We start from the raw sequence: 72,089 nt of genomic DNA, 5'->3' as shown, positions 1-72,089 counted from the left end.
GTTTTAATACCAATAATTGCAGCTTTTGGTGAATGAGTCATTGTTTTAATGCAGCGGTGGTTAACATCACAATCATCGAAATGATTCTCTGCGTGTTTGTTTAAAAGCGGCAGATGAGAGCAGCTCAAAAACACACACACACACACACACACACACACACACACACGCAGGCACACAATGCTCATTGTCTGTCGCACGCCCCCATCCAGAGACAACTTCTGACCCCAATCATCTTTATTAATCGAAGCGATTAGGAAATTGAAGTGGCGACTGTTGGGGAGCGCTGCGCTACAATTACTAAACAACGCGGTAAGGTCAAGGTAGCCGCGGGTTTCGCCAACTCAAACCAGGACCGAAATCTTGAAGGATTGCAGCCATAACGCTGCCTACACATGATCTGTGCTTGGCTGTGCCATTCTCATAGGACACTGTGGAGAACACGTATTCATTCTTACAATCTGGACAGCGAAATGAAATGGCTGAGGTTAAATATAATGCAAAAGTGGGTGGCAACGTGATTTCAAATACAGCCTTGAACTGTTGCACAACCATATGATGGACAGGTACTTTTTATATAGTCTATATGGGTGGGTTGGGATGGGGTGACACATTCTGCTTCTGGCTCAACTATGCTCAGCACTTACAATTGGCCCAGCATGTCACCTGCCTAATGTGTTTGTGTGTGTGTGTGTGTGTGTGTGTGTGTGTGTGTGCATGATTGGCCAGTTTTGTTCGTGTTTGTGACTGAGGCCCTGGGTGTGTGGCTGTCTGGCTTCTTTCCAGTACCCCACATATCTAGTGTTTCCGCTTGGCAGAACCTGCAAAACCATCCCTGGTTAGATGCAAGCCCCTGGTCTCCCTCGGCCCGTCGGTCTGTTCTCCTCTCTCTCTCTTTCTTTCTCTCTCTCTCTTTGCTGCCACAGGATTACCATAGCAGGGTGGAAGCACTTCAGCTAAATCTCCCCTCCCCTGCAGCGCTCGTGCTGCTTGGACTGCTCTGGATCGAAGCTCACCACACAGAGGAGAGTCTTAGCTCAAAGTGGTGTGTGAGTGCTAGGTCATAAGCCCCTCTTTTTTCTTTCTCTCTTTTTTTTTTTCTTTACACTATGCAACCCTGGCACATCAACTTTCACAGTGACAACAAGTGTGTCTTAAGATTTTTCAAATTCAGTTGGATAATTAGGGCCCGAGCGCCGACAGCGGCGAAGGCCCTATTGAAACTGAAGGAATTATTGTTTCTTTCTATTATTATTATTTTCCCGTCAAATGAATTGGCTTTTTGAGGGGCTTACTATATTCAAAAACTCACCAAATTTGGCGGTCGCATCAAGTCTGGTGAAAATGTACGTATTTTAAGGGTTTCGGGAATAGGCGCACAAAAATGGCTCGCTAGCGCCCCCTAGAAAGTTAAGAAAATTGAGCCCCTGCAGTGCGTTTAACGTAGACTCACGAAACTTGGTACACATATGTAACATGTCAAGATGTACAACAAACTGTATTAGAGTCACACCCTAAACCCAACAGGAAGTCCGCCATTTTGAATTAAATGTTCGAAATTAGTGCGATTTTGGCCATTTTCCACGTCGTACTTTAACGAACTCCTCCTAGAGATTTCATCCGATCAACTTTAAACTCGGTCTGTGCCATCTTAAGACGTTAAAGATGAAAAGTTGTTAAAAGAAAAACTTTTCGTCATCGGGCGTGGCCGTGGCGGGGCGGCCATTTTGTACGTTTTGCCACCGAAACAGGAAGTGGGTGTAACTCGAGTGTACGTTGTCCGATTACCTCGAAACTTTTCAGGATTCATAAGAGTCCAACCCTGAGGACAAATAAAGGCCGATATTTACTTAAAGTCATAGCGCCCCCTAGTGGCAACAGGAAGTAGGCCTAAAAGTCAAGGTGCTATACTTTAACAAACTCCTCCTAGAGATTTCATCCGATGGACTTCAAACTTGGTCTGTACCATCCCAACACCTCAACGATGAAAAGTTATTAAAAGAAAAACTTTTCGTCAGATGGTGTGGGCGTGGCGTGGCGGCCATTTGGAGTGTTTAGCGATGAACAAAGAAGTTGTTGTAACTTGAGTGTACACATGGTTGTATCTGCCCGAAATTTCTTACGATGGACAAGGGTCCAGGCCTGAGGACACCTACAGGCCAAAATTGACTTTTGGTCATAGCGCCCCCCCCTGGCCACAGGAAATGCACCTTATATGACAAACATCATCCGATTTACATGAAACTTAGAATGTGTGGTATACAGGTGATATTGAGCCGCCCCCTATAATATGACCACGCCCACTTACTGAACCGTTTAAGGTAGAGTCTCGTGTGACGTGTCATTGAACTCAGCAGAGCGTTCCTTCTTCATTGGTGATGGTTTGGCCCGCCCCCCAATGTTCAAGCCACGCCCCTTTTATTACTAATGGCCCGATTGATGTAAACACTTGTGTGAGGTATCATTGAACTCAGCAGAGACTTCCTTTTTAATTGGTGATGGTTTGACCCACCCCCTAATATTTAGCCACGCCCCTTTTCACAGCTAATGAACCGTATGACTTAGATCTCGTGTGAGGTGTTGTTGTACTCGGCGGGGAGTTCCCTTTTCCATGGTGACGATTTGCGGCGTCTGAGTGCTGCGCAAATACGGTCTCAAGGAGCAGCGTTTGCCGGTAGCCCCGACGCACGTCCATCGCTGCTCGCAGCTTTAATTATTTTTATTATTTGTAGTGATGTTTTGTGTTGTCTATTATATTCTATTCTTCCGTGTTGTTTTTTTTTTACAGTACTGAGGATGCTGGTTAATTGGATATCGCACAACTGCTTTCGCCTTTCACTTTTTGCAACTATTATATAGCATTTTCAGGATAATATTTGAATGTGTGTTTGTACTAGAACACGAACAACCAAATACTACACAACCAGACATGTACCAGCAGTAATTTTACCCAGAAATTGGGGAGAAATGACCAGCATTATCCTCCAGGATTACAGCTATCTCGCGTTAGTGTGCAGCTACTTAATATTTAGCACTAGGCTAACATTAGATTGTAATGGAACGAAGCAGCACTTTCTACAGTCAAAACTCACAGATAAAGGCTTCTGAACCAAACACTACCCAATCGGACGGGTTTCAGCAGGGATGCGACCCAAAACTGAGGAGAATTTCACAAATTTGCAGCCAAGATGACAACTTTTACTGCTGTTAGCATGTAGCTACTATAGCGGCAGTATATAGTATACTATATAGCAGTATAGTTAGACACTAATAATATAGAATATTGCAGCACTTTATACAGTCAATAACCCCAGATAAAGGCTTTTCAACCATATACTACTTAACAGGGAATGTTTAGGAGTAATGTGACCCGGAATTGGGGAGAATTTAACAACACTGGCAGCCAAGATGACATTTTAATGCTGTTAGCATGTAGCTACTATAGCAGCAGTATATAGTATATAGCATATAGTATACTATATAGCAGTATAGTTAAACACTAATAATATAGAATATAGCAGCACTTTCTACAGTCAATAACCCCAGATAAAGGCTTTTCAACCATATACTACATAACAGGGAATGTTTAGGAGTAATGTGACCCGGAATTGGGGAGAATTTAACAACACTGGCAACCAAGATGACGTTTTACTGCCGTTAGCATGTGGCTACATGCGACGATAGGCTCGTTGGAGATGAACTGCGCCTCGCCTGTAAAGCGGACGAGAGCAGGTGGGAGCAGCTGGGGGGGGCGGTGACAAAAATCCCCTCTCAAGTCGGACAGTTTGCAGCCGTTTCGAGCAGCCTTCAGTCTGAACAGGAAGTGACAGAAACACTGTGGTCCGATTCCGATTTACTAAAATGTTATCATACCCATATATCAGCGTGTGCGCAGTCTCCAGTTGTTTTTATTATGAGTAGCTGTCAAAATGCTCTACATGCAATCTGTTGCTGATTTTAATTAACAACACACTGTAGATGATCCATAATCTGAACGGATTTAGTCTCTCTGACTTCTTAATGTAACTATCAGTCACACGTGTGTTCTGTAAAGAATAAGCTTTTAAATCAGACAAATAACAGTTAAAATCCCTCCGATTCAAAATCAATAAAAAGTTTATATAAAACGTCATCATGTTGAGTCGATTCTGAACCAACCAGCTGTTGGATCAGCTGAGAGGCCGGCGTTTCCCAGCATGCCCTGGGTCCGCCTGGGTCTTGCAGCCGGTGGAGAGCAACTGCGGCGCCTGGCTCTAAAAACTATTATTATTATTATCGTTGCCCATGTGGGCATGACGTCAGAGCAAGTCGGGATCAAGTCGGACACAAATCTAACCGGCATGCATTGGGGCGGCGATCGCCGGTGATCGATACTATACCCAGTGTTGCCACAGTTACTTTGAAAAAGTAACTTAGTTACTTTACAGATTACTTGATTTTAAAAGTAGTTTAGTTACTTTACAGATTACATGATTTTAAAAGTAACAAAGTTAGGTTACAAGTTACTTTATTAGTTACATGCAGCAGCTGCCGACAACACCCCCACAGCCTCAACATAAAAATGACAACCGGTTTACTGTGAGGCAGCTCGGCGTTGCCAGTAGTAGAGATCTGGTTTATTATGGCACGAAAGAGAGCGAGTCAGCCATGTTTAAGGGCAGCATTTCCTCTACAACATAGGCCTACTGCCCGACCAACTTCTTCAACTCTCCCCCACTTACTGGTTTAGCACCGAAGTCCAGCTTTTGCTGTTTGGGTGGTGGGGGGCCTCCTGCTCTCTGCTTCGCTCCACCTGCTGGGACTTACTCTCTAAGTTTGACTGCAGCGCTGCGACTACAAATGGTTCTTCAGATTTGACGTAGTGTTTTTGTAGCTAGATAGCACGGAGTGTATAACGAACCTTAATATTGCCGTCTTTAGCTGACACAAACTCTAACTAGTGACTGTATTTCCAGCTAGAAAACGCACATCTCTCTCCTCCCTCCATTGTTGTTTACGTTTGTGTCGCTGCGTGGTACACGTGAACTGTCCTCACGCTGAAAACGTGACTTGTCGCATACGTGACTGCACTCCCCGAGACGCAAGTAGAAAGCAAAAATATATATTTTTACTAAGGAAAATGACAAATAGTAACGCACAGTGACTTGGATAAGTAACTTTAATCTGATTACTGGTTTGGAAATAGTAACGCGTTAGATTACTCGTTACTGAAAAAAGTGCTCAGATTAGAGTAACACGTTACTAGTAACGCGTAACGTGGCATCACTATTCCTATACTACTACTATACCGCAGTAGTGTAGTGAAAAAAAAACACTCCAGTCCTGCCTACCTGAAGCAGATGACCAATAATAGCAGGCCGGCTTAGAGTTGCGTTATACTTAGCCGAGAGTAGAAAAAAACTATTGGAAATCTAATTGTTTTAGCTCAAGGGGGTTTCTGTAAAATAAGTTTACCTCATTATTTGAACGTTTAACATGAAAATCAGACATTATAACATTGTAGATGTGAGGGAAAATACGAAAAAGCGTAATATGTCCACTTAAATGCAAAATGAATGTGTCTTGAACACTTTCTTTCTCACCCATACGGCCAATTAAAATAAAAGGTTTATTTATTAATTTTTTCCCTATTTTAATGAGAGCACTGCACCGAGTAGCGATCACAGTCAGTAGTGAAATGAATGCCTCGCCCATGCAGTTTTTATACACTACATTCTGCTCATTCACATGCAGCGTACCAGTCATATCTAAATACACTCCTCGTCTAAGTCCCCTTTCCTCGTCTCTGCCTGATCCTTTGATATCTGCCTTGACTTCAAAGTGGTGGGCTGCGGCGTTACCTGATGCTAATAGTCCACATGAAAGAGAATCGGTATGAGGTGTGAGCGCCGGGGACTGACGGAGCCTCTTGGTGGGAACCCCATCTCTTCTCCGTCAAGCCAGACAGTCTATTCCCCAGCTTCTAGTTAGTGGTGACTTCTAAAAGACCTTCAGAGAGAGATAGCGCACGTACACTGGTGGGCTGCAGACCTTTTAAACAAGAGCCACAGGACAGTGAAGGCCAGTTCAAAGGGATTTATGCTGCCACTGCCCTGATATATAATATTACATCGGATGTGGTTTGGGTTGAGTGAGTTGACAAATATGAAGAACAAAGCTTAAGTATTAGAGCCCCGTCCAGTCACCAGCAGTCGAATTACCCCTCTGGGACAATGGGAATGTGATAATTGAGTTTTGGTGTTTAAAGAGGTCCAGTAGTTGGCACAGCTATACATCATCCTGCCAGACTCAGGGGGTGCTGAGGCTGAGCTGCAGACTCACTCTGAGCAGATAGGACCTCATTAGCATGAAGATAACTCCAGCGTGCAAAGATTTATTAAAGCTTACTGGACATTAAAATGTAGATTTTTTTGGGGGGCACAAAATAAGTCAGTCATCCCAAAAGCCTTGACTGCTTGACGATGATTGACGAGTGTACCACAGAGGCAGCGCAACAGGGGTCCATCAGCAGCTGTGGGCACTGTGGAGAGAAAATGTTAGTCCCTAGCTGTCTATTCCTAAAATAAATTCCTAAAGTAAAATTGGTCTGACTCTCCGCACTTCCTCCCCATTCTCTCAAAGTGGATTCACTGACACTCAAAGTCTTTAAGGTGCTTTCAGACAGAAACAAAGGACATGTTTGCGTCATCTAGAGCTGGGCATAGGGTTCCACAATATATCGTTTTTTAAAATTTATTTTATCGTCGTCGCATTATCAACTTAAAAAAAAACACATGGCTGCAACATATCACTAAAGACACCCAGAGGTTGTTTGTGTAAGTTGAAAGAAAATATCAGTAGAAAACTGCACTTTAAAATGTAACTGTCACTCTTTTTTTTTTAGTGGTGCCCTTTTATATTCAATTCAATGTTCAATTTGTTCAATAAAAGAATGTTGGAAATAATTTCCTTTCATTTGTTTTAAATTCAACAAGCAATTTGTTGTATTTTAGCAGAATACTGGAAGCAGCAGAACTTTAGTACACTTTAATATCTGTTCTAGTGTGTTTTTGTTCATATCAGCCTCTGACTGATCTCAGAATTCACCAGGAACTCAGTAGCGGCCGGCCAATAGAGGGCGCTAGGGTGACAGTCCCCCCCCCACCTCGCTCTACATCCATATTAATTAATTTATATTAAGTCATTTTATTCAACTAAAAGCTACAACTGCAATGCAAATAGATATTTTCCTTCATGGAGATAAAGCCTGGTCTTGTGAATTTTGTTTGGATTTAGGGCACTCAGGCTCAGCGTTCAACACATACACATTCATTAATAGGTGGTGCATGTAGCTTGCTAAGTATATGGAATAAATAGACTTGGAATGCAGATCCTCTCCGCCCAAAAAAAACGTTTTACTTCAGTGTTTTGATGGGTGATGCGTGAACTGAAAACGAGAATTGAGGCAACCCCAACATGAAGCTGACACGTTCCTGACTGTCAAATTCTCTCAAACTAAATCCGACGTTCAGCGTGACGTTACAACTGACCACAAAACCAGTGACAGAGGTAACGAATGCAATGGATCGTTTGTAAAAATGTCACGGCTGTCTGTTGTGTGATGCCAAGTCACTATTCTGCTTAATTTGCCTCCTTTTCCAAATCAAAAGAACACACCAAGAAAATTTGTCATGTTTAGTTATCTTCAGTTCATTCATTCATTATCTTAAAACAATGTATTGTGGTTATTTATAGACACCAAATAGGGACAATGTTAGCTGTTATGTGTCCGTGTACATTATATTGACTTATATATTCCAGGTGTTTCAAACTTGTAGTCTTCATTGCCAAACGATGCTGACTCAAGTGACATCACTTGAGGCAATTTATCAGAAATACGGCTCCCTCTGGAGCCATAAGAGGCCTTATGCAACTTTTTTCACATATGCAGTAGTACTCCCCAACACCCAGAAACACACATTGAAGTGTTAGTTTGGTAGAAGGGGAACTATGCTAGTCTGGCTATCACCAGACCAAGCTCAATATTTTAAGATTGAACATTAGTCTGGGGAGTCTGCTCTGTTTTTTCTACTGCGCAAGAGGCGTGATTAATGGGCATAGTTCAAATGACTCTCTACGCAATTGGACAGTCCTTCAACCAATCAGAGCGACGATCCGGGTGACGTAGCAGCGACAGCGGCATCAACGGGTTGGTGCACTTCGGTGGCCGGCTTGTTGAATGTAAACAAGAAGCTGCTTGGTCGCTTCTCTGTCGTCATCGTGTTAAACCCGCCAAAAAGCGCGCCAGGTGGATAAGCCAGTTTGTGATTGGTTCCCGCAAATTTGTAACGGAAGCAGGATAGATAAACGTACAGGTTTCCAGCCTGAGCTGCAGGGCGAAATCAAATCGCCGGCTAATCGGGCTGCGTTGACCCCGTCTATCACTATGCAGTTTTTTTAATGCTTAATTTACCTTAACTGAACAGCTTCGGAGTCACTGGAATGGTTATATGACTTTTTTTTGGGTTGAATGGTGGTCGTCTCGCTCCCCCCTAGCACCTGGCGGCCTCAGCATCAGGAAGTATCGTGTGATATCAGGTCTCGCGATGTAAAGAATTGCTTCACAGCACTGCAATACGGCCACAGAGTTTGGGAGTGTTTTTGTTGTTGTTGTATTATTATAATATTTGAATAACTAACTAGCCAAATGATAAAATCACAACTGCCTCTCAAGGTCGGGCCTGAGGCAGCCTTTAAAAGCTGCATGAAAGCGCCTAAAAATGAAGCAGCATGATCCACCTCGCCATGAAAAAAGTCTGAAAAGGTCTCAAACGGCACCATTCAGTCAGGAGTATATGGCGTTACCAGGGAAACTTATTTTTCGCTTTGACTTTAAAACACATAAATGGTCTTCATTTTTTATTGTTTTTTTTGGCAAGTGGCACAATGCCCTTCAAGCTGCGCGTCGGGCGCTTCTGGCTTCCCCATCATCCACTGAATCCTGAAAATGGACACCTTTTCGGGGATTATCCCATAAGTGTAATCGTGCTATTGGCTGCTGCACTTTGAAACACATCAGGCTATTGTAAAGGTTACAAATGACAAAGGCGGGCTGGAAGATTATTTTAGATTTCAGATCAGCAACATCTAACTATTCGGAGTGCTGGTTTGGTCAGGCCAGTTCAGGGCGAATAATGCAGAGAATATAAATAGTAAACCATGTTTTAGGAAGGGAGTAAGGGTATGAGGCAAAACTTTGTGCGAAGCAGTGAAAAGTTCATTATGTTTTTTTTTTTTTTTTCAGCTTTCTGCCGCATAGCTGTGGTTCTGAGGTTTGATTTGATTCCTGAAAGCGCCGTGGCCGCCTAAACCTCCTTTTCATTTGACTCTAGTCATTTGGAACATTTTCTCATTCAAACCAGAGCTTTGATTAAAAACAAAGGGCTGCTTATCTCAAAGGGCTGGGTTTCTTCCACCAGCCTTAGAAAACGGCTTGCAGCAAATTATGGTAAATAAGTGTACAAAAGCTTCTGCCTGTGCACATCCAGGTCAGCTTTCTTGAAAGCGTTGGCCTACAATGTGGTAAACAACAAGGTCCCGGGATGCACGTGGGCACGACAAATAGCACTGATTTCCGTCTGTGTTGTGTTTTTGCGTTTCTTTTTGCCTCTGCCTCGTTTCCTCGCTTCACTTTAACATCAATCGGTTACAGATGGAGAAACTAATAATTTCCGACAACTACTGATAGATTGCTAATCTCTGAGGAGAGCGGACCTCTTGCAGGCGGCGTCAATGATACGAGCTTTTTTCATGTTCCAAATTAATTCCTGAACGTAATAACTGCAGGCAGTTTGGAGAAAAGGGGATTTCATTTATAATTAAACAACACTCCTTTAGATGATGTCTAAACGATTCAAAGCATTCGCCTATGAAGTTCTAACCCCTGGACAGTCACATGGGGAAATAAGGAGGCGTGCTCAAAATGCAGTATTTTTTCGGCGTGTGAAATCCCGCTGCTGCTTCCAATCCGTGCTTAGTCTCCTCTTTAATTTCATTCCATTCTTCGAACTGTACTCCTGAAAATAAAAAAAAGTGCTCTCTCCTTGTCGTGGCTCTAATCACAAGTTCATGTTATCGTTCCATTTCTCATCTGTAGAGGCAATTTATATGGTGTCACAAGATTGCACCCCAATTTCAGCTCATTCAAATGTTAGTCTTACGACACGGACTCTCTCGCAAAGGAGCTGCGGAGGCGTGCTCCTAATGGAATTTAAATCAAGCCACGTCCCGAGCCTAATTCCGAATATCAGGAGGATCAGTTTGAGATAATGACAGCCAGCCGTTTCTGTCCACTCTGTTAAGCCAAATATTTTGCCCTCTGTTAAAATACCTGCTTCTCGAGGCCCAGTTGCTGGAGTTTGGCATTACATTGCATCCAATTGCATCATGTTGAACCTCTTTGAAGTTCCAGTGGCACTTCTTACCCTCTTATTTTCAGACTCGGCTTCCACTCCTTTGACCCATATAAAAAAGACAATCGCAAAGAAAGAAAAAAAAAAAAACAAGTGATGCTGTTGCAAAGAGTCTGTTACAGTGACACATACAAGAAAGTCCAATGTCACTCTCTATCAATCACCCGTTTGTGCGTCTGTGTAGATGGCGGTTAAAGCAGACTTGGTTTACGGTCACGTTCTGAAAAAGCTGGACTCAGATCTGAGGCGTTCCCCTCCTCTTGTCTGTCAGTTGTTAACTCCACACTCACATCAGGATCCATGGGGATTCACTTTAGATGATTTATGTCTGTCTCTCCGTTGTTGTCTTGCTCTCTCCACTCATTTCTTATCACCCTCCATACGTCATTTGATCTCACCCCCTCTTTCCCGAGTGCACCTCCCTCTCTGTGTATTTAATTGAGCAACTTTTCCCTCCAACCCTTCCCCACCTCTTCGCCAAGTTTTCTGCAACTCCTTCCCTCCTTTTTTTTGCTCCTTATCCTCTATCGCTCTTTCCCCCGTGCACGTCCTCGTGCTGTCTGACTCGGCGGAGCAAGATATTGTGTGCAGACGCTGCCAGTCTCTAAAGAGTGAAGCCGGCTAATGCATAGCAAACACTAACCAGCCAAGCTTGACATGCATAACACAAAAAGATGGTCTCTGGATTTTTTATTTTTGTGTGTGTGTGTGTGTGTTTAGCGGTCAATACACTCAGGAATGAACACAATCCTCCCTGGCCATACATTCCAACAAGCCCCCGGGAGTTTGTACAGCTCAGGCTGCTGACATACGTATTCAGTCAGGACCCAAATTATCGGCTTTCTCGCCAGGCGCCATAATCACCCACGGGGACCTGTAAGCTGGAGAGAAGGATAAACAATATTCAATATTGAGCTTAGCCTGACATTGAAAATATCCAAACGACAGGGTCATGGCAAACTCAATCTCGGAAGTTTCTTCAAGCTAAGTTTTCTTGGGATTATTGCCGGTGCCCGTGCTGTTGACATGTCCAGAAATGGACAAATATTAGGGATAGGAAAAAAAAAGTCAATTCATTAATTTTTTTGACCATTTTAAAATAGATTCTTTCCCCCAAGAATCCATATTTTGTATTTCTTTGTTTACCAATGGTTCACCTAAATATGTTCTGTTGATACGGTACCGCCGAAAGTGACTACATGATAACCCGTTTCCATCAAAACAGACCGAAAGCGGATAAATGCAGAAAATATATTGTCAGGCTACAATGGCGGACCCAAATGCACGACTCAGGAATCAAGGATAAAGGTGATTGGTTTATTGCCCCAAGAACAATGCAGGCAACGGTACAGGTCCAACAGGCAGGAAAACGTAGTCGATAAAACAGGCACAAGGTCTGGGTACACGGAGAAACAAAACAACAAAACATTCTTTTTAGAAAATATTAGTTTTTTTAGAAATGACTCACGATATACTGTCTACACAAGTGTACAATTAAACTATTGTTTTTGTTCAAGAAGGAAAAGAAAATCGCAATACTCCATACTATCGGGTCCGTGTACTTTTTCGTTCATTCAATTTTCATTTCATAAACAGGTATTATAAAAAAAAAAAAAATGGTTATTTGATTTTCGTTTTAAAATACATTTGAAATTGAAATACGATGCATTTGTTCCTTTTCATGGTCAAAAGGGGATGGGAGAAATTTAATATGATTTTCATTTTTTATTTCATATAACAAAAATAAAATCACTCGGAAATAGAAATGAAAAAAGGCTTGTTTTTTTTCATATTCAGAGACCGGATGTTGTCATTTCCAAGGCAACAGCGCCAGCGTAGCCTACCAGTGTTGCTTTCAGCCATTCAGCCCAGGCTAAAATTATTTTGGAAACCTATTCTCTTGATAATGCATGGGGGGAATTTTATTTCATAATGTCACATGTATTTATTACCCTTTTTCCCTGCCTTTCTACTTCGCCCGAAGAGAGTCGAACCAGCTGAAGAAACCGACTTTCAGTTCACGGCTGTATCGTTACCGTTATCTTACCATTACCAATCCCAGCTCAGCTAGAGCGGGTAACGCCAGCTCTGCAGACGGACCAGACGGAGCGAACCGGGGACCGAGGTCACAGGGCTGCTAGCTAGCTGCAGCAGCTAATATTAGAATATTAGACCCAGCACCGGAGGTCTGATCCCCATGATCTGATCCATTTGTTTTTAGTTTTTTAATACCGGTTTATGAAATGAAAATCAAATGAACGAGAAAGTACACGGACCCTATCGAATCGCAATACTTCTAGAATCAAAATAAATGAAAATCGCAAAACAAATCGAATCGGCACCCATGTATCGTGAAAGAATCGAATTGGGACAAAAGCATAATGTCATATTATAAACTCATAAATGACTCCATCAAAAGAATGGCTGTGGTGGAAAGATCCTACAAAATAGCGAACAATGGCCAATCATGACACGCCACGGCGGCATATCAAGAGCCAAGTCACCTAACCAATAGGCAAACTGAGAATAGCAAATAACAATAACAAGCTGATTTTATAAAGGTGGGGGAAAAATGGTTTAACTACAACATCAATAATTCACCATGAAAAAACGGGGGATAAGTAAAAAGCTCCTAGCTATTACAGTTGATGGCCTTATCCGTCATCACTGGGCACAAGGAGGAGTGCCATTTGTTTCTCCTGGGGCACACACATGCTTGATCTACTTGAGCTGGCATCCATCACAGCAAGCTGCCAGTCTTAAATCGGCTTTTGCATTACGACAAGGGTAATGCTCACATCGGATGAGAGGTGTTCAAGCTAAGACAGGGGCACCGTCAATGCAACGCATGACATGTGTTTTGCATATGGAGGGATAAGGCACGGGCTGGTGTTAGACTCAAACAAAGTCTGTCGTCGGCGATATAGGCGGCACAATATATGTCAGCGATACAGAAAATTGTTCCATTTCAGAGAGAGAGAGAGACCTAGAGGATGTTGAATTGCCCATTTCATTATTGATAAGCATCACCGGCAGAGTCAGTCTTCCCGTATGATTGACAGCTGAGTGTCAGCCACTGATTTTCCACATGAGAGGGAGAGGCGAGTCAAGCAATGAGGGATGTGATGGTCCAATTTCACTTCAAATGGAGCACTAGATGCAGGAAGACAGGCAAAGTGAATACATATCAATGTACTTTTATTAATGCAAGTAATTCAAAGTAATGCCGGATAAATAACAGATTCTGCTTTGCATAATGTTAAGCCATTTGGTGGTGGTGGTGGTGGTGTCGGGGGGGGATTTGATATTGGAGGCAGTGAAACGAAAAAACACATCCAATACAATCTTAATAGAACTATTCTATTAAGAAGCAATCAGATGTAAACCAAAGCATATTAATAAATAATAAAGATAAGTAATTACGCCTCTGTGATTTCACTGAGCACTTTTTGTTTTTCACACATCCAATTATGAACAGTGACAGCCTGTAAGTGGTTTTCTTCAAAAGAAAAAGGCCCGGTTTTCCAACCCATATGGCGTGAGAATGAATATGAACTCAATCACAATCACACACGCAGATGAATACACATTAGCAGGTGAGGAGTAAACACGCAAGTATAAACTTAATTTAGTTCAGATTCCGTAGCAGAGTGTTCGTCTTTGGGATTCATAGTGGTTCTTATTCATGCCACCATCTAATAATGACACTTTCACACAGATATTCCAGAGGCTCTTTGGGCTTTACCATTCATCAGGGTCTTCAATGCACTGAAAATAATCATGTGCTACAATAAAAGCCTGTATTCACAGATTGCCAGATTCAAGTGTGCGGTATGAACAAATAGATGACTAAGACTGAGATTCTACAGCAACATTACTGAGTGAGGCTGTGCCACAGAAATAAAATAGAAGAACATTCCTATTCCTTAATAGGAAGGACATTGAACTGTTTGCTTTTGTCATTTGATTACTACAAAACAAAATGGTGATTCTTGTTAGTTGTCATGGTGACAAAACACGTCAGTGAAGTAAAAGTGGGAGCCGACAAAGCTCGCGAGACGCTCTCCAGAGCAGTGGAGAATGAGGAGGAGGGATAGTTAGACCCAGCCCACTGTTTGGTCATTTTTTATATTTTTTAAGCAAAAAGGCGTGGTTTCTGTCTCCCCCATGAGGAATTCTAAGTAATGACAACAACACTGTCGTTGCATCCACGACCTTCGGTGATGGCGCACCACCTCCCACCCCACATCCGCACAGTGGCTAACACGGAGGATTAAAAAGACATGATGGAACGCTGGATGCGGCTGTCGTCCTTTCTCAGCGCACCACTCGAGCTGCTGCGTGCGAAAGTCGCCGGACGGCACAATTTTTTAAACTTAGCCATACTGAGGAATAAAGAGAGCGTTCTGTGTAGCTGATGGTCTCAATTAGCTTTGTTTCATTTGGCAATGGCTTGAATGTAATGGACATTCATCATTATTAAATAGTTGCGCACTATAGCTTTTAACCAATGCAGCATGAAAGCACGGCGGAACCAGCAAAAAGACTGGCTAGTTAGCTAGCATGCTAACTCTGCCACGACCCCGTGCCGCACCGGTCAAAGAATACAAGCCAAACCAAGTTGACACTCATCTGGCGATTGCAATGTGCTTTGTGTGGATGAAGCATTAAGTTTAAACATTTGACTCGTTTAGCGGCTGGCTCTCTGCCTCGTAACGTTACTACTCCTCTCCTCCTTTTTTCGGTGCTGCAAAACCTTACCTCAACAACTTTCCACTTGTTGTTTATATGGAAGTACGTGTTTTGCACATAAAAATGGCTGCTGCTCTGACCTTTTAGCCTAGAAATCTAGACGCACCCTAGCGGCAGCAAATGTAATTTGCAGCTGGAAAAGCAAAACTCTAGCCGGGCCAATCACATCGTGTATAGAGTCGGTGGGCGGGCTTAACATAAGGACGGCAGAGTTACGACGGTTCCGTGTGAATTCCCTGCTACTCCCTGTTACTAAAACAAAGAAGATGGCTGCTGCTGCTGGCGAACAGCGGCCTTTCAAATTGGCTTTGGAAAGAGTTAAGCACTGAAGTCATTCAGTGAACATGTGTTTGGAGTTTTGCCAACTAGCTCCGCTACCTTCTTCGTTGCTCTGGTTGGTTGTAGAGCTATCCTATTGTGTGCAGAGGGAATTTGAAAGACAACCCTCTATCCCGCCCCTCGGATTGAGCCCTGCCAATGGTGTGTTCCCAGACTCGACATCTTGATGTGGGTCAGGCTTGTCAGGCTACTGACCTTCTGCTATGTTGATTTCAATGGAAATTACCTTTCTACCCATTTTATTTTTAGTTTAATCATATTTGATAAATATAATAATATAAGTAAGTTGATATAAATGTAACGGATTGTATTAAATGGGCATGTGATATTGAGACGGACCAGAATAATTAACTGTCCTGCAAAAATTAATAAATTTATAGAAAACCTAATTTATTTCTTGTCGCAGATATTACTGTATTCACTTGACATGTAATTGAATTGCTGTTGTAAATGTGTATTTGTGACCGTCACTGTTGAGACTATGCAGCCAATGAGACAAAAGGAAGAATGCAGGTTGGTGATATATGATCTGCCATAACCAATCGCTAACGTTTGGTCGTGACGCCGGCTTAGCATCGCTAGCATTCGCCTTAGCCACATCCTTCACCACTAACGGAGCAGGCTGGGAAATCAAACTTTTCCCGAACCCCGTGAGCAGGACCACAACATCATGGCCACCAACAAAACTCAGCAAAGATTGCTCTTGCTCGGTCTTTAACTTTTGGATATTTGGCAGCGTTGCCACAACGGACCGAATGGCTTCGCTCGCATCTTTCTCCGCCGCTATTACATAATATATATATATAATATAACTACAACTCAAACTTGCGCACAACCTCAACGTCGTCATTCTCAGCCACTCCCTCTGTTCGCTGATCGGACCGGTAAAGATTTGGCCAGAGAAAACCCGCGAATATACCTCAAACCCAGACATAGTGCTGAAGGAAAATGAAAATTGAGCGAGAGTACATAGGAGAGCGGAGCCAGCCTAATGCTGCTCTAGTAGGGGTAACTAAAACTAAAGCCTATAAAGACAACAATCCTGTCTTTTCTTTCCATCCTATCAAATTAAATTGTCTTTCCCTCTATTATTAATAGCTCAATGATCCTTCACTGACCTATCTCACATCACGTTAAAAAGTAATGTTACAGTTTATGGGGGCCTTTAAAAGCCTAGACAGGGAGGGGTTATGCTCTTAATGTGAAAAAGTATGTGCAGGAATTGTTGAGCTTCAGGGGCATCAGTTTAACACTTAACAGAAAAATATGACAAAAGAGAACAGACTATTATTAACTAATGGGTAATGACTCTTGCTTGTACTGATGCAATTAGCGCAGTAGAAATGTTCTTTAGACAACCGCTAAAAACATGGAGGAAGTGTTGAATTTGCACCAACAGCAAACTGAGAAATATCTTACTAAAGCATGATAAAATATACTCATGGAGCACAGGGCCTGTTTCTATAATAAGTCTGTCTTTCTCTGCAGTTGGGATAAATAAAGGCCACATCCACTTTTTGAGAATTCACAGTACACAGTGAGCCAGTCAGGATGAACCCAAACCTTACAGCTGGCCCTATGTCACTCTTTTTAAACTAGTCCTCATCATCCACTTTTCTTTAGCACCCACTCTCGCTACTGTACCGGAGCCAAGCAACGGCTTTGTTGGACTGCGTCCTGTCGGCCTCTCTTGTCCTGGCATGTTCACAGTGGTGGCTTTGTACCAGGCAGGCTTTATCTGCCTCCATGCCTCTGGCATAGAAGATCCACCGGCATGTGTGGACTGCCAAGCCGTTCCTGCCATTTGGGGAGCTGTCAAGGCAGCCTTTCAGCGGATGTAGATAACTGCAGATGTGACGAGCATGGCGGGACTTTTATCCCGAGCCCCATCCAGCCCACCTGACCCTGAACCCGGCCCAAACTGACGAGGAAAACACGCTGGCGCTGGGATGAGAACATGTCTGCTTCTGTAGACCCTTCTCCGTTTGTCGGTGAGGCAGGACTTCCTGCTAGCAGGGACGTGGACTGCTGAAGAGATCAGCTCATCCTCGCTGGCTCCCATGTGTACCGTCTGGGCTGCGTTGATCCCACGGACCATGTGAAGCATGTTGAGAAATAGGAAAATGTCTCACTTAAAAGCCAAGCAATTCAAAGTAAAATTCTGAATATTTTTAATAATAAATGTCAAATAATGTCTCATGCTGTCTCTACTTATACACTCAGTCAAGGCAAACAGTGTCTATAAGCCAGCAAGTTTGCTTATTGAGGCAGACAGGTTTTGTTTTACAGTAAAAGAAGTTTGCGGGAGTGTGTATCAGTGAGAGTGCAGACTGCACAACAGGTTGAGATGACCCCACCAGATGTTTCATGTTTGTTCTTGTTCTCCCCCAGAGGAAAGACTGAAACTCAACAGCGAAACCCAAACACGCAGGTAGGAAGAGGGGGACCAGATCAAAAAGATAGAAAGCAACCAGGTAAACAGATTTCCGCTGCCAACATGGAAACCTTGGAAAAATAAGCTTTATGAGTTTACCATACGCTACGAAGTCACCTGGGTACTCGAATACAAAAATCATCACAGAGAATCAGAAAAAGAATCCTCGCTCCCAAAACTGTGTGTGTTAGATGTTACAAGGTGCAATTCTTAACCAAAGTGAAATTACCGCCTGTTTACAGCCACTTTGAATATACGTTTCCACATGGATGGTAGGGCATCAGGAATGCAATGTTTTATAATCTCACTTTATCAGATTCAAAATATAGTGCCCTGTTAGCTCAGGAGTGGCTGGAGAGACATTGTTTTAATGGAACTAAAGTACAGTGGTTCTCACTAATGCATGGCAATGGTTGTCAACAGGCTTTCAGCTGCTGTACCACAATTAGAGCTCTGTCACTCGTCGGTGGATGGCTAGCTTCCCATCGCGCTGAATTACAATGCTGTCAAGTGTTTCATTTCACTTATGAGGTTGGCAGCACATATCCGTTCCGAAAATATCAGGGCTGGTACTGACACCGAACAGTTAATGCACACTGAATATTCAAAAGTCTGTCATAAATGATCGGCAGTGAGCTGAGTGCATGGCCATACATTTGCCTCTATGTGCAACTAAACCAACTTAGACACAGAGAGCAGAAAATAATGTAACTTTTTTTTTTTTTTTTAATCATGCATAAGGATGTCCACATAAATATTGGCTAACAAGTGTTAGTTTTAATAAAGCCATAACTATAGCTCATTAACGGTGTGAGATTGCTGGCTCCTTCGGAACATGCTTTTTAATGACCCCCGTGGGACAGATCATCTGAATATGCAACAGTGATCGTTTTATGTAGAATAGCACAGTCTCTAGGGCTTGCTGTGAATTGGCAACAACCACGTATGCACCGTCAAAACCCACCTAACACATACATGGGTGTGCAGGCACACACACACACACACACACACACATGCACACGCACTCTGCCATGAAACACGTATTGCAAAATTGCTAGACAACTGCAAGGCTAACAAAGAAGGGTCTCCATAGAAACAAATCTACTCGGTAACAACGTTCCCTTCAACAGTAGCTTGTACTTTTGACAACGTTCCCCTCAAATGACATTTTTCTTGTATTTGGATTCATTTATTTCTCTATTTACTTACATGCTTTTATATCATTTAAACAATGGATGGGTAGACTGTGCTGCTGTGTTCGGCAAAATAGTGTGCGCCAATGGCTCACAGCATTAGGAATACAGTGTAAAATCAAGGTTTCTAAAGAGCAGACCTTTGTGTGTCTCATAATAGATGCTAAGGGACTGTTTGTTATTTATTTAAGGGGCCACTGGAGGAGCTTTGGGATCTTTAGCCAAAATAGACATGACCCTCCCCTTGCCAGTAACATTTTGTCTATAACCCTCCAAAATGATTTGGAAAACAGGCACGACCCTCCCCCAACAATGCATCGATACCTTCTGTACTGGTTTGCGCTTGGCAAATATATACAGATTCGCATAGTTTTTTTTACAACCATGATATATGAGACTAAACCTCTGCTTTCTCATCTGACACATCCCACTCCTCTGTTAAGGTGTGGTGGCCATCTCAGTAGATTTACTCACTAACATTGTTGTGGAAACACAATAAGCATGGCAACTAAATGCACACTTCCTGCATTACTTCAAATACTAAGTTACTCCTCTAGTAAACTAGTATTCACATGAAATAAAACAATAAAACATTGAGACCATTCAGCAAGGCACTCTGGGTAACATTCAACACACAAACTGGTTGCTATGGACTCGTCACTAGGCTTCCTCCACTTCGCCGTTTAAACAAAGTGGAGTAAATGTATAAAAGTCCAAATCTACACAAAACCCGCAATCAATTAGTAAGCTGACATCAAATGTATATACATGGCATTTAGGAAACCTTTATTGCAACCTCGGCACGGTAAGATGTCCAGACTAGTGCAACAGTCATTTTAGTTTTTTGTCCTGCTGCTCCCATCGTCAGCCAGGAAATATTTTTTTTCCTAAAGCAGTATATGAAATCAGATGTATTTCCTACCACCATTTAGTTGTTTTGTTATTTAAGATATTTATAAAATATATGGTCATGCCAGACGTAATTATTCCACTAATTTTTTAAACAATTACCCGTTTCAGGGGGGCAGCTCCCCCTGCCCCCCAGCAAACTCATGGGTCAGACCAATCTGGTAGCGGGGGCCGAGACTAAGAGCTACATGGAAAAATATGCACCAAACAAGCTACTTTGAAATTTTGCTGTTTCATGAATACAAAAGTTGGACTAGTCTGGACTAAAACATGTTGGATGACCGTCCCATCAACAAAGAATAAAAAGACATGATATGACCCTCCTATTTTCCTCCGGTGGTCCATTCCATAAATACCGAACGGCCCCTAATGTCAAGAGTATACTGTCAATGGCAGGAGTTGCGAGACTAGATGCTTTGTTCTCACACACATACACAGGTGGTGGGGTCCAGTGTCACAGTGTAAATACACTCGCACAAACAAAACTCCCTCCCCTCTTTATTCTTCTACCAAGACAAACCTGTTAGCTTGTTATAGGGCCCCGGTTTGTGGGCAATTCTTACATGAAAGAGTTCTTAATACAACTGTGTGATCCCAGTTTGGCATGCTTATTTTGAGTTGGCTCCATTTGCAAAAGCCTTTGGAAAAGAAGCAAAACGGCACATATCTCCTGTGTATAGAGTTATATAGAGGGAGAACAGACAGCCAAAGTGGAGTTGTAGTGAGTGTTCAACTCGACGTGTATCTCAGAAATCGCCGCAAAGACTAACTTTAATGTTCCTAGCTGTTATTGATCCCTCTCTTGTCCTGCCAAGGACGGAGAAACCAAAAGCGGAAAAAGCTTGACAGCGAAAGGAAGGTACACATTTACAGAAGTAATATATATGTTGAGAATGAATGTCACCATTTTGCACAAAGATACAAAGTTTGGTGTCCATTTATCTCCATATGTGCATGCATTATACCCACTTTGAAATAATACTGTAAATGCAGTGGACACACATGTCAACAACATGCTCTTAATGGCCCTCTTGGAACAAATCAATGACAAAGTATGTTGTCATACTGCAAGTACAACCAGAGCACATGAAGTTCCTTACATCTGGCAAAACCATTAGTATGTCATCAATAAAAGGCATGGAGGAAGCCACGCTCTTCCTTTCAGGTCTGCTGAGTATTACCTGAAAGAAATCTGGACGTGTGTGCACAAAAGAAGAAGGAATGTTGTCAGATAGTCTAACTGATAATTGAGTCGAACTAATTCCTTGAGTGCTTTAGGATAAGGAGAATTTAATTGTCTTTTGCACATTAATGGGAGGCATCAAATTATGATGTGATTCTTCTGCTCTGCTGTAAAATGAAAGCCTGTCTGAGTTTCTGTTTGTCAGTCACAATGTGTTTTCTGTGCTCCACGTGTATGTAAACAGATTTATTTCAGTTTCGGGCTGTTGCGATGTGACACAGGCATGACAAACGGTGCAAAGAACCCATCGGTCTGTCAATGCATCCATCTGTATTTCCGCATGTGTTAGAAAAAATTCTTGAGAGGATTTGGTGAAATACGAAGTAGGCTATTTGGCTGCTTGTTATTCTGCCTCTCTGGAGCGATTGGCTTCACTAAGCATCATTAGCATGTCTTATAAGCTTCTCTCTGTAGAGTTTGCAAGGTGGCCCATAACGATTTGGGTTCATTTGTGTAACTGTGGTGTCTAAAACAATAATTCTAATATGATTTCTAATTGCATAACCACATTAGAATGTGACATAGCCTTTCTGATGTCTGGAAATTTCAGGACTTATCAAAGACCTTCCAGGCCCAATTTCTTCAAACACAAGGGGCCAACACAACATTGTTTGAGACAGAGATCAAGGTTAATTACTGTTACAACAATTTGAATGAGTACTTGTAGGCTAGCATGTAAAATATAAATGCTAGAGACACACATGCAGACAGCAGAATGTAGCATATTAACTAACGTTAAATAATAAAAATAGTAAAAGGAACTTCAATTTCTATTCTTTTACAAAATATATAAATTCAAGCACTTTTAATGACCCATGTGCATTTAGTGCTCTGTTTCAGTAGGCTACCACACACAGACAGACAGACACGCACAAACACACACACAACAGTGCCACACCTCACATGCAACGCCCTGGCACGCACACACACACACACACACACACACACACACACACACACACACACACACAACAAACAGCGCTCTCCCTCTGAGAATATTACCTACTAATAACTAATGTTGATGCATAATAAATAATGCTGGATAAATATCCAATCATTATTGCATGAGCGATTTTTGGAGTAATGCACATGTAATAACTTCAAAACAGCAACAAACAATTCAAATACTTATTTAGATGTTGATTACCATGGCAACGAACAAAGCTTTAAAGCATTCGGGTCAGCCCTAGTAACTATACCAGGGATTGCCATAGGATTTGGTCATTAGTCACAGTTATTCATGGTGCCCAGAGAAAGATTCCCAGTGACTGCTAGAGTACCACCACCAGCAACTAGCAACACTGGCTACCTTATCCCGTGGCATATCTTATATATATAATATATACTGGATGAATTGTCATAACAGTTTGCACAAGCATTCATGGTTCACAGAGGATGAATCCTAAAGACTTTGGTGATCCTCTGTCTTTTCTCTATGAGGCTGATATTTGTATGTAGCCATACAATTGTGTACCCACATTCACATTCCACTCAGCATGAATTGTCTCTGGTCACTTTGATCAGGTCAACAATTTTCATCCGCTTATCCAGGGTCAGGTCGCGACGGCAGCAGCTCCAGCAGGGGACCCCAAACTTCCCTTTCCAGAGCCACATTAACCAGCTCCGACTGGGGGATCCCGAGGCGTTCCCAGGCCAGGGTTGGATATATAATCCCTCCACCTAGTCCTGGGTCTTCCCCGAGGCCTCCTCCCAGCTGGACGTGCCTGGAACACCTCCCTAGGTCAATTTTCGTTCCTACCCTCACCTATGGTCATGAAGGCTGGGTCATGACCGAAAGAACGAGATCCAGGGTACAAGCGGTCAACAATTTTCAATTTGCTAATACTTATATAGCCCTTATAGCCTAGAAATCGAGACGCACCATAGCGGCAGCAAATGTAATTTGCAGCCAGGGTCAGTCTAGCAACTCTCCGTTGGCTTGCGAGCTGGAAAAGCCAAACTCTAGCCGGGCCAATCACATCGTGTATAGAGTCGGTGGGCAGGCTGAACGGCAGAGTTGCGACGGTTCCGCGTGAATTCCCTGCTACTTGAAAACAAAGAAAATGGCTGCTGCTGCTGGCGAACAGCAGTCTTTGGAATCGGTTTTGGCCACGACTCTGGAAGACTTGGAGTTAAGCTTTTCTTTGAGAAAAGAACAAAGAACGGCACTAAAGTCATTCTTAAAAAAGGAAGATGTGTCCGGAGTATTGCTGACCAGGTACGGCAATAGTTTAATCTATCAAATAGCGTTGCTCTGGTTGGTTGTAGTGCTATCCTATTGCGTGCAAAACCATTTATCCCGCCCCTCGGATTGAGCCCTGCCAATGGTGAGTTCCCAGACCCAACATCTTGACGTGGGTCTGGCTGGTCAGGCTACTTGGATTATGGCCCATACCTGAAAAAAGCCTCAGCTGCATGTCAATTTCAGTGCTAATTAGCAAATAGTAGCATGCTAAAATAGCATGGCTGAACGTAGTTAATATTATACCTTCTAAAAATGATCATGTAACTATTGTCATTGTAAGCATTGACATTATTAGGATGTTAGCATACTGACCTTAGCATTTAGCTCAATGCTCCACTGTGCCTCACAGAGTCCATTCTTGGAACCCATCGGCTATTGGTCTGATGAAGCTTTAGCCTGTGGGGACAACGGACAATATTTCTGGGGTTCTCTTGTCAGATATCGGGATAGGGGATATCCATGCCAAGAATTCCTCTTCAGCGCGCCAGGTCCAATAAGCAATGTGAAACGCAAGAATGGAGTTGAGGTTGAGAAAAAACGTCTCTATAAACAGATATCTGCATATGAATGCAGTTACTTTTCTTTGAAGCTAATAAAAAGCTAAACTGTCTTCAGGCGAAACCCGATTGGTTTCGACATTTAGGCCAGCAAGTTCCATCTTTTTTCCTCTCCACAAGGACTGTTTACCTGCATGTAACCAAAGCCCGCTCAAACGTGATTGGTCAATACTACTCTGACTACAAATGTAAACCAGATCGCTTCCAATTACCAAACTTGTGTGCCGTTGCCTACAGATTTCACATTCATATTGTATGTAGATCTGTTCATAGAGATTACACAGTGCTATACCTCACATTATTTCATTCTGTCTGAAGTGTATTCCAGTGATTATTAATGCAGCACATGCTGGCATTACAGAATTTTACAGTTTTCTTTGCACTTATTCGTAATCAACTCAAATAATAATTGACGTCTCACTTTTTAAACTTTTTAATGGCTTTTGTCTATAAATGTTGTTTTCCTACTGTCTCCGTCAACGTTCTTTTTCCATTTAGCAAAGATTAATTTGATAAGCTATTATTAGCACTGTCTTATATTGTTGTGATCTGTTCTTAATGAGATCCAATCATGTATAGCAAGACATGCAGAGATGGATCATTTCAAGATGGAAGAAGATATTTAGTGTTTGAATAGCAACGTGAAAAAAATAGGAAATACATGACTGCACAGTTGTGATCAGGTGTAATATTAAAAATTCTGTATGTATAATGGCACACTTGTCATTGTCGAAACAGCATGAGAAGCAACGGTTTAGAAGAGTAAGGCCCGGTTGTCATTTATCAATATGCATATTAAATCCCTTTAATCTACTGTAACTGAAAAAAAGCACATCTAAGTCTCTGCAATGGTCATTAATTTGGTCTTTTCTGAGCACATTTACTAAGCTTTTAATGCCACTTCTATCGGGGCAAAGCTACACATTTGATATTAATGTATGAGTTGAATGGGGAAACAATTTAATCCAGAACTAAAGCATTTAACACTCACTAATGTCAAAGCTAATCCAGAAATCCAAAATTTATCCCAAAACCCACATGTAAGCAATCCTGCTTTTGGTATCCCCATTCCACACATGCACACCATGGAAACTTGTGTGCAATTGAGTGATATAGATATTTAGCTGTAATTTATCTGAAATCACTCTGACTACATTTAAGCATTCTAATATTTTAATACTGTGTCTCTTAATTGTATTTATCCATCACTGCATATAAATAATAATCTACATTCTGCTTCATGCACATCTGTTTCTGCTTTGCAATGGATATGTGTTTTCATGTTTCTAGTATTTGTTGATAACACCATGAAAGCAAGTAAGAAGCAAAACTGTATGTACAGTTTAATAGAATTACATTCCAAGATTAATGTAACTCTCTAATATCCAGCACAGTGTTATGTAAGTGAAGGTCTTTGTGGCACGATGAGAGGGTTACAGACGATGCAGAAAGAGAACATTTAAACAGAAAATGCCAAGTTAACCCCCTGACAGCCCAGTCTGCTCAATGCTAAACAGAGCAGGGAGAGAAAAGAACTCTCAAAACGGAGTCAGAGAAGAGCATTTCTGCCACAATCTGAGCAAACAGAAAGTCAATATCCTAATGTAAAAGACAGATTGTTCCTTGCACTGCGCCTCTTCCTTTGCTAAACTTGGAGGAGGAAGCTGTTTGGAGTGGAATTGAAAAAGCAAATGTCATTAAATGAGGGTGGGCCACTGCAGCTGTGTCGGTGAATAGTAGGCCTGCTGCCTGCAGAAGATAAGCAAATTGGACTCTGTTTTGATGTCGACTGATGGTCCAGTCTGAGCAGGCAGCATGGTCGCTGGGGAAACTGCCTTCACTCACTTTGCACCCAATTGTTTCCCAGTCCCCGCCAATAAATGCCAGAAATGGTTGACATAAATCCACCATTCATGACGTGACAATAGATACCCATTATACAGTGGATAGGGGTTTTCATTTAAAACGGGAAACACACACGGTAAGTTCAGCTTTAGGCCACACACTCATCATTCACATGCAAACCATCCTAGATCTGACACCAACTTGGTGAGATAAAGTAGTGTAAAGTGAGAAACTTTGCCATCATTTTTAGATTAAATATAGGTTTTACAAGACTCAATCCGGAAATCAGTTGAAAGAGTACCATATTATGACATTCATCACAAATGTTCATGGTATTAGATAAAATAAGTGTTACCCACTTAAATTTAACAAGCTCTACCTTGACAACCTATCAGGGAAAAATGCTGCTTACACGTCGGTGCAGCAGTATTAACAATCTAATTGAATAATGTAATATATGATAATACATGAGTACGGGGGCTGTTTTTCTGCATAATGAGCACTTCTACTTTTGACACTTTTAGTAACTTTTGCTGATAAAACTTTGGAAACACTTGAAGGTAATAAGAGAGACATGACAGTGTCATGAACACATGACACTGTCATGACACATGACACATGAACCCTAACCCTAACTCTAACTCTAACCCTAACTTGTCATGACAAAAACCGAATGACACTAAAAGAAGCGTTATGTCATAAACGTTTATGACTTGTTTATAATGTTTATGACACATTCATGACAGTGTCATGTCACTCTTATGTAGATACCTTCAAGTAAAGTGTAACCAAAACTTTTAATGCAGGTCTCTTACACTTTTACTTGAAATGGCGTATTTCTCCATTGTTGTATTAGTACTTTTACTCAAGTAGAGGATCTGAGTACTTTCACCACTGCATTCTTTGCAGAATTGATGCATTTGAAAAATTGAAGGGAGAAATGGTCAAAGAGAATTCCTGATGATTAGATGGAGAGCTGCATGTGGCGGGTGCTTACTGCAAGCAACCCCTATTACTCTAGTCATTTAAACGGCAAACACCTCTCACTGTGCTGACATCATGAGCTCTGATCACTGTTGCTCCAGTCATAGCTGGAAACAGGTGTCTTAGCTTTATAGAAAAAGGCTAACAGCCTACGTAATGTCTCAACTGATGTCCAGTGAGGAGGTATTCAATAAAAAGGAGTGTACTGCAACCTCACTGCAATGTTTTTCTCTGGAGGTTAGTGTTTCAGTCTGTTTCGAAAGGAAGTATCCATCCAACACGTCTATGCGCTCTGCTGAAAGCCTGCTTTGAAGTTTTTTTCCCATTAAATTTTTCGGTAACACTTTACCTAAAGGTATCAACATAATCGTGACATGACACTGTCACAACTATGACATGACTCTGTCATGAAGGTGTCATAAACATTATAAAGAAGTCATAAACGTTCATGACTTCTGTCATTAAGTGTCATTTGGTTTTTGTCACAACAGGTTGACATTGTTTGGGTTCTCTTGATTATGACAACTTGACATTAATCAAAGTGACATTACCAGAAGTTTTCTTGGTCATGACAAGCTGACATTACATTTGTTTGGGATGGCTTTGTAATGACAACTTGACATTAACCAGGATGACATTACCAGAGGATGTCTTTGTCATGACAACTTGACATAATGTCATCTTGTTTAATGTCAAGTTGTCTTAATAAGGACACTCCAAAGAAATTTTATGTTGAGTTGTCATGACAAATACATCTTCTGGTAATTTCATCCTGGTTAATGTCAAGTTGTCATTACAAAGACATCCCAAACAATGTCAACTTGTCATGACAAAAACCGAATGACACTTAATGACAGAAGTCATAAACATTTAAGACTTGTTTATAACATTTATGACACGTTCATGACAGTGTCATGTCATAGCTATGACAGTGTCATGTCACGATTATCTTAATACCTTCAAGTAAAGTGTTACCAATTGTTTTATACATGGCTACTGTCTTCGGTAATCATACTGTTTTTTTATGGGGGCATGGGGGTTGCAAAGTGGTAGTAGCTAGTTTTTTTTTTTTTTTTACAAATCACAAATGCCGTTTATAATGGCTGAATCTAAAGTACACAATTTCAAATGCCAATGCAGGAAGTAGTGTGACACTCACATACGTGGAGGTCGGGGTGGTGGGGGGGAGTGAAACGTGTTGGGCTTGATAGTGAAGGCATAGGGTCACATCTTGTCTCATACCAGGGATGAGTAAAGGCTTTTTTTCTTTATTTATCTTTATATACCGTATAACCATGATGGCATTCTGTGCATAACCGTAACCAAGTGTGTTGGCTTCCTAATATGGGTGTGACGAGACACTCGGCTCACGAGACGAGACACGAGATTAGGTCCACGAGAACGAGACGAGATTTCTACACTATTTTAAAGAAAACTTCAGTTAAGAAATATGACTGGAAAAATAGTCTTTACTCAGAGAACCAAGATTACAATGTAACCGAGCGTTTCATTGCAGCAGTAAACAAGGAGGTAGGCTGCTCTTGTATTGATTTATGACCATTGTGAGACGAGCGGAGAACATTTCTCTTTGTTTAATATTATTGCAAGTAAAGTTAGGTTTTGCTTTCTGCTTCTGACTCGTTTAAAAAAAAGACAGAGAAAGAGAGTGGTCTGCGTGATCTGCGTGAGTCAGCACCACACTGAACTGCATGATGCAGGCCGTGTGTGTGTGTGTGTGTGTGTGTGTCAGGCACGAATGGGAGAGAGAGACAGGGAGAGAGAGACACACAGAGGCCGCACCCTCTAATGTTCTAACCAAAGGGGTAAGCTTCGCTTCAGAACTCGAACCTCCTATGGCGCCATTTTGATGCTACAAAGTGATCACCTCCTGTTAGCATTCCACTGACTAGCATTCATTTTGGCGCCACTTTGACAGCGAATAACTTTACATCTGAAGCGTTTAAAGACTCAATTTGTCCATTGTTTATTTCTAAAGAAACACGACAATGTATAAAAGGCTCCATTACCTTTTATCTCACGTTATGGCTCCGTAGCAGACGTTTTTGTAAAAATAACCTAACTGTGTCACATAGTAGAGGAATTACCATATAGTACAGGATAAGCTTGCAGGCAGTTTCGACTTACATGAGCTGTTTAAGTTTAATTACTAATGTTAACTAGCATTTTAGTTAGCAATAATTAGCCTGTGCCTATGTTATCTCCTTACATATACCTACACTCTCCATCTCTGTAAGATTGGGAATGGTTGAGATTTGTCTTGGCACAGCTACCAGAAGACTTACAACTTTCAGACACGTTGCTCACGTCACATCTACGTCGTCTCTCTCAGTTGGAGGCTGCGCAGTATAGATGTGGATCACCGAAAAAGTGCTTCTAATATCCTTCACTGGTCTCCGTCCAGAGCAACGGGCTCTGTTGGTCCATTATATACTGTCTATGGTTCTAAAGCAGGGTTTTACAGGCAACTCCGCTACCGCTCTGCAAAAGTGAACTGAGTCAACTTTGGGGCAGGGGATCTTCTATGGTAATTTAGATGTCCAACCCAGACTCATCTTCAAAGCCAGATGTAGTATAAGACCAACCAGGTAAGACTCCCTCTACTGGCTGCTGATCTGTACCGATGACCGATATCGCGAGCCAATTTTTACCTCGACGAGAAGTCTCGTCACATTTTAATCTCTTAAGATCTCATCACACTTCTACTTCCTAACCATCATATTTGATCCATATTATAATCAAACTACAATAGCAGTAATTTTCCAAATGCATTATCCAATCCTAAATGGAACTGGGCTTTTGCAGGTTTTTGTATTATTGTCTATGTATGTATGTATGTGTGTGTTTTAGGGGTGTCCCCGACTAAGGATTTACACATTCGAATCAGAATTGACGAATCTTTCTATAGTCGACTGATAGTCGAATCATCTGTGTGTGTGTGTGTGTGTGTGTGTGTGTGTGTGGGTTGGGAGGGGCACGACACTAGTCAGCGGGAGGGTAACATGTAAAGCGCAGGCGCGTATGGACGCGTATTTCGCATCCGCCGCATGCATACAGTAACCGTCTCTATTTTGGGAACTGTGTATCCTGGCTCAAGTGTGCGCATTAATTCTTTAAAACCTTCACCGTCGACAACATTCACTGGCCTCATTGTGAAGCGAAATAAACTCTGCAATTTTGTCCGGGATTTCTCTTTTCCTTTTCTCGGGCAATGGCGGTCTCAAATCTAGCTTTCTTTGAGTTAGTTTTGGCGCAGCTCCTGTACTAGTACTACTACTACTACTACTACTACTAGATGAACTGCTGTCGTCAGTCTGATACTGTGGGTGGATCTAGAAAAAAGACTAACATATTTTAAGTCCCAACATATGATATTGCTATTCGTAAATTAAAAGCACCATTATATATGAAAAAGTCAAACATCTTTATTGGTAATAAACTTACCTGTTTTAAGTGAAAAGCCATGTTTGTTGTTGACGAGTGGTAGGATATGAGCTGTTGGCACAACTTGCATTTTACTTTTTTTGGATCATCTTTTACCATTTGAAAGTGCATCCACACTTTAGATTTTCTTTTTCCAGATATTGTTAAGTAACGTCTGTCGCGGATCAGGGAAAGTGAAACTTAAATCTTTCACAGGGGTGGTTGGATTTACACACACACACACGTAAAAAATATTTATTGAACTTTTCTTTCTTTCTTTTCACGTTTTTTTTTACAGCATTATCATAATTAAATGCTGTATATAACTTAATATAACCGTACAAAACCAGTAGTTCTGTGTGAAATTAGACATTGAGCACCCCTATATTGCCAAAATGGTATGATCCTCGTTTCATAATAACACCCGCGAAGATCCGACTGTGAGATTGGTGGTCGAATCAGGCTCCGCATATCGATGCATCAAATCTTCGACTATTTGGGGTCACCCCTAGTGTGTGTATATATATATATATATATATATATATATATATATATATATATATATATATATATATATATATATATATATTGAGTGAGTGACTCATAGGTAAAAGTGTGACAGACTACACTGTACATATGTGAATGTCTCTGTGTATATAGTAGGGCTGCACAATATTTTGTTTCATCGTCTATATCGCGATGTGCGAATGCGCCATACTCACATTGCAGGACGTTGCGATGTTGATGCTAAAACTTTTTTGCTGCTTGATAGAAAAGTAAACTTTCACCGTTCTCCTTTTACATGATTGTTACCGGCCTTCCCCTTCCCCTTTAGACAGGTGGTCATGTGACGTAACGTCAGTCCGACGGGTGAATGTTATAGGAAGTGAGGCTCTCCGTGTGTAAAAAAAGTACGGTAAGTGGCAGCTGCCACTGATAGTGATGCACATACTTTTCCATGGGTAGTGAAGCTACTGTAGTCAGTGTTTTATGTTTGCTGCAAAGACGAACTGAATCACATGATTAATGCAACCTTATCACCACATCTCCCAGTCATGTTTCACCGCAGAAAGCTGCTTCCAGTCAGGCTAAAGCTAACATAGTTAGCCTAAAGAAATGAGGCGTCGGTCCCAACTAACGTTATGGTTTGGAGCCGCGACGCTGGAAACGTAACACTAATCTACAGCAGTCTGTGTCTGATATAACGTCATTTACACTGACCGAAGTGCTGAAGTGTGGTTTGTTGCTAGTGTGTTACATGACGGTTACATGCTGCCAGTCCGACATGCTGCTATTCAGACGTGCCGCTATGCCGACATGCTGCTATTCCCTAACCCTAACCCTAATGGAAACAAAAATTGTCGGAGTGGTGGGACGTTTGAAAACAATGGACAATTAGACGTCAATGTCGGAGTGGTGGTATGGCGGAATGGATGGCGGAACCCTGTGTGACATGCAGGCTCTGCATGTACACTACAGCCAACCACCAATCACAATCAATGTTGATCAATTTATCAAACAACTGAAGCAGACCCCGCTAGTCGACCACAACATAAAATTTAGAGGAAGCAACATGCGTGCATCATTAATATCATTCGCTTTAGCCTGGATTGATAGTATTATATGAATACAATGGTGTAATGTCAGTCAACCAGTGTATTTCTTCCTAATTTCCCTCTCCAAAAACTCTTCAAAGTTCATTAAAGTTCAACAAAGAATGGTTCACATCAGAAAATGTCCTTTTTCATTTTTATTTTCTATGTGGATGCACTCCTCTACAAAATCACCCTAGTAGTTGAGAATGATTTAGTATTTCTAAATAGGGCTATTTATGCCATTTGTTGTTGTCTTTTTTTCATACCGCAATATACATCGCAAGGAAAAAAATATATCTCAATGTCAGTTTTTTTGTCATAGTCCGGTTGTTTAAAATGTCTGTATTTTCAATATGCAAACAAATAAAGTACCTCACAAAACAGATGGTACTACAGAAGATGAGGCATAATGCACTGATATTCTGTAGTATGTAACACAAAACTGTAAAATGCACATGTTACCTTTCTAACTGCAGGGTAACCACATACAGTACCTCTATTTAATTGAGAACTTCTTCTAAAATGGGAGTGTGGGGAAAAAAAAAGTGGTTATATGATATGCTAGATGTGATGCTGTCACTTGTTCTACACACCTGATCTCTTCAGTTTTTCTCACATTGTATGACTATTTTTGTGGCGTGCCAGCAAACGTATTTTATTATGGAAGTAAGCTAAACTGTCAGCAAACCCATCCCCCGTTTCACTCTTGCACACCAGCGATCTCCACATGCACTAGCAGTGAAAGACTATGGCTGTGACCCAGCACCACTGTTCATTTTTGAAGTCAGATCTATGCCTACTTTATTTTTCATTATTTCATTTCATTATTATTCATTCTAGCACATCACTACAATATAATAAACGTGGAAGAAATTAGTTGAAATAATGATTATAACAGCATGAATGTAATGAATAATGCATAGATTCTTATTTGCGCATTTGGATAGTATTGTACAGTAAGGCGTGCGCCCAGGGCACATTGAATATTTATCAATAGTTTCTATTGGGTTTTTGCATATTTTATATGACTTATTGACAGGAAAATTGAATGGAAGTGACGTCTTGTATGTAGTGTGTTAAATGTGTTAAATGAGTTTGATTTGTCCTTCGTCCTTCATTGGTTCCTGTTGTCTTTATAGTCATATAGCAATGTATACATTTATCTGCCCTCCCGGCAGCAGACATATCCTAATAGCTCAGATTGTCCTAAAAATATGATGTCTTTAACTTGATTGTGAATTACAGTGCTGAGGTTATACAAGCGTTATTACACAAGGAGACCAGGCGACCCAAAGATGGGAAGAGATGAATAAAGAAATCTTTATAATATAAAGGAATGCATTCACCACACTTATCAGACCTCAGGGATACACACAATGCATTTTGGTGTGTGTATATATATTTTTAAAACTCCACAGGGAACCTTTAAATTAAACTTAGTGGAATTAAAGCTTTGACCTACTGGCTCCAGCTTGACGTTATTTCTCTTACTAACAGAAGGCAAAATAAAATTATTGTAACTATGTGGCTTATCCTGAATAACTGTGACCTACATAATGTTCAATATAATTTTTGAACAGTGTGTGTGAATGGACTCTTTAAATCTGTGATAAACTTACACTGAGGTACAATAACCAAACCAACTATAACCCACTTGTATATGATAACTATAGATAGACCGATTATCTGTTGTCTCTATGGACCTCTGTGTCTTGAATAAAGTTGATTGATTGATTAATATCATCCCTGGCCAATTTCCGGGCTGTTTTTTTTTGCAGTTTGCAGATTATCTGTATTGGCGCGTTATTTGCCTGATAACCGATTAAAAAGTGTTCTACTTTGGCTCGGCTACAGCTCTGTGTCTATCCCTCTTCTTTGGTTTCAATCACCACTGAGTCTGACTTAATGTCCCGCGCACTGCACTATCTGACTATCTTTTACTGGGTATTATGTTGAATGTTTCTAATTTATTAAATAACTGCTTAAAGCATTTAAACTAAGTTTTGTGTTGGAGTTTGTTACATTGCAAAATCTTAATTTTGACTTAAAGATTTTCATTTTGCAATTTGTAAATGCATATTGGTTCCAAATATCGGTTATTGGTTTCAGTTTTTTATTTGCAGGCGCAAAGCGAGGTGTAAGTAAGTCGATATGTAAGTAAGTGATATGGTAATAACACAATATACATGAATAGACAGTCTACATCATTGCTGAGATGTAGTAAGAGTCAAAATACAGTAGGTGCAAATTGTGGTCTAGTTAGTGATGTAGATCAGTTATAACGTAACGTTCATTAACTACTAATAATCGGTATTGGTATCGGCCTTGAAAAACCAGTATCGGTCCATCCCTAATAATAAAAAAACAGGTAGTACATGCACCTCGGCCACATCCTTCAGAGGGTGCTCTGGCGCCGCGCAGCCGGCTGCTGGCATGATAGCGAAAATACAATACATCACACTACACAAAGACAGGCTTACTCTGTGCACAGCTTGTCTTTATTAATAATTACCATGTTGTATGTGAAAGAGGAAAGGATTTAATCAAGATACATGTTTCACCTGGCAAGATGTCAACATGAACAGAAGGTAAGTAATGATGAGGAGAAGAGCTGGGATAAGGGGAACGATATGCTTCTCATTCATGACAGAGGGATGGCGCGCATGTGGTCTAAATTGTAATTTAGCTAGTATGCCAGTATGTGCACACATACACATACAGCATTTGACAGCCAATCAGTTACATGTTAAATGCAGCTGCCGGTTAAAAGGCCTAACAGCCATTCAGAGTAAAAGGGAGAACTCAACAATGGGTGATAGGAATTTGTCTGACTGCCAGAGCTGTTGAGCTAGACAAGGAGGCTCAGCAGCGGCACAACGTTTCCATTGATATATACGTTGGTGGAGCTTACGTTTTGTTTTTGGTTGGAATGTAACGATACACTCAAAATATTCCTTCATTTATATCAACTGCAAAACAGCAGATGTGTCCTCTTTTAAAAAGTGCAACTGAAATATCATCTTAACAACAAACACATACAAATGAAAGATTAGAGAGTGTCTTGTTTATTGCTAAGGCCATGTGGTTAAATTGAAATGATTTATTTAAAATGCAATAACAACCCCTTTTCACCAATCATTTGATGTTAAATGCCAAAAAGAAGAAACACTAGATGGCTTAAGGGTATTTCACAACAACATTGAATGCATCACAACTTTACAAGTTTTACGATCCAAACTTAAATGTGCTACTGAGTCCCATCACTGTTGTTTCTCCGACAGCAGCAGTGTCCCTGCTGTCTCAAAGTCTCCTCTGTGCCTTTAGCTAGAGACTGTTGGACATCCCAGTGTTTAGAGCGTAACTCTCGCCAAAATGCAACCTAGGGTCTTTTTGTGAATGTACCCGAGTCAAACTTCATTTAAAAGCATAATTAGGACGGAAACGCCACTTTTAAGATTGACCGTATTTTCATTTTCGGTCAAATGGCCTTACTATGATCACTACTATGGGGCACTACTATGATAGCATCAAAATCGCTATTTTTAAAACACTAAGAAGGCTCAACACAACGTGAAACTTTGCTCCAAGTATCACCAGGGGCTCTACACATGAAATCCAGCATTGAGAACATTGTTTGTGTACACAGAGTTTACTAAAAAGAACAACTCACTGTAGTCGTTGGTTTTCCCGCTCGCCGCCATCTTGCCAGTCAAAAAGTGTCGATCTCCAAATGCGAATGAACACATCTATTGATTTTAGTATTGTTTCTTATATGAGGCTCCTTTTTCAACTACAAGGTCAATATTGTTTTGCACTAACGACAAAATAACGAATAATCCGTGCATTTATATGGAACTAAGCTTTAGGAGCTTTCTATCTTTACTCTCCTCCCTGTTACGTTGCATTCGGAGATCGACTCTTTTTGACTGGCAAGATGGCGGTGAGCGGAACAACCAAGCCCCCAGGAAGAGCGCCATGTTTTAAAGCCTGCACCCCATGGCCCAGAAAGACTTGTCCTATTGACTTTGCATGGCAAAAGAAACTTCTATATTTCAGTGGCTAATATTTTTTGGGATACATCAGCTTACATGCCCGAACACTTAAAGCGTCCTTGTTTAAAACGTCACGTTTTTAACATTTTTAACATTCACTAGTAGCCAAATCCAGAGTTATTTAACTAGGCATGATGAACGCGCATAATGGACGCGAGCAGACTGCACTGCGCATGATCATATGACTGTTCTCCCTAGGTCCTGTAGCTGTAATAATGGATAATGCTAACGCTAGTGGTTGTAATTCACCATGTGTTCTATTAATACATCCATGGTATGTATGCTGTAAAGCTTGTAACGTGGATGAGAGATGAAGCCATGAATGCTATTAAGAGAAGCTCTGTTAACGAAACTGCAGGCTAACCTTAGCAGCTAGCGCTAGCTAGTAGCTAGCTAGTAGCACGACATAATAATTACATCTCCTTGGTTGTCTAAATACATCCATCATTTATTTAGATAAGCATGTAAACGATCAGGAACAATGAAAACACAATGTTTAACGTTAGTGAATGTTTTATACAAATGAAATGGCGAGTTCATGAGTTCGCCACGTTTACCATGGATGTAAGAGACATGAGAGAGAAGCTCATGAACGAGCATGTTGCTACAGGTTGCTACTACAACACAAACAAACTGTTGCTAGTGCGCATGTCGTGACGTCATGGGCCAGTCAACGCGGAAGATCAGAGCTCCGTGTTTGCTTTATGTGCTTTTGAACACTCTCATTGGAATGAACGGGGCTTCCCGCCAAACGCTGTATCCAGTTCTCCTAATACATCCATGGGAAAAACCAACTGCTAAAGTGAGTCATTCAAAACCTCTGTTTTTTTAGTGAACTCTGTGTACACAAACCATGGGCCTCATTCACCAATATCTTCCTAAGTTTTCTCTTAAATATGTTCTTAAGAAGGTTCCTAAGAAAAGTCAACGCCGGATTCATGACGTGTTCTTAAACAGCAGATTTGTTCGCACCTGTGTTCTTAGGATTGATGAATCCCACGTCTTCGTAACTGAAAGCGCGTGCCAGTTGTTCTTAATTAGCATAAAAAACGTCCCGCAAATTCCCATATAAGGACATGACACTTCCTGTGCACCTCCTGGGAGACAGGTTTTCGGAGATTGTCAGAGCCGCGGTGGAGGAAGTACTGAATCTCAGTACTTAAATAAAAGTACAAATAACCAGAGACATATTTACTTTAGTAAAAGAAGAAGGTGTCCACTACCACAAACAAAGCCTGGTTTTTAAAAGAAGTTCCTATCCTAACGGAAATGTGTTGTTAGAATCGGAATGCGGTTGGTTTTATTAATGGATGTATTTTATTTTCTTTAACCATGCAAGTAAGCAAATAAAGTGTGTGAAGCAGCGGACATGGGGAGATGTGAAGAGGTCCAGCCAAATAAATAAGATATGAACGCGTCTTACGCAGCCTGGCGGAGGAGTAAACGATGGAGAGAAATAGATATAGCAACTTTGATTTAAAAACGGGAATAATAAAAACAAACGTTTTCATTTTCCGGAAGACGTTTTGGCAGGGGGGAAACTGATCAGAAAATGTAACGGAACATTGTAGAAATGTAGTGGAGTAAAAAGTATAGATAATTGCTGCAAAATGTAACAAAGTAAGTCGTAAGTAGGCTATGCACTATTGAGTCTACTTAAGTAAAGTACAGATACGTGAAAAATTTACTTAAGTACAGTTAGGACGAATTTGTACTTTGTTACATTCTACCACTGCATTTCGGCCCTATAAATAGCGATTAATCACCAAATAACGCAGGATTTAATCAGTTTAATTGCTGATGTAAATTGCAGTGTTAGTGTTTTTTTTGCATACTATGATATTTTTTTCAACAAATGATCAGAAATACATTACAGTACAATACTATCATTGTAAACGACTGTAGAATTAAATAAAATGCAATAAGCAATCATTTGGAGCAAATTGTCATCACTCACATGTGCGTAAGAGTGCTTTTCAGTGTTCGTAGATTTTGTTCTTAGCTAAGAACAAATCCAAGTTAAGAAAAATTAGTGAATGCCAGAATCTTCGTAAAAAGTTTGTAAGAAGGGTTGGTGAATGAGGCCCAATGTTCTCAGTGCTCGAGTTCATGTATAGAGCCCCTGGTGATGCTTGGAACAAAGTTTCATGTTGTGTCGAGCCTTCTTAGTGTTTTAAAAACAGCGATTTTGATGCTATCATAGTAGTGCCCCTACCACTCCCATTCAAAAGGCCATTTGACCGAAAACGAGAATACGGTAAATCTTAAAAGTGCCGTTTCTGTCCTAATTATGCTTTTAAACGAAAGTTCAGGGATATTCACAAAAAGACCCTAGGTTGCATTTTGGCGAGAGATACGCTTTAAGCCTGCTAACGTTAATGGCAGGCTAACATTATCAGCAGCAGGGGGAAACCTTCATTTCTGACCACACTACCGCAATTCGAATATTCAGATCCAGCCATAATTTTTAACCGATGCATGATGCATCATTACATCCACAGTCTTTAGGTTAGCTTGCAAGCTGGAAAAAATACTTGTCAAACCTCACAGAGCTGGGAAATTGATACGTTTCATATTAGCATGCATTCTTTATTTTTTTTTCCGACAATATTTGAGTTTTCTCCTTCCTGAATTCTATGGTTTATTAATACAGACATCAAATATATTGTTTCATGCTATGAATGTGAGTTTACAATTTGTTTTCATGTTGAAAAGCAAATGCCTTCATTTGGAGAACAAAAGATATACGTATGTAATTGAATTTCAACTCATTCAAAGTCTAGCATCGGCAATTATGTGAAAATGGCAAAATGCATTGGAGTCCAGATTACATTTGTGATAGAAAAACTATCTTCACATTTTGATAAAAAATTATGATAATTACAGCCAATATCCATAATCTTCTGTATGCATTTCTCTGGGTTCCTCACTGTCTTCCCTGTGGCTCTTCATTTGAATTAATCGGGATAAAACACACACACACACACACACACACACACACACACACAGACAGACACACACGGTTTGGATGTTATTTCTTCCCTGTAAAACAATTATTCTGTTTCAGCTCCGTTTTCTTGTCTAAGCAACAGGAGCTGTTCTTTTTTCTTTTCTACACTCACAGGTCCTCACAGACCCAATTTATATACGAACATATGTACTGTACAGCAGGAAAGAAATGTGGGTATTGTACACAACAACTTAGATTTAATGTTATATTTGATCTGACTAATTTAATTATGACCAGACTGGTCATGAAGAAGAAAACTTAAGAGATCACAAAAAGTTATTACAATTCATCCTTAGGGGAACATGAATGTACATACCTAATTTGACATGACTATACATTCAATAGTTGCTATTTTACTAAAAAAAAACACTATTGCACTGACAAATCTGTCAGGTGTCTCCAGAAGCACATTTTGCCATGATCAGACACACACACACACACATGCACAGACACACAGACGCACGCAAGACACACACACACACACACACACACATGCACGCAATGCACACACACGTACACACAGCAAGACACACACACACACACACACACACACAGCAAGACACACACACAGTGACACACACACACACACACAGCAAGTCACACACACACGCACAGCAAGACACACGCACACACCCACAGCAAGACACATGCACACACACAGCACACACACACACACACACACACACACACACGGCTGGTAATCAGGAGATCACCAAAGTCATTAGTACTCGTCCACTTGGAATGATGTACAAACATTACAAGACAATGCATCCAATGCTGATGAGATATTACCGTCCGCAACAACTCAAGTTGTGTTCAATTTTAAATAAAGAAATATGATGGAAGTAAACACCTGAATAATTCAGGTAAACCCCTGAATAAACTGGAAAATATTCTAATTAAACAATCATTTGTGAAATAATTGAGGAAATAATGTGTCCATTTTATTTATCTAACAATGAACCCTCTTTTCTTATTTAATGATGTCTAGTATATCACTCCGTTAAATTGTTAGCTTCCCCACTTAGTGCTAGAAGCTTGACCCTCACACCAGTTCATTTATTACGAACGTTGCTGAAGTCTCACAATGACGACATCATCCAACAGCAGGGAGGCAATCTGTTGCGACAGGAGCGTCGACTGCGGCTGGCTATTTTAGATTAATTGCAGACTGGAGCACTGGTGGCAGTGGGTGTCTCCAGGCACTAGGATGGGGTCTTCTCAGACTTAAACAGTCCATTTATTCAGTGGGTGAATGGACGATTATGTCCGCGCTAGTATTTTCCTCCTATATTAGAGCAAGATGGGCATGAGGTGAGCGGGGAGGGCAGTGTTATTAGAAATTGATGCGCGGGGGTCTGGAGGCCTCCCTGGGCAGACAAAGCTTAGGGCAGAGGCCACCCGAGCTGTGAGGATAAAAGAAAAAAAAAAAACAAGTGGCGGATTTGATGAAGATCAAGTGAATGAGCACAGGAGACAGGGTTACAAGGAGCAGAGGACCCATACTGCATGATCAGGAAAAGGAACAAAAAGTGACTAAATGGGATGGAACATTAAAGCTTAGGTAACTGTGTGAGTTCATTAAAGAGTAGAGCTTTTGATCCGATGTCTCAGTGTCTTTGTATTAATATATTATGCCACATCAACACTTAAAACAAGCGTGCTCGCATAGAGGGAAAGAAGGCAGTTGAACAGATGTGACACAAAGTATTTTGAATTGTTGATATATTGCACTTGGAAGAATTCATTAAAAGTTGGTGCAAATGCCTCCCCCTAAAGCTGACAGCTCAGTGGAGCAGCACAGCGAGTGCACTAATCAAACAGCTCTCTTTACTTTGTTACAGATTTGTTTAAAGTAACAGAAAACAAATCGGTCTCTGTGTGTATGATTGCATGATGCGTGAATAAGAGGGAGGGAGGGAGAAGAGATGGATTGAAGGAAAGACCAGCCTACATATGCCTCCATAGGCAAAGAGTCTGACACATTAACACACACACATTCTAATACATTTAGGTGGGAAATGTACACATTTTGATACGTAGCTTACTAATTATTAAATGTAAATTGTCAGATACGACAGGGTCTAATTTAGACCTTCCCTTCTAATGCGCAGTGGGGCTTAACTCTCGCATACGCCACAGTGGTAATTTCAACCCGAGAATTTTGCAGCTTTGTACTTGGAGAGTTAAAGACAAAGTGTGACCACCTTCACCTTATGTGTCGATTAATTAATGAATTAATTAATTAATCTTGATTATTCTAATTGGTTATTTGGTCTGTATGTGTAAGGAAATACAAAATGTCCGGAAATGGTGAAGAATGTCGATCAGTGTTTTCCAAAAACCCAAGATGACGTCCTCAAATGTCTTGCTCTGTCCAAATTTCAAATATATATTCAGTTTACTGTCATAAAGGAGTAAAGCAACTACAGGTAACACTTGAAGGTATCTACATAAGAGTGACATGACACTGTCATACTGTCATGAACACATGACACTGTCATGACACATGAACCCTAACCCTAACCCTAACCATAACCATAACTTGTAATGGCAAAAACCGAATGACACTTACTACAAGAACCGTTATGTTATAAACGTTTTTGACTTGTTTATAATGTTTATGACATATGACAGTGTCATGTCACTCTTATGTAGATACCTTCAAGTAAAGTGTAACCCAACTAGACAATAATCCCATCTAAGAAGCTGGAATCAGAGAATTTTGACTTTGTTCCATAAAAAAACGACTCAAACTGATTCATCGTTTTTCAAAATAGTTGGCGATTAATTTAATTTTATTCATTTGAAAGCCATGATGTCTCTCTCTCTCTCTCTCTCTCTCATGGGTGGGCCAAATTCTCTGGGCGGGCAAAGCAGAGAAAGGGGAGGTAAACTTTCCCCTTATGACCTCATAAGGAGAAGATTCCTGATTGGCCCATCTGAGCTTTCATTTTCTCAAAGGCAGAGCAGGATACCCAGGACTCGGTTTACACCTATCACCATTTCTAGCCACTGGGGGACCATAGGCAGGCTGGGGGAACTCATATTAATGTTAAAAAAAAAACTCATAAAGTGAATTTTCATGCCATGGGACCTATAATATGAACATGCAACTTCTCTACATGCATGAAAAAAAGAAAAGAAAAGGCTATAGCTTTGTTAATACTTTAATACAGACCCATACAGCTGTGGGTTTGCTAAACGACAGCGAACACTCACGCGTTTCTATATATGGGATCAGTGCAAAGACTCGCATACACAACGATACCAGCATTTTAGGCAGTAATAGAGGCAACTCTAATAAATTACAGTTATAATGATGCAATGATAAGTATTCATAGTTAGATTTTAACATGTCTCCTGCTTGCATTTCAGCTCAAAGGAGACATAACTATCAAGTTGCACAGAGGGTGCCAAGAAATTACTAATTGGGCCAACAAAAAAAATAGTGCATTAATTATGTCTACATGGCCTTGATCATTTAATAATGATTTGCAGAGCCAAACTGCCTAGCCAACACCTCTGCAGTGTACTTCAGATTGCATGGGCTCTTTCCATCCTGACTACAGGTGTTTCATTAGATCAGCTGTCAGGAGATTTGGCTGGAAATGTCTTCTGTCTCGCAGTCGCATTGGTATATGCCGCGTTGCTGGACTCCACCGTCGACTCCTTGAAATGTCCTTAACAACTTCCACGCTGTTCCTTTGATATGTTTAGAATCTTTTCTTCCGAGAGCCGAAGGGATTGTGAGCAGTCTGTCAGTTCTATGTCACAGTTGAGGAGGGTATCCACATATGTAACTCCGCTGCTCTCTGGGCCTTTAATGCGTGATTGACGTGTTCATTCATTAGCTAGCTAGATTTGACAGAACGGCAACTTGCCAACGGTGCTGAAATGTGTTGAGGGGAGAAGTATTTGGTTTAGTGCCAGACTGGATGACATGACTGTAGGTGAAACAGAGAAAGAGATACTCCCAAATTCTATATTTTCACTGTCAAATGATTATCCCCTGTAGCACTGAACAGGGCTAGGAAATGCTTGTAGTTTGCTTCTTCTTCTTTTTCTTGCCAACTAACTGTGGGCATCTCGACTTCATGTTGGTTGCAGTTGATTTACAGAGTGACAAGTTCTAAAAAGTGAAACGTGTCCAAACAATAGAAACTCATCAAACCACTCCTGCAGCGTAATCCACTTGTCTGCTCCTCACCTGTGTGCTCAGCGTGTACCAAAGAGTCACCATTTCACCAAAACATGGTTAAATACAGTGCTTTCATATCGCCCACCTCCACAGCTTTGATGGAAGCAGTGTATTGAGCCATAGTTTTGAATACTGCTACTTACACAGTCAATACTAGTGATGCACACGGTTTTCTGATACCCACGTCAGACTCGTTATGAGGCCAAGCCGCAAAAAGATATGCTTTTATCGAACAACTGTGAGGACTGAGGATAGAGACGAGGACTGAGCTCTGGGGTGCTCTCCAAGGTGTGTGTGTGTGTGTGTGTTTGACAGAGGGTGACAGAAAGAGAAGTTTGAAGGTGCAATATTATAATGAGTCTATAAGTTTGTTGGGAAAAAAAAAAAATAGATCAATTTAGCGGAGGTCAAGGCCATAGCCTATGATCCACATCATTTTCATACCCTTTCGGTAAGCCTGCTTCCCTGAATGAAAGCATCTGCCTTCGTTATCTTTCTCCTCTCATGTATGTAAAATGGCATAAATCTGTTTATTTTACGTTATGTGGCTCCCATAGGACATGTTTAAGAAACAGTCATTCTGAACAAAACGGTACTAAAAGCACAGCGTCTTTTATAACGAACGCCTCAGCAAATAGATGCAAATTGAAGGTTTGTAATTAGGGATGCAGTGATAACACTTTTTTTTTACGTAAAATTACTTTACATTTGAGTACAGATATGAGTACTTAATAATGCAGTAAAAAATACAAGAATAAAGTAAAAAAAATAAATAAATTGCATCATGACTTACAAGGTGTACCTGAATGCACCATGAAGTCCTGTGAGTGCCCACAGTGTTGCCCTTTGCTGTTTGTTTACGTAAGTCACTCAACTCACTTCATTGAGCAGGAGGACTTTTCCAGTTCGGTTGTAACTCTGACATCTGCAACTCTGGCAGCGACCATGGCGTCTGAAAAAGGTAAGCCACGCTGTGTCTTTAGCTACTGTACCGTACCCCCCCCCCCCTCGGGGTCAGCAGAATAAAATCTGTTCCCTTGGAAAGGTTCTATAAAAGTGAGCAAAGTTAGAAAGATATTCACAGATTCAAACTTCTGTGGTCAATTACTCTATAGCGAAATGTTATTAAATCACAAACGATGCATCTTTCCTAACGTACTAGAAATAACATTGGTCTCTAGTAGCAACCGGCGGTGAGACGGCAGTAAGATAAAAGATATTCTGTGGTTTAGTTTTTTTTTTCTCAGCTGACCCCAGGGGGGCTCCGTATTACTGACTCTTGAAGACTGCGAAATTACAGCCACACTTTGGACGGTTAAGCTTTAAGCTGAGCCTTTATAACAGTGTTCAGCTATTAGCTACCAGTAGGTCAACGTTACCTGCAGCAAAGTGCAATGCTAACTAGCGTTACATGCAGTGATGCATGAAGTGGTATAGTGCGCGGTTGTACCCGAGTAACAGAGATGAGGACTTGAATCTGAGTCTCGGACTCGAGTCGCACTTAAGTCGCACAAACAGACTTGACTTGCAACTCCACCCAAAAGACTTCAGACTTGACTCGGACTCGAGCTTCGAGACTCGTCAACAACCTGTGATCATGCAATTATTGCTTTTAAATCTAAATTTATTCATTCTATTTCTATTTTCCTTTATCGGTGCATATACGTTGGGGAAACGTATGAAGAGCTGCTTGTCCCCCGGCCTTTGCCATAATGTGCAACATAACGCATGCGCTATGCCTATGTGTGCACTCACATATAAAAACATGCATTGATGATGGCGACACCAAGTCCTCCCGGAGTGGGGCTTTTTCTCATTAGTTTTTCTTTCAATAACTTGGTGGCAGTAAGCCAACAGCTACATGCAAGGTGTGTGGCACCAAGATAAATGATGCCGGATCAACAACGTGGGACATCATCAGGCATCTCAAAACGCGCCCAGATAGGTCAGTCACTTGCTAATGTGAGATAGACGATACATTTGGCATATATCGTCACAGGTAACAAGATAACCATCGCAAAGTGTTGTGCTAATGCTGGGAACAGGCACATTATATCTTCATGGTTGTATCCATATGATGTGACTTAATATTTTACTAGAAGGATGTGTTAAATAGCAGAAGATTAGACTATCCGATGTCCTAAGTTGGAGACCCAATGTAAGTTCTGGATGTAACAAAATTAAGCTAGCTCCATTAAAGCATAAGTGATTTTTTTCCTAGCTACAAGACATGCTTTGAATTCATAAGATTTAACAATACAGTGTTACGGACAGATCAGATGGCCAGAGACTGGAGACATGACTTGGACTCACGGCAAAAGACTTGAGACTCGACTTGGACTTCCAAAAAATTACTTGTGAACATCTCTGCCAAGTAGTTTTAGGAGTGTATGAGTACATGGGCACAGTATTGGACCCGATACCGATGCATCCCTATTTTTAATAGTTTGTCAGTGTGCTCCTCCAATGGACGGATGTCTCGAAATCAATAGTCCAAAAGCCAGGACCTCAGCCCATGTAGATTATTTTAAAACCTTTAGAAAAATCACTAGAATGATCAACATCTGTGTACCCTTTTCATACGTAATCTAATGCCCCTAGGCTACCCCACATACTCACCCACGCAAACCCACACATCACCCTCCTTGCCAGGAACGTACTGTGTGATAGAGGGATTAAACAGAAGCTACACCGGCTAGTGCACCTGTAGATCCTGAGATACTGTGTCTGTGTGGAGGGGAATTGACACTGAAGTGAATGTTCACAGCACCCTGGGTAAATGTAATGAATGAGAGGGAGAGGGAGGCATTGATGGTGTACCGAGCAGTGCCACATGGTCATTGACCCTTCTGCTTTCAAGTGTCAATGTGAGTAGATAGATACAGTGTTGGCGATATGACCACTCGAATGGAAAAAAGAAAACCAAACACTTGTGGGCTTAAAGAGAAGATATGAGAGCAACACATGGAGGTTGGCCAGTGTGTGTGTGTGTGTGTGTGTGTGTGTGTGTGTGTGTGTGTGCGTGCATGGTTGGAAAATGAGAAGCTATTGAATGAAGAGGTTGTAAGTGAATCATTACGATGAAGTAGGTGTAGGATACTCTCGTAGGGTACAGATTTGATCATTAGCAAATTATCAAATATGTTTTATCAATATTAATAAAGTTATGAATATGGTTATTAATAACTATCAAATCGAGAAACAATCAAAACGGGGCACCACCCTGTAAGTCACACGAAGGTGTGAGAATTCGTCGTTGCAGTTCTCAAGCCCTCCACCAGTCTGCCATTTTCCTCATGTCTTGGAGGTACGATCTCCATTTTGGAGACTCCTTTGTTAGGAGTGAGGGGTCACAGGCTGGTGACTTCCCTACAGGCCGCTCTTTGGCCTCAGAATAGTTGGACAGAATAGTCTTGATCATAACTGTTAGGTTCCAACATACACTACCGGTCAAAAGTTTGGGGTCACTTAGAAATTTCCATTCCACTCCATTCCAGACACAATACTTGCTGAGATCAGTTGTATTGTTTTTTTTAACCAGGGCAGCAGTTTTCAGATTACATTATTTGCTTACATAATTGCAAAAGGGTTCTCGACTGTTGTAGAAAGAAGTGGCTGAAGAAACACTTGAAATTCATGCTTTTTGGTCTAAACGTCATACCCAAATTAAAAGTGGTACAGCTCCCATATACTTTGACACTCAGGGGTGTGCCTGATATCATTGGAAAGGTGATTGATGTGGGTTTGTTTGTGTATTTGAGAAGTGTTGTATTTTGTAGTTTTTTGGCTTTTTTATTTGCACTTTTCAAATAGAAATGAAAAAAACGCACAGACATATTTGTAGAAAAGAATTCATATAAAATCCATTTTTGAGTCTTTTAGCTTCTGAATTTTTTTCTGTAGTAAGCTGAGACATGGCTAATGCTGTGTTGTCTGTCACCTGTCAGATGTGTTTACAGCAGTGTATTTTAATAATTTTACAGATTTATAACTTGGTCAGAAATAAAAAATCTCCATTCTAGCCTCTGTAACTCTGTGTCAGTAAGGCCTAGAATCACCCTGACACAACTTGAGTGTTTCCTTTCCAATGATATCAGGCACACCCCTAAGTCTCAAAGTATATGGGAGCTGTACCACTTTTAATTTGGGTATGACGTGTAGACCAAAAAGCATGGAATTTCAAGCATTTCTTCAGCCACTTCTGTCTACAACAGTCGAGAACCATTTTGCAATTATGTAAGCACAAAATGTAATCTGAAAACTGCTGCCCTGATTAAAAAAAACAATGCAACTGATCTCTGCTGGTATTTCTAAGTGACCCCAAACTTTTGACCGGTAGTGTAGGTGATACAGTTTTTCTTTTGATGTCTAATTCATCTGAGCACACAGTTGTACTATTGCATACCAAGAACTGCATTTCTTTTGTTTCATTTTGGGTGTATCACAAGATCAAGGTAAATTTCAACAATGGGAAAATGAAAATAAAGGCTCACCTTGTGCAGGGACTCCCGAACATCTATACTTTTTCATTAAATTGAACCAATCTGTACAAATGGCATGTAGTGTGTACATGCCTGTGTTTTTAAACTGGACAGAACTCATGTTTCTATCATTTTTTTTTTTTTTTTTTTGCTTTCTCTCGAATTAACAGCTTACCCTGACTTTAAAAACGGCTACGAATAAAGCCAAAGCCACAATTCGCCCACTTGAGAGATGATAATGCATCATCAAGTGCAGCACCAGTGTACTTCACTCAGTTTTACTTGATGCTAAAAGCAAGCCGTAATGGGTTTGAGTTATGCATTTTCCACACATAACTCTCCCTCCCTGAAAACAACTTTGGCAGACAACGATGAAAAATCCTAACCGGAAAACTGAATTACTTCTCCCCCTCTCCTCCACTCCCTCTTCTATTTGCAAAATACCAGTGCCGCTCCGGTCCCGGCCGAGCAGCGGGCCCAAAAAAACGCAACATGGTAGCTTTCATCAAAAAGCACTGCTGACAAATCAGTCAACTTCACAGCCGAGGGAATTTACATGTTGAAAGGCCATCATTTCAAACTGCCGTTTCTTGGAAATGTCGCTGAACTTGAGCGGGAGGTTGCCGGTTTTCTTTCTCCGCTCTTTTGGTTTGCAATCATTAACTTACTGACAGAACGTGAATAAATGACCAGCCGCCGACACGTATGACAGGAGCAAGAGTAGGGAAGTGAGTGAGAAAGAGAGAGGAGTAGGCTGTGTCTCAAACCGCCTATTTGCACACTTCAAACAAAGCAAAAAATGATGACCCCCCTAAAAACGGTCAAAAATGTCAGTGTGGAACGATGGACCCTAAATGGGCGCCATCTTGACTACAAAGTGGAAGGGAGCCCTTGACCGGCAGCTGATTGGACGAACGCGTCACATGGGTCTGGCTGCTCGAGAATTTCCAAACCGACCGTAATGGTGAGTCGTTCGGAATACGATCCCGAATTTTAACAAAAATGTTTCTGAAAACATTTTAAGCGAGAAATAGGCTGAATCTGTCTGTTTTTTTTTTTTGATCGACGAACGTCAACATTTTCGTCAGATTTTGAGAGGCAGCGAGCCGAGCCGGCCGCTCATCATTTGCGTACAGGAAAGCCCATATTTTTTGGCTGGCTGGGTAAAATCGCGTTCACATGTGTTGCGTTTGTCACGTTTGTCCCGCTCATCCCGATCGTCATTTCCGGTAAGTGTTTTAACATATCCTTTTGGGGACAATACTAACCATCGAAAGTGGGCACTGCGGCAGTAAGTGGTCAGTTCACGATTTTTGTGATTATTGCGGACAAAAAGCCTTGATTATGCGGCACGTTTTCTTAAAAAATGCAATGGAATATGGGGGATATTTATGCAATTTTATGCAATGAAATTGCGGGAACTTGCAAAAATTGCGGGAACTTGCAAAAACTGCGGTTTGATGAAAAAGAGAAAAAAATAGCGATCCCCCCCAACACCCTGCTTTTCGATGATGTCCACGTCGCATAATTACCTCACGTCATAACGTTCCCATGGCAACAGGCTGCTCTTGTGTGAAGTAAATGCAACATTTTTCAACTTTCTGCTAAGATATATGGGACTTTTTTGCAACGAAAATTGATTATGAAATCATGCAAGCCCTGCATATTTTGCGCGGACATCGGCAATTTATGCGGCGAAAGTGCGGCGTATTTGAAAAAATTCGGCCCCCGCATCAATATGTGGACTTTGGCTGATTATGCATTGAATTATGCGATCGCATAATCGTGTTTTTCTGGAGGGACTGATATAGTGTAAGTGATATGGCAAACGAGACACGCTAACCAGTTGAGACATTCCCTGGAGAAATGTAGTCCACTTTAAGAGGACTGACTTCTGAAATCTTTCTCCCAAGGATCCTCCATTAATAGCCCAATGGGAAATAAATAAATAAATACATAAACAGTGCCAATTTGGGTCAGGGGTTTCTGTGCTGTCAATTAAAAGTCATGTAAACTGTGAGCATTTTTACCCCAAAACTCATATATTCTGTCAGGGTTACAGGCGCCCCTTGCAATTGCTTCAAAGTTGCCAGGCAACAGCTAAAGAGGCTATGCCTGGGTGAGTAATAGTGTGTGGAAAACAGACTTTTGCCGTTTCATGTACGCTGCCTGCGCACACACACCGCTTTAAACAGCATGTATTAGGCTACTGTGTTGATTCTGGATGACCTCGCAGTGTGTAATTATATGCTCTATCTGCCTGCTCAGTTGTCCTCGATACCGCTCATTATGAGGAGCTCGTCCGTCGCACGGCATCGCTCGCCTTTCTCCTCATTCTTCTCCCTCAAATGCTTTTACGATCCCTCGCTTTTCTAAGCTCTTCTCCCAGCGCATTCTCACTTTCTCTCCACTACTTTTCCTCCTCCCCCCCACCCCTACATCTCATCTCGTTAGCTTTTCTCCCATTCCACTCCCTGCCTCCACTTTCACCCACTCATCCTCTAAATCTGTCTTTCATCCCCTTCTCATTTTCCCCCCCACCCTGCTATCATGCCTCCAATTTTACCTGACCTGTCATTCTTTTCCATCCGCAGTTCTTCCCGGCTTGTTGCCTCCCATGACCTGTGCCTGCCCTCCGTTTCCCCCCGTGTTTGCGGCTACTTTCCCATCCTCTTCCTTGCTCCACGTTTCCATCCGCCTGGCTCTGCTTTTATCTTTCCCTTCATCCCTCCGTCTGTATCACATTTTTTTTTTCCTCTTTCAGACTGCGTTACCTTCCCGCTCTCTTTCACGTTCCCCTCCTCTCTTACCATGTCCTCGCCTCTGTGTTTCGGGCTCACTGTTTGTTCTCCGCTCCCTGTGAAACAGTAGCGCAGGCCATCCGATGCTCTTACCAACCACATTAGAGAACTGCATTAATATTGCATGCCACTGTCTTATCGACCACAGCAATGCCAGGAATACAGAGCCGGCTACAAGACAAGTTAGCGGCTAGAGTGGCCACACACACACACGCACACACACACACACACACACTCACAGTATATGGAGCTATGGTAACAGCTATAAAGCCAGATTTGTGGCTTGGGTGGCATTGGTTTAGGGTTGTGTGGCGCACTGAACCTAAACCCAGGCACAAAGATTAGGTTTCCTCACAATATGAGGACTGGTATGGGCTTTTTCAAGAATGATAGCGATTTCAGAGGGGAAGATTCACCGATTACCGATATGGCGACCAATATAGTTTTTTTTTTTTTTTTTAGCTGGAATGAAAATGGACCTTTTTTTATGTGGATTGTGCACCGATATGAGCATGAAAAGGCAATCAGAAGGCTGCTTTTCTAAACAATTAACTATAAAGAATATGTAACAATATTAAATAGTTAGAAACAAGAAGACTAGAGACAAATAAAATAAATGGCTAAATAAAAATCATGTTCAGTATCACTCAAGTGCTAACCATTTAAATAAATGAAAAAAATAATAAGATAAATAGTCATATAATACCTTTTCTAAATCACCACAAGCATCATTTTCTGCATTATGCAAAAGCTTTTTCATATCGGCACATTTTGGAAAAACACATATGCCAATACCGATATGTCTGTGATTGACCGGTGTTATCGTTCTTCTTGAATACAAAGAACCTGAACCGTGAAATAAAGTCAGGAGATATTTTAGAGAAGAGGTGGAATTAATCTGCAACCTCTGACAAATTGAATTAAATGCTTTTCAACTGAAATAAAACCTTAAACTTGGGCCTGATTGAAAGCTTTAAACAAAGAGGATCCTTTCTGAAAATGTTCCAGATTGTTCCACAATCGTAGAAGGACACGGACGGACACGCACGCACGCACGCACGCACGCACGCACGCGCACGCACGCACGCACATGTATTTCCATTACAGTGTAGGTGCATGTATGTGTATGCTTGGCAGCGAGTGGGTGCAGGGCCTCGTCAGGGGGTAGTGAACCAGTTTAGACTAAATTGGGAGAGACATATGTGGCTCTGCATAGAATGTATTTTCAAAGGCATCCTTTTATCTTTGGCTTTCATAACCAATGGAATCTGCAGGGTAGCTGGAGAAGTTTTTGATTATTTCACTGCACTGTCATCTCTGATGGGCCTAAAGATTGAACCGAGTACCTCTGAAGTTGCACTTTCCATGCTAGTCAGAGGAAGACAACATTTCGAAAGTTTCTGTGTTTAAATACTAGGTCAGGCATGCAGACATAAAAGCTTTGCTCGCTGTGTGTTTGTTTTTTGTGTATGCGTGTCCATCCAAAAAGATAAAAAAAAAATAAAAATAAAAAAAGTAACACAGGCCAAAGTTGACTGACACATGGGAAGATGAAAGCGCTTTCAGTGCCTGGATAACAAAACAAGACATCTCGTCACTGTGCGTGTCTGCGGGTGCGTGTTCCTCTAAAAACACAAATACAGATGAAAGGTGGTACGCTGTGTTAAGACTTCACACACTGGTGTGCACAGATACAAACGCACGATGAGAGCCTGGCTACCGTTCCTTTAACCTGCAAGAAACTCGTGTTTTTCTCTCATGGCCAGCTGGGGTGACCTCAGCGGTGAGCAGGTGAAGAAAAAGGCCCAGCAAATTGCGAGCGCAACGGTCAGGAGATATTTTAGCCCACTCACCGGCTACTTTATCAGGTGTACCTTGCTAGTACTGACCCTCGTCTGCCATCACAACTGCCCTAATTCTTGGTATCATAGATTTAACAAGGTGCTGAAAACAACCCTCAGAGACTTTGGCCCATACTGACATGATAGCATCACGCGGTTGCTGCGGATTTGTCGGCTGCACATCCATGATGTGAATCTCCCGGTCCACCACATCTCAGAGGGTCTCTATTGGATCGAGATCTGTGAAGGCTATTTTAGTAGTTTGAGAAGATTTTAACTTTGCTTGAAGTAGCCATTAGAAGATAGGAACCCTGGTCATTGAAGGTCCCATGACATGGTGCTCTTTGGATGTTTTTATATACACCTCAGTGGTACCCTAATACTGTATCTGAAGTCTCTTTTATATAGACCTTAGTGGTCCCCTAATACTGTATCTGAAGTCTCTTTTATATAGACCTTAGTGGTCCCCTAATACTGTATCTGAAGTCTCTTTTATATAGGCCTTAGTGGTCCCCTAATACTGTATCTGAAGTCTCTTTTATATAGACCTTAGTGGTCCCCTAATACTGTATCTGAAGTCTCTTTTATATAGACCTTAGTGGTCCTCTAATACTGTATCTGAAGTCTCTTTTATATAGACCGTAGTGGTCCCCTAATACTGTATCTGAAGCCTCTTTTATATAGACCTTAGTGGTCCCCTAATACTGTATCTGAAGTCTCTTTCCCAAAATTCAGCCTTGGTGCAGAATTACAGCCACTAGAGCCAGTCCCACAATAAGCTTTCCTTAGTATGTGCCATTTCTGTGTCTGTAGCTATTGAGGAGGAGAGGGGGGGGGCAAGGTGGAGGGTGGGGGTGTGGCCTTGACCAACTGCCATTTTGCTCGTTTGAAAGCCATGATGTCTCTCCTCTCATGGGTGGTATAAATTCTCTGGGCGGGCAAAGCAGAGAAAGGGGAGGTAACCTTGCTCCTTATGACCTCATAAGGAGCAAGATTCCAGATCGACCCATCTGAACTTTAATTTTCTCAAAGGCAGAGCAGGATACCCAGGGATCGGTTTACACCTATCGCCATTTCTAGCCACTGGCAGGATGGGGGAACGCATATTAATGTTAAAAAAAAACCCTCATAAAGTGAATTTTCATGCCATGGGACCTTTAAGGGACGGACATGGTCAGCAACAATTCTCAGGCAGGCTGTGGCATTTAAACAATGCTCAACTGGTACTAAAGGGGCCCAAAGCGCGCACCACCACCAGTCTGATCCATTAATACAAGGCAGGATGGAGCCGTGCTTTCATGTTGTTTACACCAAATTCGGACCCGAACATCTAAATGTCTCATCAGACTCATCAGACCAGGCAATCTTCTATAGTCTAATATTGGTGATGCCAATCGTAGCCTCAGTTTTCTGTTCTAAGCTGACAGGAGTGGCACCCGGTGTGGTCTTCTGCTGCCCGAGCCCATCTGCTTTGTGGTTCGACGTGTTGTGCGTTCAGAGATGCTCTTCTACCTAAACCTCGGGTTAACGAGTTAACGGTTATGTGACTTACTATTCCCTTTCTATCAGCTTGAACAAGTCTGGCCATTTTCCTCTGACCCTTTGGGGCAAGGCATTTTGGCCCAGAGAACTACTTCTCACTGGATATTTTTTTTGGACCATTCTCTGTAAACCCTAGAGATGGTTGTGCGTAAAAATCCCAGTAGTCAACTGTTTCTGAAATATTATATGTTTTATATACATAACAACCATGCCACATTCAAAGTCACTTAAAACACCTTTCTTCCCCATTCTGATGCTTAATTTGGAACTTCAGCAGATATGTCTTAACCAATGCCTAAATGCAGTTGCTGCTAGGTGATTGGCTAATTAGATACTTGCGTTAACAAGCAGTTAAACAGGTCAGAGTGTGCCGACCCCACCTATTAAAAAGTGTACAAATATTTCCGATTCATTATGAAACTGTGGCGGGCCTACCCAGACAGTGGGTCATTAATGGCAAGCACTAGCCTGGGAAATTTTCGCAGATGATCTGGCACTACTGGCTCACACACACCAATAGATGCAGGAAAAATCTGGAAAACTAGAGGAAACAGCTGCTCTGCTCAGCCTCAAAATAAACTCATCAAAAACTAAAGTATTGCGTATCAACAGCAAGAACAACACACCCATAACCATGGATCAAATTGCACTGGAGGATGTATACAGCTTTAAATACCTTGGTAGCATCATTTCAAGGGAAAGTGGCACGGAGGACGATGTCCAAGCCAGGATCGGAAAAGCAAGGACAACATTCAACATGCTAAACAATATTTGGAAGGCAAAAAACTTGTCACTCAAGACCAAACTGCAAATCGTCAACTCAACAATGGCTCAGAAACCTGGAGAATTACCACCACCAAACTCAATAAGCTGCAGACCTTCACCAACCGGTGCCTCAGACGCCTCCTAGGAATATACTGATCTAACACCATCTCTAACGCCAACCTTTGGGAACTCACCAAACAAGACCCAATTCCTACTTTGCAGTGACGTCATTACCATGGATACCTGGCGGGCAAGAAACGCCGATAGAATGGTGCTGAACAGTGGCCAGTCACGGGAATTGCAGCCTTTCAGATTTCCAATACTACAATCAATCAACTATTTAGACCATATGTCACTCGGAACTTGTGATCCATACACAGCACCCGCTGATGTTTTCATTGCTTTGAAGCTGGCAAAGTCTCTACCAGACTTGGAGTTTGGAGAATCCGTCAATTTACACTGCACAAAAAATGAAAGCCTACAAAAGTACAGATCTTTTTTTCAAGAGTGGATGGGTTAACAACGCTGTCGTATGGGAGGTGAAAAACAGGAATATCTTCATAATCAAAGCAAAGGTGAGTGTTACTAGTTAGTTAGTTAGTTAGCTAGCTAGCTACCCGCTAACGTTTGCTAATCTGTTCCATCGTGTGATGAAGTCTTCATCTGAATACGTACACCCTGCCTGCCGGCGAATGACAGCTTGATAAGTAGTTTATTTTTTTAAACCTTCTGCCAACACTAGTATGTGTATCATTAGGGTGACCAGACGTCCCGGTTTGACCGGGACAGTCCCGAGTCCCGACAAAAGCTGTGTCGGGACGCTAAAATATCCCGGTTTACACCAACCACTATGAAATTGTCCTGGTTGTCAGCGATTACATAACCGACGTGGTTTTATTATAGCCCGATCATTAACTAAACCCATGTAGAAAGACTAACAAAGCGTCCAGCGTATGATTTTAACAATGTGTGTGTGTGTGTGTGTGTGTGTCAGTCAATCATAGCAGTCTGCGTCTGCATAATCTTTGCAGCCAGCGTTACAATGTCTATTTGTAAACATTGTTGCAACGCCTCTTCTTATCGGTCTCATTTTAACCAGTCTTTTGCTGACACTTGTGTCAAATTTCACAGTAGGCTTTCAGCCAACAAATTGATTATTGAGAAAATTCACTAAATTCACTCAATTCACACAACAAATATACGTTATAGTATGATGTTCTTGCCCGCCAGCCAGTAGTTGTGACGTCACGTGCAAAGTATGAATAGAAATGCAAATCCGGAGGAGGAAATGGAAGTGGATAGGGCACACACTCAGGAGAAAGAAATCAATCGCTAAACAGGCGCTAACGTGGAACCCACAGGGCAGGAGGAAGAGAGGCAGACCGAGAACCACCTGGAGAAGAACCACAGAACAGGAGATGAAGAAAGAAGGGCTGACGTGGCAACATCTGGAGCGGAGGGACCAATACCGGAGAGGATGGAAGAGCTTTATCGATGGCCTATGTTCCTATGGGAATCTAAAGGCCTAAGACACAAGAAGACACTAGGCTGGGAAAACCCTAACAAACTTCCGGCAAATTTGAGATTGGCTCTGCAAGTCCGTCTGGCCAAGAGCCCGTTCAAGCCCATTTCCAATTTTTCCAAATCGAGGCACCAATCACAACCGTTGAGGCGGGCTTTACATAATGACGATAGCGCAGCGACGGCAAGCAGCTTTTTGTTTACATTCAACATGGCCATCAAAGTGCAGCAACCCGTTGGTGCCGCTGTCGCTGCTATGTCACCCGGATCGCTGGTCTGATTGGTTGAAGGACTATCCAATTGCGCCCATAGGCATTAAAGCGGTGTCCGTTGGTGACACCATTTTAGAAATGGGCTGTGAATGATCCTTCCCCAGAACCATTCTCAGTTACAACTGAGAAGGGTCTGATGTCAACCAGGCTGGGAAAAAACATTGGTTTAGTCATGGAAAATGAGATGCTGAAACAATGCATCCTGTGGGCCTTTTACATGCCCGTTTGTACATTTAAACAGTTATTGGTCACTGCAATTATTCCATTGGTACATCCTGGACATGAAGCGATTCCTTTTAAGTGGGCACTTTCAAACGTTACATACTTTTTCATCATTTTTTGGACATTATCTGCCTTTATTTGAGAGCAGAGAGTATAGAGATGGCAGGGGAGAAGGAGAAGTAATAACATTAACATGCAAAAAATGTCCCCACACAGACACAAACCACGTACGCTGTTCATGGCCAGCGCCTTAACCCCTAAGCTGCCAGGAATGAGGGAATTTAAAAAGACCAATACTTAAACCTTTAAAATCACTTTTGCGGAAGAAGCGCAGATTTGTGTCCCCTATTACTTACACTGAAATTACTCTATGGACTACCTTTACTTTAATGTTCTATTTGGGGTACTCGAGACCCAGAACCCTATTTAAACAATATGGTTTAATCACCTTGATTCTTCAGGATTTTTTCTTATGTTATGAGAGTTGCGTCATGAACAATGTCATTCACAGAACAATTATGCATTGCTTTTGTTTGGCCCGGATTAAGCACGGTTTATAAAGTAGATGTTCTTATGTGTAATTGAACATCACATACTGTAACTCAGTGATGACTACAGTATGGAGGACAACATACTATGCATTTGTTTATCTGTGAATGACTTTTTGGCAAACAAATATATGGTCCATAACATTTCAAAACACAAAATGATTTCTTACTTTGTGTAATACGTATGGTCATGTTTGTATTTTTGTCAAATTCTCTACATATTAATATGTTATAATAAGGTGAGGAGGATAAAAAAGGAAGAAAAACTTAAACAATGAGGAAGTAAAGCCAATGCCAATAAAACACAAGGGTCAATATGTTATAAAAAAAAAAAATGGCCTCTTAAAAAAACGAAACAAAAATAAAACACAAAAAGTACTTCAATTAAATCCCATAGATAACTTTATCCCTGTGGTCATTTATTATCCCAAATGATAGCCCAACAGAGACACGTACTATACAAAGAGAATGGATCTTCTGTCCACAGTCTGCTCTGCCGCTGGTCAATTACATGAGAGTTAAACACATAAACTGAATCCTTGTGTAAGCACTTTGGTGGGTGCTTTTTTTTTTTGCTGGGGGTATTGCCAGGCTTTCTGCCACCTTGTGGTTGCCTTCAGTATCACAGTTCATTATGATCCACAGTGGATTACCAATGGGTAATGCTTGCACGATTAAAAAGGATTTTCTCTGCGGGGTTATAATGAGAATCTCAGCAGCGTTTGTCGTGTCGACTGCCCTGTGGTCTCTCTGTCAAACCTGGTTCTTTGCATCTCTGTCAAGTCAATCTCTCTGTGTGTGTGTGTGTGTGTGTGTGTGTGTGTGTGTGTGTATTGGCCGCCATATCGGTAATCGGTGAATCTTTCCGCTCTGAAATCGCTATCATTCTTAAAAAGCTTTGCACCTTGGTTTAGGTTCAGTGCACCACACAACTCTAAACCACCCAAGCCACAAATCTGGCTTTATAGCTTACCATAGATCCATATAGTGTGTGTGTGTGTGTGTGTGTGTGTGTGTGTGTGTGTGTGTGTGTGTGTGTGTGTGTGTGTGTGTGTGTATGTGTCTCTTAATGTCTCTTCTTTCTCTGTTCTCTCTGGTCCTGCATCCACTTGTGTGTTATAAACTATAATTAAGGTGGGATGGGTGAAGATGAAAAAATCCATAAGAAAGATTTAAAAAAAATTTTTAAAGGGGTGATAGAATGATTATATAGGGTATTTCACACTGTTCCTTATGGTCTCCTAATGGGGTATGTAACATTGGTTGCGCTGAAAATGGCCTGCTTGATATTTTATTGGCCCTTATACACAGTGCTTAATTTGAAAAGTGGGAGGTCCCGGAGCAGCAGTTATCCATCGGACTATTAAATTAACCAAAAAAAACACCGTGGTCTCGACATTCTTGATTGGCAGAAACGTTTTTTGCTTGTTTGGGATCCGACTGGCCAGCGTATTTGAACAAGGTTGAACTTTCTAGTCTTTTTGACATTTTTCCCCTGAGTGAAATGAGGCTATAACCGCAATCTCAACCAGCAGCACCAAGTGCAGCGCCGCGTTATTGAAGTGCCTCCCCTCCCTCCGTCCCTCTCCCCCCTCCGTCTTACCGTGAAAATTCACCTCAAAACGCAAATGCAAACACAAGATTTTTGTGGAACTTCAATGGGGAATAACGACTAATAAAACAGACACAACATTGAACACTACACAAACAGTAGTTTATTTTTTTCATTTAGGCAATTAATTTTTCCTGGTGAAACAGGAGGTGCCGATCCAATAAAAAAGGTTCCGGATCCAACGTCGGAGGTGCCGGAAAAAAGGTTCCAGATCCAACGTCGGTGGTGCCGGAACATGTTCCGGCGTGTTACGGCTCAAATTAAGCCCTGCTTATGCATCTTTGTGTTTTGGCACTATTTGTAACAAGAGCTTTTCTTCCAAATATGGTATAGTCATAAGTATTTAGATGAGCTGCGCGCTGATTGGTTGAGCGAATCCCCATACATACACATTAGAGAAGCGACAGAATCTCATATTCCAAACACTGCAATGTTTCATTACCAAATTCACTTCTGAGAATTTTTTATGCGAGAAATCAACTATATAAAGCTCAAATATGGGACGTTTTACAAAAATTGATGGCTAATTGCAAATTTGGTAAGACGTGTCGGACTTTAGGAGCTCCACACAGTCTGACGAGAAAACGGCAGCCTGCTGGGCTCCATACCCAGGGCAAAGTCACCCTTTGTGGATTACTGCACTACGGGGCTCCGTGGCCGGCTGCCTCCATAACTATAATATATTTACAGTTTGAATTTTGTCACGGCACTTATATCACAGCTACCAAAAGGTCTTACAAAGCTAACAAAAGCTAACAGTCCGATTTGAATTTAAGGCATTTTTATGAAGCTGAGGGGTCTTGTTAGAAGGAGTAGCTAGCTAGCTAGCTATATGTCCCATTGAATACAATGGGAAAATATCGCGGCTAACTAGCTACACTTTTGGCATAACTATAGTATATTTACAGTTTGAATTTTGTCACTCCACTTATATAACATTTACCCCAATGTCTTATAAAGCTAACTGTTGTGTCCGATTTCAAATTAAGGCATTTTTGTGAACGCCAAGGGTCTTGTCAGGAGGAGCAGCTAGCTAGCTATGTGCATTGAATACAATGGGAAACGATTGTGGCTAGCTAGCTACACTTTCGGCATAACTATTGTACATTTACAAATTGAATTTTGTCACGGCATGTATATTACAGGTTCCCCAAGGTCTTACAAAGCATAGCTAACACTTGTCCGATTTCGGATTTAATGCATTTTTGTGAATTTCAGAGGTCTCGTTAGCTAGCTAGCTCTCATTGATGGACTCCAGCTCACCGCGGGCTCTATCAATGAGACTCGCAGACAAGAGGTGTTTATTTCCCCGATCGTTTGTTTAAATAACTCAACACACATATCTATTATAAGATTAACTGGAACCTGCAGTAAGAGATTGCGGGCGTAACAAGCTTGCTGACCGTGCTCTCAGTCACACACACCGGCCATTTAGTAGGAAGAAGGGAGGGAGAGCAGCGAGCTACAGGCCCTGGAGCTCTGTCAGGGCAGCGGCGTTGGTAGTCCAGTCACCCAAAAACGGTGAGTTTGCATGGGTATTGAGCACCGCGGGCTGCCGGCCGTGACAGAGCTCAATCGAGCTCACAGCAGGCCGGGGTCTGTGACAGAGGACAGGCAGAGCGGCGATGTAGCAACCGAGGCAGCACCGGCCGCTGAACTCCGACACACAGTCGGAGTTTGCAATTAGCTATCCATTTTCGTAAAACGGCCCATATTTGAGCTTTACATAATTGATTTCTCGCATAAAAAAGTTTCAGAAGTGAATTTTGTAATGGAATAGCAGAGATCTGCGCGACCTAGATTGAGAAGACTACCTGATCTCAGGTCAGTTGTGTAGCCTATGTAAATGTTGGGGCGTGACCATTCTCTTAATACACCCATGGGCGTGACAAAGGTACAGGTTTTGAGATGCTTACGTAAGCTTCCAGCTTTGTTGAGATTCGCCCGTTTTCAGCGACAGTTTCAAAATATGAGGTTTTCATAGTAAAGGGGTGTCAACGGGATTTTGAGCATCTATGTATGTCTTATTTACCCACCGAACTGTCATTATTCAACTATGACAGGGTAAAATCGGTTTTGCATTCTATCACCCCTTTAAGGAGGAAAATAAATATTCTGACCTAAAACGTTTCTGCATATAATATACTTTTTTTTTTTTACCAGGTAAGTCGATTGAGAACAACTTCTCATTTGCAACGACGACCTGTCACATTCACACAGTTCCACATTCCTACCTGGAAGCTGCCCGGTACAACCACAGTCTGATCTGCTGGCCACTGAGCAGCTCCACTAAAGCGGTTGGGGTTAAGGGCCTTGCTCAAGGGCACCTCGGTGGTGGTGATGAGAGAGGGACACAATATTACGAATCCCACTATGGCCACGCCAAGACCCGCCCTACGAAGCAGCTCAATTGGTTAGGGTTAGGCATTTCACCTCGAGTGGTTATGGTTAGGATAGCCGTTTGGTCAGGGGATAGGACCTGAATAAATGGGGTTATGGTACCTTGAGTTCTCATGAACGCCTGGCCAATAAATGCTATTAAAGGGCAGGTCTTGGCATGGCCATAGTGAGATTTGTAATATCACGGGAGGGACAAGCGCTGCTCTTTCAATTTCCCCACCCAGATTTTACCCTGTCGGTCTGGGGATTAAACCGGCAACCTCCCGCTCACACGCTCCCTTCTTTAACCTTAAAGCTGCTAACATGCAAGTTCATGAAATGGATTTGGTTTGTGGTTTATTTTGTGTGTTTTCAACAGGGGCATAGCACCAGACCCTGGGCCCTATGCATAGGCAGTCCTGATAGGCCCCCATGTTCCTCAACACCCCCTTATCCTAATTGTAACCTAATATAATAAAACACACTAAGATGTTAGTGTTACTTAACACCTTTCAGTCAAAATGACTAAACATGGTTTGCTTTAATTTTGATATAAGCTCCCCTTGTTTCAAATCCAAAAAGGAGACTGAGGGGTCTGTTGCTCCCTGGTGGGACAGTTTCTGAAACTGAGGGCAAAGTGTTTCACAATGTTAACATCTGCTTCTACTAAATCTGACATAACTATAATGTTGACATGATATGTATCTACCGATGAGCTACCAAGGTACCTGACACTGATTAGCCTATAATTGCTAATTATAGACATTATAGCCTATTAATTTAAAATTAAACATTGGTGTGTTATATGCAAACAGCATTGTTAGTGTAGTTTATTTATTTAGCCTTTACCTCAGATTACATGTATAACCAAATTATCATGTGAAAGTGTATGTTCTGCTCTTTATATGGGTTGTCTCCGTTTGTTTTTAGCACTAACAGTCACGGAGATATTCAACAGTTTAGCACCATGGATTTGGTTTTTTAGTTTGTGCTCACCTTTCTTTGAAAAGAAGTCAGTTACCAATTGTTTCCCCTCATTCTGTTTCCTCTCCTTCTCCTGTCTTTCCTTTCTTTTTTGGTAGCCTGATTTATCTTTCTTTGAGAAAGACATTTCTACAGCAGAAGTTTGCGCTCCACCAGACGCTCAACTGAACTAGCTAACATAAACAAAATGCGTGCAGATGGACTAAACCATTTGGCGCATTAGCAAGGGCTGGGTGAGACCTTAGACAGTCTTTTTTTGTATACAAAATGTAGTCAGTCAATCAACCAAGTTATTCAACCAGTACACTAACTTTACATTTCATCTGACATGTATTATTATGAAATTTAATTAGGAAATGAAAATATCCAGGTGAAATAAAACATATTCCAGACTATTCCCGGGCCTTCTCTCCCCTTGGGCCCTGGTAATCAGTATCGGTTTTACCCCCAGTCTGACGCCCCTGGTTTTCAACTGGTGGTTGGTACTTTATTTTTTTATAATGAATTCATCCAAAGCCTTAAGCTAAATGATCTAAATCCCGGTGATTGTAGGGTGCATTTCATTTGTTCTGGCTAGAAATGAGAAAAAACGAAATAGGGGACAATGTACTGTAAAACAAATAAGAATATCATTCATCAGAGAATCATTCATTGTTATTGTTATCATAATACCATAATTCCCATATGAGAAGTAGGGGTATTAAGTGGCCTGCAGTGCCAATTATAAATACTATCAGTCCAAAATAAACCTCCAACAGTATTTGTGGCAGGAAAGAGGCGTTGCTTTGTTATTTTTTGTTTGTTATACAAACGCTTTAGTCTATTTATTAATAATCCTTCCTGCAAAGTGGTACGGCCTCACACGGCCTTGCAGCATGTCGGAGATGAACAAGGTATTGTAGAGAGGTGTAACCAAAGATATCAGAGCACTGACCCTCCAGTCAGGCAGACTCCATAGAGAGAGTTCAATCACGCCAGCTATAGCTGGAGTATGTAAGGTAACTCATTACTGCTACTGTACAGTGACACTTAAGCTTGATTAATGGTCCTCGCAGAGCTTTCGCCGTAGCCTGCGTTAAGTGGCCTGAAGTTTCTACTTGTGCGCTGGAGTGTGTGCGTCGATCTCTTTAAGAGAATAGCAGGGCCGGAAGGTGTGTGTCTGTGGGGAGTGTGTGGTAGAGAGAGTGAGAGAGTGACGGCTAGGGTTGGGTGCCGAACCCGGTACTTTTACCGGTACCGACCGAATCACGTCGTTACTACAGAGTATTGGTTCACGTAAAATCAAACGGTGCCAAATTTTGGTACCTGAGCGCAAGCTTATCTGTCCTCTCTGCATGCTGACAGAGAGCGGAGCTCCGACACACACACGAGTTGCGGACGGAGCAAACTACGTCGCCTCTGCAGTTTTGTTGAAGTCACAGAGAGTCACGGCATCGCCGATAAAGTGGTTTCAAGTGTGGTTACAGTTTTTCAAAACTTCACACAGACACCTTTCACTGCGATATGATATTAATGGCGAGCCGAAAGCGGTCGCGTTGCTGTTGACGTTACACTTCCTCTGACACGAGCAGGCACAACGGTGGTTTCTATGCCCTGGGGACTGACTGACAGGCTGAGGTTGCAAGGCAAGGCAACTTTATTTCTACAGCACCTTTCAGCAACAAGGCAATTCAAAATGCTTTACATGAAACATTAAAGAGCAGTTCAAAACGGTCATGGTGAAAATAAAACAGGCTGAAATGTAATAATTTAAAAAATACAAGAATAAAAGTTATAGCGAGTAAGAAATTAATAATTATTCAATTTAATAGGTTGTAGGGACGGGTTTGGGAGGAGAGAGGGAGGGGTTTTATTTTAGTTTTTGTTTAATTTCTGTCAGTGTAAAATATTCTAAATAAATAAAATAATGTTCTAAGTAAATAGGTTTGGAATTATTTTTACAACCTAAATAATTTTTTTGTAATTGCAGAGGAAAAGTGCCGAAAAAGTACCGTTGGGTACCGGGAACCGAATTTCAGGTACCAGTATCGGTAGTGGTATTGGTTCAGATGCGAAAGGTATCCAACCCTAGTGATTAGCTTCAGGGCGAGTCCTGACTCTAGCGTCATAGTGAGAGTAACTAAATAGGATGGATGGATGGATATGGATAGATGTGTGGATGGATGGATGGATGGATGGATTGATAACAACAATCTACACTTAGCCCATTCTGCAATCGCTGTCAGACTGAGTGTGATGAGAGGCTGTATGGCCTAATTATTGTTCTGGTCAAATGACCAACAAATTCATAATCTTACGACTGGCGTGAAACACAAATGCTTATGATAGTTGTATTACTGTGCAGCCAGTTGTGATATTCTGGCTGCTACTTCCAAAGTACCCTAGCCGTCTTTCTTTCATTTTCTGCTCTTCACTGTGTGAGTGAGTGCTGGTGGCCTGCCTGCCTCTCCTGTGGCTTTCAGATGTTGTGGCATTCAAACTTTCACATTGCTCTGCCCTTGACACTTTCTCTCCACACTGTAAAAACTGAGAATGGTGTTAATTAATATTTAGTAATCAAACATTAGTGACATATACATAATAAAAATGACTATTTGCAGTTTGGAATCACATTGAGCTGAATTCAACTAATTTTATTCATTTATCAATTACATTTTACTCAGTTTTGTTTGAATAAAATCAGCTGCGGGTCATTAAGATGAATTTAATTATATTTTATCGGGAAAGTCAAAGATGCAGAAAATTTATAAATTTTACTCATTGGGAGGTCTTTGGATTTAATCACCTAACACTTCCGCTCCAGCTATTTTCAGCCACATGGACATCGTCATCGAACATATTCTGCCAGTTTCCCAAAGGTAAGACTTGTTTAATTATTGTAAGTTGTAAACATTTTTCAAGGAGTTGCTGTAACAGTTAGCAATTGAACATTGTTTTGCATTGCTGCAAGTTACCCAACAGTCCAACTTTACTGGCTGAAAGTAAAAATAAAGGTATGTTAGCCTAATTTAACGTTAGTGATTCTAATGTTTAGACTAAAAGCGTGGCAATGAACGACTGAAAAAGTAGTCTGTTAAATATCACAATTTCATGTGACTTTTCCAAGTATAACGTTATAGACAATGACCTTTAAGATACCAGCTAACGTATTCTACTTTTGCCAATTTTCCTGGCATCGGCCTGTGCCTCACCCCTCCTCCACCCTAACAAGCTAAATTAGCTAACGTTAGTCTGTTACTGTGTTTTGTGGACGCTCTGGAGGGTGTGCTACTCCCAAGTTCACAGAGGCTCCATGTTAAGTAATGTTAGCCACGCAGTTTCATGTCTCAATTCACGGTAACATCCAACGAGGCACAACAGCAGATGGCATAAACTTTTTCAGTTTTTCTCTGTCGGAGTATACCTTCAAACCGGTTTCAGCACCTGCTGACAGATTACACCGGCGAGCTGCGAATATACTCCAAGAAACGAAATCATCAACCTATCACCCAACATAGAGGACATCAAAACCAGATGGCCTGCTCTATTTGAGCCCTCTCAAGTGAGTTACAAGCACAGCTAACTTGAAATATTCCTAGTCCACTGTGAAGGACTGCACTGGTGGTTTTTCATATTTAGCTCATAAATAGAAAATGTGTTATGTTACTGTCAACTATTTTCTAAATCATATTTTCAAGGTCAAATTCCAGAATGATTTAGATTTTGTTGCATTATATAACTGTATAGTTTCTAACAAATCATTTTAAATAATCTTTGAGAGTGGATGTGAGACACTACCAACACTGAAGAGTGTAGTATGCTAGCCAAAATATATTAACATGCTGCACAGATTTAACACAGAATGTACATGAAGGTCATCATCAAAATAAGAGTGCTTCTTGCTAGAGTTGTAACAATAATATGTGCAATATGTAATATGTATTATTTGTCTTTCAGATCCAGGATGAGTTTCACAGAATCACAATGGTGCATCTTGAATCAAAGTTCATGTCTAAGCTGGATGAATACACTCCGAGGCTTCTGAACATCTTCCACTCCAAAGGTGGAACCATGGGGTTGAGGTTGCAGGCCATCCTACTCAAGGTAACCTTAAATGACTATTACGTTTGTATATTATTTTGTAATCAAATTGCTGTAATATAATGCACGTATTACTTAAATCCACAGGAGGTAGTTAGGAGGTTAGCCTGTGATTCTGATAAAGAGAATTAAATAATATCTAACATTTTTAAAAATAGTTTGTGTGCACTCACATTCAATTATATGTTTATTATTGAGGTCATAGTTAAAAGCGGAGCTATACTGGACGGCATTGTACTGAAGTGTGTTTGTAATTCTTTGTACTGCATATTTACATACATGTGGGGTTGGAATATTAGTAACACCTCCCCATAGTCCTAGAAAGTCTTCCAATAGTAATAAGCTCAATGCTAAAACATATACATTAGTAACACCTCTCTGACCGTGTCAACAAAAACGGAACATTATATCCATCATAACAGGAGACTCTATGGCAGAACAATTGTATTGAACTGCATTAAATTGTACAGGTGCACAAATTTAAAGTGACCACTGAATATACACTATCACTCACAACCAATGGCGCATGTTTGAGACTTGCAAAGTAGTGCTTTGACATGACTGATTCTGTTCCACGTTGTTGATTGGACACCAAAACCCTCAACCTGCAATGGTTATGTGATTAACAGCCATTTGAAGCATATATGTTTAGGTATATCTTTTTTGGAAACACTAAACAATTTATTGAAAATGTCTGCTGCGGTCATCTACAAATAATGTGCAACATATATGGTTTACATAACCATATAGCAACTCGTTTAGCACCAGTTATCACTCAGCTCTGTGTACTTATTGCTTAAAGGAATACATTGAGGAACGGCTAGTCTGACTCCGTCCAAAGGTTACAAAATTTGCCTACCAGCACATCTAAAGCTCACAGATTGACATGTTATGTCTTGTTTGTTTAATCCATACAAAACACAAGGTGTAAAAATGTTGTGGTTTTATGGGAGTTTATATGCACTGTTAGTTTGCTGGGACCAAAACCTTTGTTTCACTGGACTGGTCCCTAAGACATTTTGTTTAGCAGTAATGTAAGCCACCTGGTGTTAAAAACTGCAGCTTTAACAGGGCTCAAGACTAACGGCGTCCTGTTGTCCTGGGGACGATAGAAAATGTGTTTGGGACGAAGACAAGCATTCTGTAGGACGCCTCTAGGACGAAATGGATCGTGTGTGTGTGCTTATTTATTACTATCACTTAGCAAATGACAAACTGAACCAAACTGAACCTACTGAGCGCTGACTACAATGGAGGCCGTCTTCTCACGCTATTACTACAGTCAGGCCGGACTCACACAGAAGGCTGGCTGCTCACCTGTTCCCGCGGTACAGGTCCATTGATTCTCTCAGTCACAAATGGCTTGCTGACCTTTCAATCACGCTGTGTAGGCTAGCGTCAAGTGACACACATCAATCTTCTCATGCAATGAAAAAAAAAAATCTATATTCTGATGTTGATTAGCGGCAAGAATCATCTCTACCCAGCTAATGCAACTCAGCATACGGCGTAATCGTAAAGTAAACCGCACGCGCTGAGACGCAGCCAGCAGACTCGCTGGTAGAGTTTTGCATTATAAATATCTAAAACCTGAAGCACAATCTGGCTCTGTTTGGGACTGTGAGCTGCAGAAGTTAGCGTGAGGATTTGTGCCGAGATTTCTGCCTGACCACAAGTGTTGGTTTCGGTTTGTACCTCCAATGAAGTGCACTTGTCTCATTCAGTACAGTCTGAAGGGGAGCACAGCTGAGTATAGGTCAAGTAGACTTGTATTATAAAATATTATGAATTCTCATTAAATAATGATGTTAGTCTCATAATATTCAGAATGTGCAGAAAGTTATGAACCTGAGCAGAAAACCTGCTGAAACAAAGTCCAGGATTTTGAACTGAACTGAAAATAAATAATTTATCATCAAGGTAAAAAGGTGCCCCAACAGATAACTTTTCAGTCTTGTTTATAAATCTTTTTTTTTTGAATCAAGCAACATAAATATTAATTTTATCAATTTATAATTATTTATTATGTCACTAACAACTATAGAGGATAATAAAGTAAAGAAATATTGAATTTTGGGACGCTTTACATTAACGTCAGGACGGTTAAAATTGTTTTTCAGGGCAGTTCAGGGACGGAGGTGAAAAAAGTCTGGAGGCCTGTTTAAGAAGTTTTGTCATTAAATGATTTGTACACCATGAACTTGAATTATGTTTATGTTTGTAATTTCAGGCTCCAAGCAACCATAGCATCAGCATGACCAGAGATGTTGTCATTCGGTGTTTGATGGTGTACCTTGGGGAATCCACAGATCAACTCTTAAAGGAGTATGATGTAAGTTCAAGAACATGTTAAAATATAAAGAAGGTAATCTGTCTCATCTCTAGGGCTGGGTATCGAAAGCCAAATTGCTTCGATGCTGACAAGTATTGAAAAGTGTATGGTCAATCGGTACCAAATTTGATACATAAGGAATAAATCTCATCAGTGTCAATGATCCAATATGCATGCAGCATGCTTGTACCTAGATTTAATAATGCAGCTGATTTGCTGGCTAAGGTTAATTTAACATCATAGATATGGATCAGGAAAAAGACTACAGTAATACTCCCAGAAATAACAGGTGTGCAACGGATCACAAAGTGCACAGACAAGTGCCGGGAAGAAATTCATTTATTTAGCGATGAATTGATTTAATTTCCAAAGTTTTCCAAATATTTACAACTGTGACTAAATTCAGACCATCATCTCTGGTGTCAGTGAATGATTTTCATGTGGAGCGGTGAGCTGATTAGATCCTTTTTAACTTACCTGGCATGAAAATATGCTTATGGAAGTACATTATCTCAGATTTTATTACGTAACGGAAGTGCATCATGTGCAACAACCAATTTGGGAGTTGTTCAATTAGAACCTTCTCCTTTGGGGGTACAGTCTGAAATACCAAATGTTGCTATTTCAGGATGCTGATGAAGACAGTGTGTCGCAGGACCTTGCTGTACGAAGGATTAAAATCTACCACATCAAGACTACTACGCCAGAGGGTCCTGATGACATCGGTATCGTAGTAGAGGGCGTGAAAGTTCTGACTGCTCTGGGTAACTTTCCAAGGGCTTGCTCCATGGTCATTGGCTTGGCATATGCAGTGAATCTTGCCTATCCCAAGGAGGTCAGGTACACGCTTGAAGTCTTCCAGAAACTCCTCCTTGAGCTGGATTATTCAAAGCTGTCCCCAAAAGTGAACAACCTCAAGAATAAGCTACTAGCTTGAGAACTGGGACCCTCGCAGAATGACAGAGAACAATTAACTCACTGTCAAAACTGTCACATGGTTACCCACTTACTGTGAAGGAACTGCAAACTGTTACTGAAGGAGACCTTTGGAATTTCTGATGAGTTCAGTCTTTAGTATTTGGACTTGGAATATGAAGATTACTTTACTCTTCATAAAAGTGACCAAATTAAACATAAATACACCATAAAGATTGTTCATGCTGCCCTGATTGTTCTAAACTTGCTTCCACTTAATGAAAGTTTGGGCATTTCCTTTTTTTCAACTGTTAAGTAACTAAAAAATATTGATTTTTCAGTGCAACATGTGGTTGTTTAGAAATATCAAACCAACCATACTCATTTTACGGGAGTGGTATTGTGATTTTGAATTTGTATTGCTACAGGCAGCTGTTATTTTACCTTGTGATTCCTCTGTGTACACCAGGGATGCAAATTTGACATGTTTTAATTGAGGAATTTTAACAAATTAATGTGATTGTTTAAGTGAGTCTTATTTTAGCAAAAAGTAAAGAAGTAAGGCCAATGGAATTACTTGTCCTTATCCCAGACTCCATGTGATCAATCAATTACTTTTAGCCGTTTGAAAAACATAATGGCCCTGACGATTTCAATTGGCACATAAATGAAAACGTAAGAAAAATTTGCAGACTGAAAACATTGTCTTAATTTAAATGCTCTAACAGGACTAAACCTTAAAGGTCCCATGACATGGTGCTGTTTGGATGCTTTTATATAGACCTTAGTGGTCCCCTAATACTGTATCTGAAGTCTTTTTATATAGACCTTAGTGGTCCCCTAATACTGTATCTGAAGTCTCTTTTATATAGACCTTAGTGGTCCCCTAATACTGTATCTGAAGTCTCTTTAATATAGGCCTTAGTGGTCCCCTAATACTGTATCTGAAGTCTCTTTTATATAGACCTTAGTGGTCCCCTAATACTGTATCTGAAGTCTCTTTTATATAGGCCTTAGTGGTCCCCTAATACTGTATCTGAAGTCTCTTTTATATAGACCTTAGTGGTCCCCTAATACTGTATCTGAAGTCTCTTTTATATAGACCTTAGTGGTCCCCTAATACTGTACACATTCATGGTTTCTGCCTTTTTATTTTTTGTCTTATAGCCTCTCTCTATGTTTTATTGTTGTATTTTGGCATTTTGCACTAAACAAACCTATAAAAATGTTTAGAAAAAAATGGACAAATAAATGTTTGCCTGCTGTTCTTATTATGCATGATGATTTATTTACCCAATTTAAGTTACCTGTGGTACCAAGAAGGCATGATATTGAGTGTATTATACATAGAAAAATGATGGCAACAAAGTGACATTCAATATAATTGAATAGATTTAAATTAATGTGATACAAACTAAAACTTCAATGTAAACAATTCACTTAGGTACGGATAAATAAGAAACGCAGTGTAAATGTGTTGAATTAGGCAAAAATGTGCTAAAATATTAGTTAGTATAATTTATTTTATGTTAGTGAATACAAATTATTTTTACCCAGATATTTAGAAAATCTAAATTAATTTCTCCCAGATATTTAGTGAATCTAAATTAATTTCTCCCAGATATTTAGTGAATCTAAATTAATTTCTCCCAGATATTTAGTAAATCTAAAGCAATGCCTCCTAGATATTTAGTAAATCTAAAGCAATTTCTCCTAGATATTTAGTAAATCTAAATTACTTTTGGTCAGATACTTATTAAACACCAATCAGTTTTCTTTGTGAAACTGATTTGGATTTACTAAAAAATGTTTGGCTATATAACTTATCATTTTGTATGCTATTACTAAATCCAACACATTTTAGGTGTTGCTTTTATGAACAGGTACTCATTTGTTTTGTTTAAATTTAGTTAATTTATTCAATACTTTTTAATCAAAGTTGTAGAACTTAAAATCTATTCAATTATATTACGTGTCACTTTGTTGCCATCAATTTTTTAAGTAACCATTGGTCACATTTTTTACGGTGCATGCATGTGAATGTGCGGAGGCATGCCGTCAGACTTCAGCCTATTTCTATGCATCTGTATGTGTGTGGGCATTACCATGTGTTTTGTGTGTGTGTGTGTGTGTGTGTGTGTGTGTGTATGCATGGGTTTGTGGTGGTGGCGGTTTGGCACTGATGGGGCATGCATACTTGTTTATGTGTGTATGTGCGCCAGACTGGCCCCAGGGTGCCTGAGCCATCACGCTTTATGAGGTATGGCAAGGTGTGAGGAAAACATCTGCTCGCCCAAAGAAAAGCCCTGGTCTGGGACTCATTCTGGGTGTGAGGGCAGTGAGTGTGAGTGCGCGTGCACACACACACACACACACACACACACACACACAAAAACTGCTCTCAGAGGAAATGGACGCACACACTTTGCCAGTAGTTTACCAGAACCTTTAAAATACACAAGCCTTGATCTGGATTTTACCACGAGGCACACAAAATAAGCCCATATAGGAAGGCACGGACACACATGCATGAATCAACGGAAAAA

The sequence above is a fragment of the Perca flavescens genome, chromosome 2 (assembly GCF_004354835.1).
Source record: "Perca flavescens isolate YP-PL-M2 chromosome 2, PFLA_1.0, whole genome shotgun sequence".
Lineage (NCBI taxonomy): Eukaryota > Metazoa > Chordata > Actinopteri > Perciformes > Percidae > Perca > Perca flavescens.
The sequence above is the reverse complement of the archived record's forward strand: the minus strand, read 5'-3'. Positions refer to the sequence as shown.